The sequence below is a fragment of the Rhamphochromis longiceps genome, linkage group LG23 (assembly GCF_057381845.1).
Source record: "Rhamphochromis longiceps isolate RC_006_pf linkage group LG23, R_longiceps_female_GT1.1, whole genome shotgun sequence".
Taxonomy (NCBI): domain Eukaryota; kingdom Metazoa; phylum Chordata; class Actinopteri; order Cichliformes; family Cichlidae; genus Rhamphochromis; species Rhamphochromis longiceps.
The window spans coordinates 2,913,707-2,975,755 of NC_140578.1; the positions used below are offsets into that span (position 1 = coordinate 2,913,707).

The window sequence follows — 62,049 nt, forward strand, 5'->3', positions numbered from 1 at the left end:
ATTCTTCTCAGTAATTCGTCTTAGTTTAAAGTTCTTTACTTTAAGTTGACATCCACCGCCAGCTTTCTCGCTTTCCCCCCTCTTTTTTTGACAGAGAGGCAAGGCATTGGAACCTTTTGCCTCATGCACATGATGATGTTTCACCATGAGTCATTAAGGCCACATGCACATGGTAGTCACATGAGAGTTGTCAGAAACACAAAAAATAAGGTGAAAAGTGATATCTAATCAGACCAGATTTTCACTGATACTTCCCATATGTTGGGTCTTATTGAAGCCAGAGTCAGTTTTGTGGGAGAGAAATTTTAAAAAACAAACAAACACATAAAGGTATTTTTTTGAAGACAGATTCCTCAGTTTAGACTGGTCATTTTACCCCAGCTAGCTACTGATAGGGCAGCGTTCTTAAGACAACCAAACTTGGCTGTAATAATGGTCAGAGGAGGTGTGAATTGCATGGACAGAATCTATCCACTCTGTCCAATTCCTGGGGTTCTGTGCTGCTGTGCAGGTCCATTCTGATGTGAACTGTACTTGAGTGTCAGAGATTTCATCTTGGTGTGAAGCTTTTTTTTAAAACACACATACACACCTTGACAGCTACACAACTCTTCACACAGATTATATCTGCTACAATAATAGCTGGACACGCATAGACTCTGCTAGATGTTAGAGTGCATTTTCAGTCCTATTTCTAGTTCTGTAAGTAAAACTTTATTTTTAGAGGTGGACGTAAATCAGATCATATAAAATCATTCCAATTTTACAAGGAAAAAAAGCATGTTAAGACATTAAAAATGTGCTCTGCAAATATGGACAAGTTAAGGGTCATCAGTTCTGTAGCTAAACTCTAAGCAGTCCTGCATCAGAGATTTATGTATCGTTGAATAACGCGGGTAATTAATCAGCTCTTAAGAGTTATGTTTATAATTTGTGATTTTAAAATAACGCAGTCACTTTAAGTGACATTGTGTGCTAAAAATCAGCGGCAGGTGTACACTGGACTTAATCCTTCATGGGCATTTCAGGTCGTAGTGAGATTAACCTGAGGTGGTCTGGTTGATTCCCTGCTGGATTGGTTTGAAGCTTCTCTCAACAAGAAATAGCCACTGGTTTTAACCTAATACTTCAAGGTGGAGACTTACATTGAGGTCATCTACGTCTAAAAATATATTGTGTTTACTTAGCAGGATATAGTTCTCTATGGTTCCAGTCTAGGGTTTTACTATTAACAGAACTCAAAATGCTAACTTTGTGGTGTCTTGATTATGGTAACAATGCAAGCATGTCTGTTTGGAGTCTGTGGACAGTTTGGGACTTATAATATTGATCGTGAGAAAAGCCCCTGAGAGCCAGACACAAAGAGCAGATTAACAGGTTAACCTGATATGTTGGCTGAATGGTTTAACAGAACATTTGTGTAAAATGGATTAGAGGCTTTGGTCATATTGCTGCTGCTGTTGGTGTACAAGCTGCTACAACACATCTCCTCCCTTTGTCTGAAATGCACCATTCATGCTGATGCTCTGCTAATTTTTTTTAAAGTTTGAAACAGACTTAATACATTTTTTTTTAAATATTCGTAGTAATTTTAAATGAACACCAGAGTAGAAATGATGATAATTAAGGGTGCCCTGTGTAATTTTGGGACAGGTAAAGCAGTTACATATATTTTATACAAATATGAACAGCTGATATAAACAGTGTATGTTGCCACTATAAATAACACACAGCAGAATAGGAACACTATGTTATTTGAATATTATGCCCACTTTAACACACTCACAACAAGCTTTTTTTGTTGTTAATTCTTCACAAAATCCCTTAGAATAAAACAATAACCCGTTATGAAACCAGTCTTTGTTACTTTACTATTAGCAGCCTGTGAAACACATACTTTGTTTCCATCTCTTGAGTTGAATTCATTAAAAAAAAGCTAAAGACTGCACAACTTGACAGACATAAAATAGTACTTTTGCTCTATAAAAATAATTCCCACTGGCTATTAGAATTGCACAACGGGTTGTTATTGCAGCATGGTGTGCAATGTTTCCTTAAATCTGAGGAAAATGGACAAAGGAACAGTGGACCAAAAAAAAAAAATCAGTACCAGAGAGATGCTAGCCATTCAGCTCATCCATGTACTGTTCACTGAAGGGTCACCATAAATGGTCTCAGTGGAGAAGTGGCTGTCATAAAGCCATTCTTAAGGAAGGGAAATGGGTAGAAAAGGCTGATGTATGCCAAAAAATTATTGAAGCAATGTAAGATGACAAAAGTGAAACAAAAAACTGGAGAACTTTTCCTGAAGACTACTTAAAGAAATTACAAGAAAGCTTGCCTATGAGAGTTCAGGCCATGTGGATTATAAAGGTGGTCATACCACATATTGACTTTCAGGCCTTTTAGAATTGCATAAACTCTGGTTTTGCCTTATATACTTTATTTCAATTTATATTGAAACATATTTCAATAAATCATTGTAAGTGCTTCTAATTTCCCTAGCAACATAAAGGAAAACGAGGGTTAGCTTAGGATGTTTCACTGTACTGTAGATCAGTAAGTAGAAAAAAAGCCATTTTTTTAAGCAGAAAAGGTTTTCAGTCTGTGTTCTTGTCTCTCAGTTCATTTTCTTTTTTTTAAATGCAAGATAACAGTTTCCTCTCGTACTGCTTCCTCAAAACACTTTTGAAAACAGGGTTAAATAAACTCCATTTAGACCAATAACGGAAGATGTAGACCAGGGGTGTCAAACTCAAATACACAATGGGCCAAAATTCAAAACTGGAACAAAGTCGCGGGCTAACGTTAATATTTATTGAAATATATTTATTCCTCCAGATATAAGAATGAATCTTTTCTTATGGACTCAAACACGTTTTGCTGAAAAACTGAATATAGAACAAGCAAAGCTTAATACTAAACAATATATATATATATTAGCTGTATAATACCAGTAGGCCAGCTCTAATAATAATTTGGTATGGCTTCGTGGGCCAAATGTAATTAGGCTGCGGGCCAAATCTGGCCCGCGGGCCAGAGTTTGACACCTATGATGTAGACGGTGCCCATGATTTCTCTAACAGGATTTTGCTCAGATGAGATGAGAAACAAGCAACAGAGCAAGACTCGAGTCAGATGACTTGATGACTGAAAAAGAAGAAAAAGTTGATTACAGCACGTTACTATACTCAATTTATTGGTTGTTTACAGTAATTTGTTACAGTTAATGCTTTGGTGGTTACATTCTGATGCTCTTGTTATTTGTCATGCTGGTTAAAGAGGTGAAACAACACACTATTGTTCACATGGATCTAAATGCTGTATAAGTAAATTTACATTTACTCATAAAAGGAGTATCTTGTTAGGAATGTATTGCTGAAACAAATAAACACATAAATAAAACAAAGACCACAGTGAGTGAACAAAGAGCCCCACGCTGGCCATGAGACAATGTAAACTTAATCAAGGAACCAAAAGTAGATGGTGTCATTTATTTGACAGCAGGCTTTAATTAGCATTTACCACAAAACAAATTCCTGTAAATGTGGCAGAGGCCTCATGCTTTAGTGAGTTAACAGCATGTTTCCAGTCAGGCTTTTCATGCCTAAAAGATAATTTTGCTGCCACTGAGTACATCTGTCACTTGATATTGAAATTGTGTCTACATATTTGATTGGGTTTTTGTGCAGTTGTAATTATGCACTGGTGTTTTATGAAAAGACAGCCATACTTTCCTCCTCTGTGGCCATGAGGAGAAGAACTTTACTTAGCAGTGAAAAGGAGCGAGAAAGTTGGGCTACAAGCCTCTTCTAAGCAAAGAGAAAACCCCTTTTGCGAAAGGGACTTTGAGCTACATTTCATCTTTTGTCTGCCAGATTGATGAGCTATGAGATGGATGATGTTCTGTAGTGCTCTGTGGCATTGTCTTATCCCAACCCGCACAAAGAGGGAGAACACTTATCATCGCAGGCTTATGTAGGCTATTGAGCAGGGGGCAGGGGTTGTCAGAATGGTGAAGAGGGGTCCAGGAGGGTGGGGGTGGTGGAAGTCCCTCGGATAAAGCGTGATGGAGATGGGCTCATGGCTGCGGAGGCAGATGGAGAGAGTCATCTCCCATGACGACGCAGCTAGAACTTCCATCCCGAAGCCAGAGAAGGACACATGCAGAAAGGAACAGGGAAAATACAGGAAGCGGGCCAAAAGAATGGTGAAAGACTGAAAAAAATGAACGCACCTATAAGCTGGTGCTGTTTACATGAATGCATGCGAAGGGGTGATTAAAGGTGACTTAAACAGACGGTTTGGTTAAGGTTTCGGTTGGCCTCTTAGCTGCACTGTGACTTGTTAGCAGGTAGCCCAGCTTTGTCGAGCTTGGTTTAGGATTAGGCTTTAGGACAGTTTGGTGGGAATGGGGCCGTGAATACAAAGGGATTAGTGCAAAGGGTTGCTTCACTGAGTGGGCTTGAATGGGTGTGTGTGTGTGTGTGTGAGCAGGATGGGTGGGTGGGGAATGAGATCTGAAGTTGATGGATGGATTAGATGATCCCCAAAATAAAACATTAGGCAATTAAATGAATAAATAAATAAAATATGATAGATTAAAAAAAGGTTTTAAACTATACATGTGGATTTGAGCAGATTTTTATAATGTGAATTTATTTTTTAATAAAGCATAAAAACCAGTAGGAACATATGTTTTTAGAATTTCAAAATTTTCATTAAAGAAAAAAAATACACATATAAACACACAGACTCTTATATCTATCTATCTATCTATCTATCTATCTATCTATCTATCTATCTATAAATATATATATGTATATATATATGTGTGTGTGTGTATATGTAATTCCCACGTCCCCCCTTTTTGAGCCAGAGTGCAAAAAAAGCCCTACCAAAATCATTGCAATGCCTTGAACCATGTGCCACCATTAGGAACACACAAAGAGAGAGCTGACAAATGACCATTTTAATGCCTCTGTTTGACTTTAATGAATTTATATGTTATCTGGCCCTAATGGAAGGCTGCGCTGAGGGGCTGGCGCAAGGCCATAACAAATGAAAAGCTCTGATTAGTGTAGAATGAGCTGAGAAAAAAATCCCATTCATCTTGGTTAGCATCCTCCTGTGCTCTTTTATGGGTCGCTGTTACAAGGACGGGAGTGCCGGGGTGCCTGTCCTATTAGCGGGGCAGCCCAAAGGCCCGCTGAGTGGTCAGCGGCCGGGCGTTGACGGAGCGTCTGCCCGCTCTGCAGTTCAAGACTGTGAATGCCTCAGTGCGGCTTGACTCCTAAATAACCTTCTGAGGTACCGGGAGCTTCACCCCTACATGACCCCGCACTGTGAACAGGGGTGTGTGTGGGGGGGCTCCGGGGGGGTACCCAGACCAGGACTCACACTAAACAATTAGGTAAACACTGGAGAGATCCCTTCACAGGAAGACGGCAGGAGATTAAAAAGAGTGTTTTGCATTTGGAATTGTTATAGGCTGTAGTCACAGATTTAATAGGCTTTAAGCAAAGCCAAATGAGATATTTAATTGGAGTTAATAACCTACCAAATACAGATTAAACCGGATAATTTAGGAGCTGGAAGCAGGTGTTTGTTTTTGGAGTTGTGTGTAGGCTGCAAATAATAAAGCTAATTTTTTTTTTAAATCGCGTGATTTTATGAGAAGAAGTTAAAGAATCTGTGTCAGATAAGTACAGACCTACAGACTCTAAAGTCAGTGGAGCAATTATTTTAAAATATAAGGATAACGTTACCTATTGTATTTAAACTGGTTGTCATGCCCAAACATATCGCCTGTCATCAATAAAATCCAGCTTGCATTCCCTTCCTAGACCGACTAGATTTATTTTCATTGGCCTATTAAAGATTGATCTGATTACGCTGCCTATAAATAGGAAGAAGACAACGTGTAGACTGTAAAACACCTTATTTCTTTCTTTCTGTCGCCAAAGTAACATTTTACTATGAAAATATTGCAACACAGTGTCGCTGCAGGAGAGATGTTTCGTCATGATCGTGTTGGAGCTTGATATCGACCACTGTTGTCATTGGGAGAAGCCCTGTTTTTGCCGCCCCCTCCCTCGCTGGGCCCCTGTGTAGAGCCGCCTTGCAGAGAGAGTTCAGTCGGGCTGGGAGAGGAATGTGCTGGGATGCGGAGCAGCACCGACTGTAGGAAATCGACGCAACAACTCGCGCAGTATGGACAGCAATGATCCATATCTACACCTCAGTGAGTACTCTTGCGTATTTTAGCCCGGGTCCGATCTTGCTGCGGTGCTCCCCGCGAAGCCGCTGCATTTTGTTGTGACTTCAGCGGCGAGCGCGTTTGTTTTATGGCGTCTTCTCTCTCCAGTCAGCAAGCGGTGCGCGAAAGTGTTCTCGGACTTTAACCACCAACTGCTGTGTGTGGATCCTGTTGTTACGCTTGCTCTTAAATAATCGCGTTAGAACAGCGCGAATTGAAACGAAAGATGCGGTCACTGCAAAAGTCAGGTGATCATGGCTGTGCCGGTCGGGCAAGGTCAGAGGTTGGCACTTTAATTGCGCTTATGTAATTTATGGTGCTTGTCGCGCGTCTCTTGCTAAACAGTTTGAGACAGAAACACAATTTATTGGTCTGGGTAGGTCGTCAGATCCAGAGAGGGGAAAAGCGTTCAACTGCGCAGAGGAATGGCGGATTTCCACTGATAAACAAACTTATAGGCTCCCTCTTTGTGGTAGAAAGGAGTGCAGCGTGCTAGACGCGCCCTGGTCACCGCCGTGGCCATATTCAGCTGAATGACAGCGTGATGTGATTTTGCTCAGTAAAGCTGAAGTCTGATCTGACTCGGTGACTTTGCCCTTGAACCAGTGGATTGGATTTGTTCTGTTATCCTTCTTGTGGCCGCTTAAAATCATCTGAGACAAGGAAATAGGACGTCTTGGAGCAACACGTGGGACACACTACTTACAGAAATACCCTGTGCCATTTAAGTGTTTAGTTGAAACCAAATGTGGTCTAATAGGCTTGCGCATATAGTCTCATTAAGTCACACACACTTATCCTTAAAATCTAATAGCAGGCTAACTCTTTGAAGGCAAAACTGTACCGCCTGTTTATGCTATCACAGATATCTTTGCACCATTTGGAGGGGCTGAGTATTGTTTCCATAATGAATGTGGCTCCCAGGGGAATGACATGACATCTGGATAGGAGAGTGTGTTGAGAGAAACCCACAGTGTACAGAAGTAATGGAGCAGTCCCTCAGGGCTAAACTCTTTCTTCTTTCTCTTTAAAGATCTGTTATGATTGGGCAGTAATGGCATCCTAAGATTTAGATATTAATAGATATTAGCCAATCGTGTTTCTGCATTGAAGTTCCACAGTGCGATTTAAACACTGTTCTTTTCCAAAATTGCATTGGTCTTTGTTTAAACAGAGAGTCTGTTCTCCACAGTAATGCTGCTGTAGCATTACTCACTACCTGCAAAGGCTAGAGGTCTGTCTTAAACGCGAAATAGTCATAATTTTTGGTATGAAAAAATGTATTATGAATAAATCTTAAAGTAGTTCTCATAAACCAGGATTAGCTGAATCCTCCTCTTCTGGTGCATTTGCTTTTGAATGTTGGTAGTAAAGCCACAGAGCTAAATGAAAACCACAACCACTGAAAGTCATTCCAAATCTTGTTTTGTCTATGTGTTGGCTCACAGCTATGATTTAGGATGCACCAAAGCACGTACGAAAACAGAGCCATAAACAGTACTTGTATTCTGACTTGAAAATGGTCACCCTTTGTAATCTGTCAGGAGCGTGAAGCTGAGGCGAAGCAGTGTGGAGTCAAAAAAAAACAGTCTGGTGATTATGTGCAGATTGCTTCATGATCCACCTCTTCCTCCTCTTGGCTTTTCTCAGACTTGTTATGTTTCAGCAGGTTTGATGCAGGCCTGCTCGGAGCTTAAAGTAGAATCAGCATTTTTTTTTCTCTCTCAGCACTTCAGCATTTTTTTTATTTTCCATCAGTGGAAGTGATTCTAGACAAGCTGATGAGCGCGTATTTTGGGAAATTTGACGGTGAGAACTTATTTGGCTCACACAACAGGGAGGTCATGACAGAAAGAAGAACTGGATTGAAACCAGGGTGAGGGGGGTGGTTTGAAAACTCATCACTTCCTAGGGATCAACAGTTGACCTCCCAGTGCACGCACAGACAGAAGCAGGAGGACACCCACACACATTCACACACCCATGCCTATTCTTCACAGCTGCGCAGTAGCTTGTATGAGTAACTCCTTTACAACAGACTGTGACCGTGATGGCACGTGACTTAAAGAATGTGAGTTTTACCTTTTGACTGTCAAGTCCCTGCAGTAATAAAACCTCCTCCCCTCCCACTGCGGCAGAATTAAATACATCACACAGGTAGAGAAGGTGTGGCTCTTTGCAGGTATTTGCTCAAGGATCCCAGCTTGAGACATGAAGTACCCCTGTGTTCACACATTCATTAGCACACAATACCTACAAAAGGTTTATTTTCAGGCACTTTTTAAGTGAGCGTGTGCGTATTTGTGTTTCCGCGTAAAATAGTCAGCTTGCCTTGATTGTGTGTTTGAGTGGGTGCCAATTGTGAGAGCAGGATGAGGGAAAAGAGGGGGCAAAAAGAGGCCATTCTCTGGGCTAATTGCCAGTAATTAGTCATTAGTGAAGAAGGTCAAATCCTTGATTTAATTCCAGCTTTAATCAAGCAGAGAACCTTCAAAGGCTCATGTGCTAAAGCAATGTTTAGTTATGAGATGCATTGAGCTATTTCTGATTTCAACAACCTATCTAATTTGAGTTTTTAATTTGTTCACTGCTTGGAAGGCATCTTAACATCTGGCTCCTTTTTCCATCTGATATTCAATAAATTGTCATTTCCTGCAACAGCACTTCTCAGTGTGTGCAAGCTTTAAGTTGCACCTGCGCACACAGAACTAAAGCTGTTGATGCATCTGCAATATTATTCCTAGAGGGAACATTACTTGATTACTTAATTGATAGAAAACTGTTTGCCAGCAGTGCTACTATTAGTTTGAGAAATGCAGAGTGGTTCACTCTTACTGCTCTGCTAAAAAGGCTGGAGTGCAGTGAATAATAGTAATAAATATATGGAATCAAATAAGAATTAGAAAATAGTCACACAGGAAAATATTTGAGGATTCAGTAGTGAAAATGCAGTAATCTGCTTGTGGATTTGTGCAGTTTTTTTTTTTCAATTTAATTTAAAAAATGCTAAATGTGTGTTTAAAATCTTCCACTGGAAATAGGCCAAACATTCCCTAGTTTACTACGTGCATGATGTGAATTATTTCTTTGTTTTGTCTTTCTTTGTCATTCATAATTGCAGTTAAGTATTTACTGGTATTTGCACAAAACAGGCATATAGAAGCCATAACCTTGAGTTCTAGGCACATTTTTAGACAGAGTTGTAAACTGACTCTGTAGGCAAAGGTGCTGGAAGTTTCTTAGCTTTACATTTGTAGCCCCAAGTTCTTCTCACCAATCACGTTCAGGCAACTTTGTTTGCATTTCAATAACTTTTAAACATTTTCTTCAGTTGTGTGCATACAATCACCTGTGAAATGAACAGGAAGGTTTGACCCGGATTTCCAGTATCCGCTGTTTGGATATCCTCGCCACACAGGAAGCTGCGAAAATTGGCCGTTGGCTTTGCAGGCCAAGTCGGCAGACTAGCTGATGTGTTCCCATGTTGACAGAATAATGTATGTGGAGTCAGTTCCAAAACAAGCACAGGCTTTGAAAGTTTAAGCACTGTGGAACTCATTTATACTATTATAGGAGTGTGATTAATGAGCCCAAGTTCATAACTCAATAGATGCTAGTTTGACTGACCAGCCAAAATATTTCTCATGGTGCTTTTTTTGTCCTGTGGGTGCACAAATAGCAGCAACAGGTAGCAGCTAAGAACATTAGATCTCATTAAACCTCTCCATGAAGAACATGCTGGAAACCTCGCTTGGTTATTTTTAATGCTTTGAGAGTGCCATTTTAGTGTGCTGCTCCTGTCTCACTTCTACAGAGCATCAACATGTAGCAGAAGCACACATTAATGTAGCATAATTTCCCTTCTCTTTTCTGCTTTTCCACTGTATTTTCCTATAAATGTCTACACAGCTGAATATGCCACATGATTATGTCCTCAGTGCTGTCAGAAATCACTACCGGCAGGGAGAGCAGGCCATAAGGAAACCTTTCTCCTGAGGGGACAGTACGCTGATTACATTATTAGAAGTTTAGATTTAAGAATGTAGCCTAAATTTAGGGCTGCCAATTATCTTCTTCCCGCGCCTTAACAAACCATAATACATCTGTGATTACTAATTATGGCTCTCGGGGTTAATTTCATGTATTTTATGTGGGCCATGACACACTAATATAACACAGCGTGCTTTTCAGAAGGATTGCATTATTTTAATTTCTCCCTCTGGGATTTCTTAAAGAGACGCTAGCGTTTCTCCTCTTCCGTCATGTTCTCCTCTTATGTGTCGGGCCGCTGAGTCACAGGAGGAGGACAAAGCCAAACGAGTGTCACTGAGAGTATATGTTTACTAGTGGTTCTCCTTTAAACACTGTGTAGTCGATCCAATCACTTGCTGGGTAGTCTGCGCAAGAAGGCTCTGAGTTGTGTAAGGCAAATGGATGGACACAAGAAATGGGAAGTTTCTGGTGCCATATCTCAGTTTGAATATCTGAAGAAGGATAAATTAGAAGGAACACTTTAACATTTACGGGTTGGTCTATTTTGTGGTGATAATAACATGTTGCCTTGCCTCTGTCATCACTAAACAAGTAGAACATCTACTTCTTGCATGCATATTTTTAAGTCTAAAAATTATTACCTGATTTAAAAGCCTGCTACAGTAGACGCAGTCTTCCACCAAGGGTTACTTTTGCAGATCAAATCCATCTCTGCATGGTTTATTTAGCTTCCCTCAGGATTTCTCATGTATTGTTCCTCGCTGCCTTTAAGTTATATTTTTGGCCTGTGTGTGCATCTGGATTTTCACTTTGCCCTGTGTTTTCCTGGCTATCCTAGAGCACCTAAAAAAGACAATTCCTGACTTCCTGGAATGCTATCACACTTGTTAAACACACGAACATATTCACAGAGGCGACTCAACTGAACATGCTGCTAACAATACCTTTAAGCTTGTATGCTGGCACAGTTATTTCACAGCGTGATATGGTGTTAAGTTATTTTTGGCAAGACAAAATAGAACTTCAACCTCTGACCACTTCTTGTCACCCACTCAACACACGTCATTTATAAAACCTGCAAAACAGAAAGAGAATTTGTGATGTTTAAAAAAACAAGGAGAACGTAGTGAAGAAATGTTACTGACATATAATAACCTTTGGACTGTATTAGTGTCTTCATACTGTCTTCCCTTGCTCTTTAGCCCTGAACCCTTTTTAGAGGAAGTAATTGGAAACGTCTGGTTGTACTGTACTTTTAGACAACCCCTTCCACCATGACCTTCCCCAACCGCGCCCCCCTCTGGCCAGACCTCCTGGTTGTACCACTACAACAGGTGTTTCTGTATAGATAGAGGGGGAGATAAAGAGAGAGGAGAAACATGAGTTGAGTGGGCGGTAGAGGAGCTGATTTGTGCTGCAGTCGGGCAGCAAACAGTTCCTGTGGGATTGATCTCTGGGGAAGGATAATCTGGGTAATCCTATAACCGGCGCTGTTGGACTCCGCCTCTTTTGCTCTTCACGGAGGCCCCCCCATCCCTCCCTCTACACGCCGACCCTTCCGTCCCGTTCTTCTCTGAAAAGTGCTCGATTGAGCACCCACCAAGCCAGCACTTTGAGTCTGACACCTGGTCCTGAGCGACTCGTGTTCTTCCAGCACTACCATTAGGGCCTGAAGACATGTGGCATCCAGTGGCATCACCTGGAAGTGGGGGCAGCCCTGGAACGGAAATAGGTTATGGTCACTGTGAGTAGCTGGGTTTTGTTTTTTGTGTGTGTGTGTGTGTGTGTGTGTGTGTGTGTGTGTGTGTGTGTGTGTGTGTGTGTGTGTGTGTGTGTGTGTGTGTGTGTGTGTGTGTGTGTGTGTGTGTGTGTGTGTGGAATCATTCTGATGCAACGCGTCTCTTCTGTTGGTTTCAACAGAAGTGAAGCTTGAGCACGAAAAGCTCGTGGTGCACAGATGCATTTGAGTAATGCCTCTAATCCCTGTGCACTCTTTGATGAAGTTATTTTGAATTTCTTTCTTCCGAGGAGACACCAACAACTCTCATGGCAATTGCATCTGCAGATCGTTAAACCCATTTTTTTTTCTTTTATATATATTCTTCTCTCACCCATGTTGTATATATCCCTTGCTAAAAAATAACGAAACATTTAATTATTTTTTTAAACAAGGAACTGCATCTTTAAATCTATTTCCAGGATATTCTCTGCTAACAGATTAGTTCCTGCTTTTATCATCACTGGGTCATTTTAACAAGTTGTGGCAGGTACAAGGTTTTCCAGTTGGAGATCGGGATCTAGAACTAGTGACTCACTTGAATTCTCAGATGAGTTCAGCGGGGTTGTCACTCAGTTTAAAAGGATGCTTCCAGCTCTCTTTGCCTTGTCCTTCACTGTCTCTTTATCTCTCAACACTTGTCCCTTCCTGTTAGCCCTCTTCATCACGCTTTCTTTCTCCATTTGTGTCACACTGCCTGTCACCTTTCCATCAACAGCCTCAGTGATGTGTTTGTTTCCTTTTTTTTTTCTCCTTTCTATCCTTCCTGAAGAGGTGTGGGAAGCATTGGTGTGAGCCATTAAGTGGCTTCTCTGTCTAGAGAATATGTATATCTGCAAATTGTGCATTTTAGAGCACCCTCGTGTTTTTGAGTGTCCTTGAGAAACAAATTCTTCTGAAAATACTAAAGTTGTTCAGTGGATTTTCTTGGCCTGGGTGGAAGTATGGTCTGAGGACAGTAATATAGTCTAATACCGACTTTCAAACCTGGCAGTCAAAGTGTTTTATGTTCATGGTTATGCTTATTATTGGCTCTTTCTGTTCTGATCATTCATTAAAAGCACCGCAGGACATTCGACAAAGCTGTGATTAAATCCATATTATGCTGAGCTTCAGCTATGTTGATGAAATACAGTGTTGCCTATTTAGTATCAGGAGCAATTCAATAAAACTTAAACAAACAACAGGACTAAAGCTTAATAAATGCTGGCAGTTTTGCATGTTTTTCAACAGTCCAGTACGAATTGATAGATGTGGCATTAAACCGGAGCCACCATATGGTTTCATAATGATTTTCCTTGTCTGAAACAGCGATTAGTTTATAGGAACTTTTAAAGCAACCAAGCACTGGGTTTAAATAAATTTGATCCCATGTTAACTTTAAAGATATTTCTGTTGTTTGATTTTCACATTTTAGTTGCTTTGGCAATGTGGAGTAAATCATAGCTAAGAATAATTTTTAGAAGATTAAAGGAAAATCGTCAAATGCCTCTTGTAGTTAAAGGGGTACGGTGTAGTTATTCTGAGGGAGCGAATCCTTCTTTTTGAAAACTTTGTTTTGTTGTGCTAAATGTGCTACCTCCTAGCATCATGTCCGAATAACCAGCAGCTTGCCTGACTTTAGCAGTTAACTTAAAGCAAAGCCGTTAGCATGGCTATGGCTTAGAAGCTTAATCCTATCACTACCTCGCTTCTTGTCATTTAGCATTTTTCTTCTCATTTCCCGATTGGCCTTTTTATGTTTCTGTATATGACCACAAGGAACACATTGTTTTTCATGTGATACGGTACCCCAAGACCAGACTGTCTGTGTTCACTCTAGCTGCTAAGCTGGTGTAAGTCCGACTGTCTTTCTAGGATCCAGAAAGCTGGTGTAAGTGTCGTCCTCTTTCTAGGATCTGTCTTCAGTTCACGAGGTCAGGTCGGCCTGGTCGCAGCATGAGATGAATGGGTTTGTGTGTGTTTTGTGTGTCCGTGTGTGCATGTCAACAGCACATGGCTATATCTCCATTGCCCCCTTTAACAGTGAATGACTACTTCTAGGAACTAATTTGAGTTACCTCAGCAGGCGAAGCCAAAAGGGCGGATGCCCGATTTGCATTGGGACTTTCGGCCCAGCTGTTTGTTTGTTTTCCAGGACTGCTTGGTCAGCCTGTTCTGTGTTAGCTCGTGTTGTTTAAGTTCCAAACTTTTATCACTTGCAAAACAGTCTTTATCTTGTCCCTGTCTCAGTTATGGGCTCATCGATTCTCTGTGGGCCTGTGTTTAAAAAAAACCCCAAAAAAACAAAAGTGGCAGGTCTGTGTTTGATTTAAGAGAACTACAAACGTGGTCCGCCTGTGGGAAAACAATATATGTACTTTCCAAACAATTTGCTTTGCTTGTATGAATGCTTGCTATAGGGAAACTGAAAGAAATGGGGGAAAGAGTTTATTCCTCTTCTGTTCAGAAGTATATTTGATTTCACTGGAGGGTTTCACAGGGCAGAATTTGGGGTCAGAGAGGTTTGCTATCTGAAGCCTTTATGTTGTCACAGCCGTAAGCCTTTATGGACACAACTTCCCCCCCCCCCCCCCCCCCCCCCCCCCCCCCCACACACACACTTTTCTTTATGTTTCCAGCAAGACAGGAATGATACACAGCTGTAACATCTGTTCTGCTTGTAAAATGAGCGGTATTAATTTTGGCTGACAAAGCAGTACGAAAATGGAACAGGTGTCCTTGAAGCAGCTTTGGACACAGTGCTGCTTATGTAACAGTGGACTGTATCTTTATTTTCTATCACCAGCAACCATTCGTATCTCCTAAAATCACAGCTGTGCAGAAAATAAACAGGGGCTTTTCTCAACTCATGATCTAATGTCCTCGCACAGGCAGGGCGATTAGGAGTGTGTGGTGGTAGTGTTAGTGCAGTCATGAGGGCTGGGAAGAGAAGGAGAGCAGTGCCCTCCCCCAGCCATCCAGCCAGCCATCCGTTGCTACCTTCTTCCTCCCTGGGTCTATTCGGCTCTCAGTCCCCTCCTCCCCGGGCCTCCCACCTTCTTGACAGCTGGCCTGCTGAGCTGCACATACCCGGGGATAAGAGGATTTACTGACACAATTGATCAGATATCAACCTCATTTAGTCAAGAAATGAATGTTAAAAGGGTGGTGATTTTTATGCTGGTGTGTGCAGACAATTTGAGGGGGGGTTTCTCCCCCCCTCTTTTAGTGTGAGCGAGTATGTGCGCATGCAAGGAGTGAGTGTGATGGTTTGCAGCCAGCGCAAATGAGCCGGACTGGCAGCGCGGAGATTTCTTAATTACATGTTCACTGAATCTAATGAGCTCCTCAGGCTGTCCGTCTGATTACTTTAGGATGCATTCTGTTCTATGTCATTTGGTCACGGCACTGTCATCTACAGACTTTAACTCATTTTGCATAAAAACACATATAGAGTAGACGGTTATTGAACGAATCCATGCACATGCTGAGGATTCCTTTTTGTTGGGGTTCATGTGATAGATTTTGAAGTTTATGTTGTCATTTAGGAGTGCTGCTCCTGCTGCTCCCACCCCGTCATCCCCTCACTGTGCACTCCCAGTGCTGGTCTGCTCTCCAGACGGGAGCTATTATTAGTTTGGTCTTATTGAATTACTACTCAGTGCAGCGCTCCATCCAGTTACAACCCAGTAATTAACTGCAAGGGATTTAGAGGGTTTGTGGTTTGTGATGTTTTTTTTTAAACCTGTTGATCATCAGATCAATGTGATGTATTTGTGGCTTTGGGTATTCCTTCCTTTGGCTTTCAAAGTAAATATGATCATCTGACACAGCAGAGGCAGTTTGATGAGGATGTTTGAATCTTTTGCATGCAAGGGAACAGAATAATGTGATGTTGTTAAGCTCAGTAAAGGTCATATTAAGAATTATTGTTAGTATTCACTGGTCTGGTTAACTGGTTAGTCTATAAAAATGCCTTGGAGGCAAAAAGTACTAATCCCAATTTTCCAAAGACTACAGCAAAAAGAGTCAATCTTGATGTGTGTGGACATGGTTGGCACAGGTTAGTTTAATATAACACTACCGCGATTGGTTTGTTATTGTTGATAACTGTGCAATCACTCTACATTCAAAGATCTTTCAAACACAATAAGCATATCAAAAGGGAGCTAATATGAAAATAGGCTGATGTGCTGTAAAACTCTATGGGTTACATTTCTTGCTAAAAGTAGCTGTGATTTACACTGGGTCAATTTTTAGGAGCCTTTCATCGCAAAGTCAGATCAAGCTGCATTTTAGCAGGTTATTGTGCGAGTCCTGCATCCGCCCTCAGTGCAGTAATTTCTGGGAACGATCAGTAGAGACCTGCGCTGCTGCAGACAGAAAACTCTTTTGAACTTGGCTCAGGAGTTTGGTAACAAGTGACCTTTGATTTGCGACACTAGTGTTCAAAGGTGCCCTTCACTGCTCTGTTTGCTCTCAGATAGATGCTTGAGTTGCTGAAGCGTTGCATAGGTTTAGACAAGACTGAGAGGGAAAAGTCAAACGACATATTTGTGAATGCTGCAGACTGCTAACGTACATTTCTGTGCCACGAAATGAATGGATGGATTATGGTCAAATATAGTCTGTGCATTTAAGAGTCTTTGTTGTGCAAGTGACTTAGATTGGACTGCCAGTTGAGGCGGGTCATTCAAGGATAGGCTTCTTTGAGCCGCTCGGGGCCCATTTGTGCTTCCTCCACTGAGCATGTTGGCCTTCTTACACACGGACACAAAACTCGCACACGCCCTTCCCAAATGTTCACCTCTCTAGCAATTCCCTTTTAGGCATCCCACCAGTTGACTGTCCGTGTGCTTTTCTTTTCCCCTGTGTAATGCAGCCACGAACACACTCAGGTCTGGGCGAAGATTTGTCGTTAGTGTTGTGTCAAACATGTATGTTGTTTTTCAGAGTTTAAACGGACCCTGTCTCCAGACAAGCAGGAAATCTGAACATTCAGGTCACAAATAGAACTGCACCGATCTATCCACCGATCTACCTACTTTACTTTTCATTTCTCTCCATATTTTCATCCTCATATTATCTTTTACATCTAGTCTTGTTGGTCTTCAGAGCATGTTGCTAAACTATTGGCTGCTGGAGTACCCTGTTGCCATATCTCCCACTCTGTACTAGAATAGAATGGATCTTTATGAACCCCAAAGGGAATTTGTCATGCACATAAAAGAGGGGCCATTGCACGAAATCAGACACAGAACATGTTGTACAGTGGACGTCTATTACATAAGAGTGTTGATTGGATGAAAATGCACTCGGGAAAGTTGGGAACAATGCCACATAGTTGAATTTCAATCTATGTAGTGCATTTTGTAACAGCCTGGAGTGTGAAGTATATTTCTTTTATCCATTCAGCTCTGTGGGAGAGAGAGGAAGGCCCCAATCCATTTCTGCCTGCCAGGGATCACTTGTGGAGGGCTGGAGAAAGTGGGCGAGTAAAGAAGGGGGTGGAGGATATAGTTTCACTGCTAAACAGGAAGTTGCACAACATCTGTTCCTTTGCGTACAGAGAGGGAGTGAATGGCCAGCTGTGTCTTACTGTGTGTCTTTGTGCAGAAAGTGCTGCGTCCAGCCCGACAACATGACATTATTCCCTTTTTCACAATTTCTTCATATTTCAGCGCAATGGTCTTTCATTACTCAGTCACCATTTCCTTTAATGTGGTATAAGTGGGTGCTAAAGGTTAAATATCACAGCAACATTTCAAAACTGTTTCAAAATGTTTGACAAGTTGCTCTGAGTAAAGCCTTAAAACTGAAGTCACAAACTTTTTCAGGTCTAAAAGGTCAAAAACAAATTGTGACAGTTTTTCCCCCAGAGTCAGATAAACAAACAGATTAGCAGCATTAGCGTTTAGCAATTTTGACACATTTTTATCAGATCAGATAAGGAAAACCAAGTTTAATTTATATTTGTGTGTTCCATTTCAAGTCACAGTGACCATGTTAGTAAAGGGGCCTGCAGAAAAAGCGATGACAGCAATGAAATTCAAAATAAATAAGATGATGCGAACTTCAAAAGCAGAGATTAGAAATCATAATTACAGACCAAACCATATGTTTAGGATGTTTTCATTCAGTGGGAGCAGGAAAACTCTTGTTTTAGGCTGATATTTTTGGTGAAATCTAAAATGCACTAAATAAATTTAAGTCAGGAAAAAGAACATGCTTTTGAAAGAGTGCTGACAAGTACATACAATTCAGATTTTGTGCAATTATGACATACAGGAGGAGCTGAGATGGCTCTTTAGATTTAAGATTATCACACAGACTAGTCACAGCGAGGTCTAGGTCATAGCTGATCCTTTTTTCTTTTTTTTTTTGAACTGTTGATTAGTTGTCAGAATCTTTTCTGTGGTAAATCATTCTTAAAATGGTGAAAATGTCCCTTTCCCTTCTTTTAAATCTCGCAAGATTTTTCTAGATGTCTTGTTTTGTCTGGTCAACAGTCCCGCAATCCTTGGACATAATCAGTTTACTGTCACATAAGAAAGGGGGAAGCATCAAATTCTTCACTTTTGAGAAGCTAGAACCTGCAATTTATTGTGTTAAATGAGACTTCACAATAAACCAAGCAAACAAATCAACTCATGGAGCTCTTGCTGCCCAGCTAATCTCCAGCATCTCAAGGGTCATGCTGTAGTCACGCTGTTTTTGACTCATGATTTTAATTGATCACTAGCATTTTCTTGTTATTTACAGTATTTTTAGCAACTCAGATTTGTTTACAACCATGAATCTCTACTAAATGAACTTTCAAGTGATAAAAGACTCCATTCTTATCTGTTGGAAAGTGCACAATCAATAATCATCTTTTAAACTTTCAACTTTTAAGTTAAATAAGTGTATTTTTTGACATTGGAGATCTAGGTTATTAGTAGTTGTGACAAAAAGACATCAAACCCTCCCTTGGGGCTCTCTCCGGGCACCCGGTTCAGCTTTGATTCAGGAAAAAAAAAAAGGACTTTGAAGATTATAAGAAACCCAAAACACAGGTGCTGTTCATTGCGTGTCTGTGCAATCATGCCACAACCCAGCTTTATAGACGCACATGGGACACAAGAATGTGACATTTAACTAAGAACAGTGGTGCAAAGCCCAGTATCACGCTGAGTTTGTGTGTGTGTTTGTGTGTGTAAATGGAGGCAGGGGATATACACTGACAAAAAAGCCAAAACTTCTGCAGGCTTATCCAAATATTTATGTGCATATGGTGGTCTGTCACTCTTCATCAGTAGCATTTTACTCAAGAAAGCCCAGTTTTGTTCGCGTCGTTGAGTCATCACCATTAGCCCAGAGGGGTACTGCTTATTGCATCTGTCTGTATTATGATAGCCTTTGGCATTTGTGTAAAGATGTGTCTTGGTCTCTTGCTCGTACACACCATATGTATATGATGGTATTTGCTGAATTTGTATTACTCGCAGCTACAACACATGCATGAAATTACACACCATGCCCTGTTACCCAGCTGACTGACAGCTTTTCTAAGTAGGTCATCTATGTAAATGCCAGCCTGTCAGTTTACATCAATGGCCGCTGAGCAAAGTCAGCATCCTGTGACCAAAATCAGATGGGCTTCACTCTGTGTCGCTAAATTTACACTCCAAAAGGACACATGGCACCACTGGCCAACAATATATAACCCAAACCTGGATTCTAATTAGATAACATCATCATTTTGACAGTTGCTAGACTTTACGTTTTAAAGTGTGATTATTTAGTGTATCCATTCATGTGGAACCTCTAAACTGTTTCAAACCTTGAAGCTAATTTTTATACAAATGTATCAAATGACTAATGGTAATGTAGAGACGTCCTTTTTGAACAATCCACTGATTTCCGTCATCTGACTGTAGAGCATCATCCTGATCATCAGTTTGGTTTTATCCTCCACAACTTTACTGTTCAGGTCTTCGTTCTATAAATATTGTTTCAGAAAAAAAACACTGAACACATCGGCTCAGTACCAAATGACAAACTATAGTGGAGCCAGATTTATTTAGTTTTTCTCCTAGTTGGTGGAGACTTGATAGCTAACAAGGGTTTGATGTGGTTGAATTTTATTTTAATTTATTCGCCTCTGTTTATTAGTTTTATGTCTATTGTATCTGTGATTCAGCAAATCTGTGGTGTCGAGTTCAGCTTCATGAAGTCAGACAAGTCGGTATTGGTTTCAAACTTGTTACACTGTCACCCAATACCCCGAAAGTCATGCATTTTAGATTCAAGCAGTTTATTTTGGATGCAGCTAAAAACTGACTTGGGTGGATATTTTGATTTTCGTAATACACAAAATTCCCAGATTAATAGGTCCTTCCTAGGACCAAAGTTAGCAGAGATACAGTACTGGGTTATATAATGTTTCTGTTATTCTGCCGCTGTGTATATACATAAATATTAGAATCGCCTTTGAATAGTCTGCTGTTCAAGTGGCTTTAGATAGTGTCTGCTCAAAGTACAACTTCGCAAAGAAAGCATGTGTGGTAGCATGGATGCATTTGTTTGTGTAGGTGTACCTTCCTAATTCTTTTATTCCTAACTCCTAAATCCAAAGTATTTGCTTGTTCTTTTCAACATGCACCTTCTTCCTTTCCAGACTCTACAGGGCCGATGAGTACAGCCCACACCCACCCCCCTTTGATGGGCAGCATGGTGGGTCACCCATCAGTCATCAGCACCTCCAGGCCCTTACCGTCCCCCATGTCCACCTTGGGCTCACCAATGAACGGCCTGGCCTCTCCCTATCCAGTTATTACATCTTCCCTGGGCTCGCCCTCTGTATCGCTGCAGTCTACTCCCAACATGAACTTCGGACCACTCAGCAGTCCACAGGTGAGACATGTGGGGGTGTTTGGTCGTCAGAAGATAACAATGAATTGTTATTTCCCTAAATGGCTCGAGTATAAAGTTGCTTTTATGTATCCATGAAATTATCATGACAGGATTATTATTATTTTTGCATTTATATTTGAAATGTTTGTTCTTCTTTCACCATTCTCTGTCAAAGCGAACTCTTAAGGCAGGTAAGTAAAAAAAAAAAAAAATGCACCACTCAGAACCCCATTTGGAAATGCCAGAGAATGTGTTTTGAAGCAGAGTTTGTGTGTTTTAAGGTAGTGAAGAATGCAAATACTACTTGCTAGAACTGTTACTTTTGGCAAGGTGCACATGTATTAAATAACATGTTTTTCGGTGGTCATGTGCCTTTATTGCTTGGGATCTCCTCCAGCAGACAGGACTTTGAAGGTTAGCCATATCCAATGTGTTTGGCAGGCATAGCTTGGCTTTACTCTCACTCTTTTACCCTTCTGCTGACCTTTAAACTTTTCTCCCTAAAGGTCATCCATGAGTTCTGAATTACTACACTCATAGAATTGGACATATAAGACACAGTATGACTATTAATGGATTCCTGAAAGACGGAGAAAGGGCAGCCTAATTTTTCATGGTTTCTCCTTCTTCCTTTGCGGATATTTCTATTTATTTGTTTTACTTTTATGTGCTCATTTAGGCATATACTAATAATACCAAGGCTCTTTACGTCACAGGAGCTCTGTTGCACTTTTTAAGCTCAGTGATTTGACAGTCAGCCATACAAACAGAAACAAAGATGTTTGGATGCACATGGTGCTTTCAAGGCTAGATTCAGGACCGTGCTGTTGGGAATAGCAGGCGATGATATACATTTTATGATAGAGATTTTGGCTTTTTTGCTGCATGCCAAAAACAAAGCTGCTGGCAGGTTTTTTATCATGTTTTTCATGGAGTGAAGATTACGAACATGACAGTGTTAGCAACATGAGGCAACATGAAATCATTATTTTAATTACAAGGAGAAATGATGTGTAAATTTGATTTATTTGGATGATTGTGACTGACTTTGTTTTACATCATCACATTTGCTTTGGAGTAGCTGATAACTGATTTTCTGATCAGTTAAATAATCAGCGATTTAATGAATTCATCAATCAGCAAAAATTTACTCAAAAAAAATCAATTTCATTTTACAGAAATCTTTACATATAGATTTAAAAAACAAACACGTGCATCACTCAGTAAACCTTGCATGTCTCATGCAGTATTTTCTTCATACCATGTGTTGAATAAAAAATGTATGAAGCATCAATAATCCATATGCAGTGCTCGTAGCCGTTTTCTACAGCATCCTGTTGTCTGTGTAAAGCTGCATGTTGTCTAAACGACAGTTTAAAAACACTTATTTTTTTAGATCATGCAAAATTAATTATGAAAACTCTATGCTACGCTGAATAGCTGCTCACTACAGACACGCCAATAAGCGAGCACGCTGTTGCTGAAAGCTTATTTAGGGTGTGACCGCCTCCCTGCAGGCAGCCAGCATGCTGACATTAAACTGAATGACGGCAAAAAGAAACACTCTTGTGTGATGGTCTCTGCTGCAAATTCATGGATATAGAGTCCCAAATTCAGACTGCCATTGGAGAATATTGAGAGTGCACTTTGTAAATAAGTGATAGGATCTGTCAGAAGGATGTCCGATACTGTATATCATGCTGCATCATATAGTACAAGGTATATGTAGGCCAGGCTTGTTTTTTTCTGGTTGGAATCTGGAGATCAAGCAAATATGCTTTCCATGTGTCTCTCTGAGAGAGGATCGACAGGCTGGACGATGATAAGAAGAGAAAGAAGCAGATATGAAGAAATCAAAGGAGGCTTAACTTGTTGCTCTTTTTTTGGGAAACATATTATATTACACATTATTTCTAAATTGGCCATACTTAGTGGTTTGGAGTCTTGATGTACCATATTTGGGAGTTACTCGTATATCTCGTGGGGTTCCTTGGGATCAGGTGCGAAACCCTACGCTGCAGTAAGAGATATAAATCATGTCAGTTGAAGTGTGCATTATTGTGCATCTACTTGGGATTGAAAGCTGCTGTAAGCACTGCTTATGATATAAAAAAAATGGCAGATAAAATACATTTGGCCTTCATTGGAGGTCTAACAGAAATGCCAACTGTCATCACAAAGCATAAAATTCACCATGAGTTCCCTCTGCTGCTGAGTTTGAGAACTGCGCCTGCTCCACGTGACTCCCCCTTCCTGCGACTCTCCCTGTCAGCAAACATTAAAAAACCTGTATGACAGGCCTCAGCCCCTCCTACAGGCTGAGCATGTGATCATACCAAGACACTTTCACAATAAAGTGTGTGGGTGGGGGAACAAAAAAATATGAGTGAGCGGAAGACAAAATGAGAAAATAGGGGAAGGGAGAGAGTGTCATGAGACTACCACAAACTTTTCACTCTTACTTCCCCTCTGCTTCCTCCTCTGCTCTGTTCCGTTCAGCTCTGGCCACCTCAGCTTTAATTCTTTGTTCTCTCTTCTCTCTTCCTGTCATCTGCAGATGAACTCTATGAACAGTGTTAGCAGCTCAGAGGACATCAAGCCTCCGCCGGGCCTACAGAATCTGGGAAACATCAACTACCAATGTACGAGCCCGGGAGGGATGTCAAAGCACATCTGTGCCATTTGTGGGGACCGCTCCTCAGGTAATGTTAGTATGCAAGGACGGAGGAGAGGGATGGGCAAGCATATTTACACTCCCACTCACCACCACAACTCCCCCCACCCAGATGAGAACAGATAGTAGACAAAGACGGACTTGTTTGAAGTCATTTGTTAAGTATTTTGTCAGGATTTGTGCCGTATGTTTCTGCAAATATCTTTTATCGGTGTGTTGTTACAAGTAGGTTGTCTATCATACAGAAAATAGTTAACACATTTCCAATCCTAATTCTAAAGATGTGCCCAGAAATTAGTCTACAAGCCAGTGCGACGCTTTATGCACTGTGACGCAAGCTGAATAGTGGTCCTAATCAATATTGATCCTGTGGCTTTATTCTCCTCAGGAAAGCACTATGGTGTATACAGCTGTGAGGGATGTAAAGGTTTCTTCAAGAGGACCGTGCGCAAAGATCTCAGCTACACTTGTCGAGATAACAAGGAGTGCCTGATTGACAAGCGCCAGCGAAACCGCTGCCAATACTGCCGCTACCAGAAGTGCCTGGCCATGGGCATGAAAAGAGAAGGTGTGTATGGAGGGTTAGAAAAAGGTTGGTTCGAAATTTTAACAATATGTGACATTTTGCAGTTAAAATAAAATCACATGTGGTTTTGTCTTGTAGTAAAACTATAATTTTCAGGTAAATTCAGTTTTGTTTATTGAATGTTCTATATAGCGCCAAATTATGACAAGAGTCGCTTCAAGGCGCTTAATATTGTAAGATGAAGACGCTACAAGAATAGAGAAAATCCCAACATTCAGACGTTCCCCTGTGAGCAAGTACTCGGCAAAAGTGGGAAGGAAAAAAACCTCATGGCAGAACCAGGCTCAGGGAGGCGCGGCTATCTGTCGCGACCGGTTGGACGGGTTTTGAGTTATCTGCTAATATTACGGATTTTCTAGTCAACAATTCAGGATGTTTAAATGCTGTGTGGTTTTTTTGTGTGTCTGTGTGCAGCGGTGCAGGAGGAGAGGCAGCGTGGGAAAGAGCGGGGTGAGAATGAGGTAGAATCCACCAGCAGTTTCAATGAGGACATGCCTGTGGACAAGATCCTAGATGCTGAGTTGGCTGTAGAACCCAAAACAGAGACGTACAGCGACGGCAGCCCCGGGAACTCGGTAATTAATACAGACACTGGTCCATGTCTCTTTCACTGTTTGTATTATGAATCTGAGGCAGTTTTTCTGGGGAGAAACTAGATGCCAAGATGTGCTGTGCTATTAAGATATACTGATCTTATTATAAACATAAACACACAAGCTTGGCTAAATAGTTTTGAGTGTGAAGCTGAGACCGGATGGAATTGGGTCAGTTGAATATAAATAACACAAGCTGAGGAGTTTATGGGAATAAATCTAGGCTTTGCTCCAAAATTCTGACAAGCTACTTTGTGCAGTTGTCATAATCTCCTGGGTTAATATGTTGAGATAATGTAGCCGAGCTGCCGAGTTGCTCTGGTCCAAAACTAACTCTTAAATCTGACAAGTTAGTAAACAAATTAAGTAAACACTGATTTAGCAATTTACTGGGTATGAGCTCAAGCACTTAAATGAATTTTAAAACCTAGAGGTTGGGTAACAAAGCCACAATTTAAAAGCTGTGCGGAACTTGAATTGAATTGTGCTTCAAGATATTTCCCTTCTTTGGTATGTAGAATTTAGGATTGTATTAAAACTACCGCAAGCAACGAGAGAAATTGTTGGTTTAAAAAGAGTCAAAAATAGCCACTGCTGCACCTGGTTACCAGCTGTTGCTAGAAAAGGTTTAGATGTCACTAACAGTGCCTACAATCACATTAAATCGGTCTGGCACTTGTCCTACATGTTCTTCTCCAGACCAATGACCCCGTCACCAATATCTGCCAAGCAGCAGACAAGCAGCTTTTCACCTTGGTGGAGTGGGCGAAAAGGATCCCGCACTTCTCCGAGCTCCCCCTCGATGACCAGGTCATCTTACTACGAGCAGGTAGACACGCAAACACAAACCAGTGCATGCGGCAAGCTTATGCTCACACAAATATCAGACCACACACTCATACACAGCAGTTTCCTGCAAGGGTAAACAGTCCTTTATCCTCCCTTTCCCCCCTCACTTTTTGTGTAGTATTTTCATTCAGCATAGTTGCCGAGCCGATGTCAAGCAGTCTATTTAAGTCTTTTTTTTTTTTTTTGTAACATCTAGTTTAATGGAGCAGTGAAACCAAAATAACTGGACCATTTGCAAGTCCCAGCAGTGCAGTTTGCTGCCAGTGCTGACCTCTGCTGGGAGGAGATTTAACACATGCCAGGACGATAAAGTGAAAAAGTCACAAAATGGATAATTAATTTTAAGCAAGCAGGGAAATCACAGAACATGTTTTGTGTATTTAATTTACACAAACTAAAGACGGGCTTTAAAGAGACGAGTGGATCGAGATGTCACTCGTTTTTCTTGTTCCTTTTTTGTGTCCAGGCTGGAACGAGCTACTAATTGCATCATTCTCGCATCGCTCGGTCACGGTAAAAGACGGTATCCTGCTGGCAACAGGTCTTCACGTCCACAGAAGCAGCGCCCACAGTGCTGGAGTTGGCTCCATCTTTGACAGGTAGGAAGGATTGAAAGATGAGACAAAAAGATAAAATAATGTGACATTTAGACTCCTTCATGATTAACCTCTTAATTCTGTAAATTTTGTGGTTGGAGGCAACCCCCCCCCCCCAACACCACCGTTAACTGGCTGTAAATGTTACTAATGTCTTAACTGCATTCATTTCAGTGTGTTGTCATTTAAGCTAAGTACATATTTGCATAGAAATGCAAATTCTTTACTGAGAAATTATTCTAATTCTTGTACTGATTTAATTCAGTCCTATTTTTGTGACTAGTCATTGTTTCTTTCTTGATTTCCTGCAGAGTACTCACAGAGTTAGTATCTAAAATGAAAGATATGAAGATGGATAAGACGGAGCTCGGCTGCTTGCGAGCAATTGTCCTCTTCAATCCAGGTCAGTCTGGCCTCTTGAGACTGTTACATACCACCCAAAACAACATTTTCACCGACATTTCAGTTGTGTTATTTCACTGCTTATTTTAGTAACTGCAGAATCACTATACTGGATTCATGAAATTCATGTGAACATATTTGTCAAGTGCAATGTTGGTCATCATAATATTATGGCTAGTTGGAGAGATTTTACTGTGCACCCATGCGTTCCTAATGGCTCAGTCAGACTAGACTAAAAATAGGATAGTAATCTACTTTATATCAAGAAAAATTAGTGATTGCCCGGATTCTTTTTGCTGATTGTAAGTAGTTGCAGCAACCATTTTCAATTGCACAGGTGTCTTGGTAGAAGAAAACAGCTTTGCTGAGCACCTGTGTCATATAAATCAGTCAATTAACCATCCTGCAGCAATTAGGTCACTATTTGTGGAGGAATTTCTGAATCTCTGTTTAAAATTTATGAGGTTCTGGCTGGACTCTAAATGTAATGATGCATTCAGTTTCCCTTGGAAGCAGGGCTGGGAGTGACATCACTCCCAAGTTGAGTGTGTTCCAGTAGTGAAGTCAGAAAAACAGGATTTATTTTGTTCCTTAGCAAGTAGAGCCATTCATACCACGATGGGGATACAAGGTGATGTTTGTTTGGGTTTGTTGTTGTTTTTTAACTGAAAAACACAACAGCAACACATTTATGGTTCGAGCCTGCACGGTGTTCTGTATATGGCTTATTTAGCGAATCAAATATGTACAACAGTATTTTCACAGATTGAAAGTTGAGAACGCTGAAATTCAGACTTACAGCTTCAAATGGAATACACAGAATTTCTGTGTTGTTAGACAGCAAAAGATTTATGATTTTTGCTCACAGTTAACAGCCATGTTATCACAAACAGACTGCAGAAAATTGACTCCATTCGATCACAAACTAGCAGAATGACTTGTGTGTTTTGTTTTGGGTCTTTTTTTCCAGATGCAAAAGGTTTGTCTAACCCAGCAGAGGTTGAGGGGCTGAGAGAAAAGGTCTATGCTTCATTGGAGTCGTATACAAAACAGAAGTACCCGGACCAGCCTGGCAGGTAGGAACTGTTCCATTACAACATCGATCATTTTTAAACACATTGCTGCACTGGATGTAAAGAATAATAAGGATGGCAGCTTGCATTATATTAGTACACAGCTCTTATGCAAGTAAAAAACTTTTGCCTAACCACAACATTGCATTTAAAAGGATGTAGGCTGATAACGCTATTTGTAACTGCAAATTGTTGCCATTGACTGTATTTTTTATTTGGGAGCTGATTGAGAGCAACAGGTATTAGAGGTAAAAGCAGACACTGCAAACTTCCTGAAAAGTCAACACATCACAGCTGAGATGCAGAAAGAACGCTTAAGAATATTTTGGTCACTATTGAGATCACAGTTATTATTATTATTACCCCATGAATATTTCACCTCACTGAAAAAACGTTTAATGGTGAAATTATGACATAAAGTGCACATGATTGAAGTGAAACTAGCATGCCACAGCCCGGCAGTGAAAAAGATCACCACTGCAACATGTAATACTTTTTCTTGTTTGTTTTCATTAATCTAAATCATAAATCTCTGAGCAAAGAATTGATTTTTGAAAGGTAAATGTAACACTAGCTTGACTTTCTTTGAAATGGCTTACTGTGTAAGGTATGTTGTCTCATGAAAAGTGAGATGTTTACAATATTAAAAAAAAAATCTTGATATGCACTCACTATATTCTTTATTAGGAACATCTTGCTAGTCCTTTTGGGCCATATCGATATGATCGCTGCATGTCTATGATGGGATTCTCACGTTCCACCACATCCCAAAGGTGCTCTATTGGATTGAGATCCAGTGACTGTGGTGTTTTATCCTGCTGGAAAAAGCGGAAAATGGGAACACTGTGATCAATAATGATATAGTCAGCACCAATGTTCAGATAAGCAGTGATGTTTAAAGCGATGCTCAGTTGGAGCCCAAAATGTGCCAAGAAAATATCTCCCACACACACACACTACCACCAACAGCAGCCTGAATTGTATACAGGGCAGAGTGCATCCATGTTTTCATGGTGTTTGCACCAAATTCTGACCCTATTATTCTAATGTCACAGTAAAAATTGTGACTTATCAAATGAGACATTGTTTGTCCATTCCTCTGTGGTTCAATTTAGGTGGCGCTCTGTCCTTTAGCAGGTGACCCGGTGTGGTCTTGTTGCTGCTGTAGGCCATCTGCTTTAAAGTTTAATATGTTGTGCATTCAGAGATGCTCCCATGCAGGACAGTTTTTCCAATTTCATTGTACTACTGTACTATGTATGACTGTGCAATGACAATAAAGAGTTATCTTATCTTATCTTATCTTATGCATGTATTTTCTTTTTTGGACTATTCTCTGCAAACCGTATAGATGATTGTCACCTTTCGTCCTGAACTTCAGCAGGTCATCTTGATCATGTCTACATGCCTAAATGCAGAGTTGCTGCCATGTGATTGGCTGATTAGATATTTGCATTACAAAGCAGGTGAACAGGTGTATCAAACAAAGTGGCTAGTGAGTGTGTGTAAAATATGGCTTTTTTTTTTTTTTTTTTAAACAACTTTGAACATGTGTGGAAGTGAGTTTTAAGCTCAGTTGTTCTCGCCTCACTATTTGGCACGACTTTTTATTATTCTCAGGTTTGCCAAACTGCTGCTGCGCCTGCCTGCCCTGCGCTCCATCGGCCTCAAATGTTTGGAGCATCTGTTCTTCTTCAAGCTAATTGGGGACACGCCTATTGACACCTTTTTGATGGAGATGCTGGAGGCTCCGCATCAGATCACATGACACACGTCTTCCCCTTTCCCTTGTACATACTCCCGCATCATAAGCAATATGATGATGGAATTAAAAAGACTTGATTGAAATGTAAAACAGCTTATTTTGTACCCATTTAAAAAAAAAAATGCAATTAAAATGTTTAAAAAAAATGTGGTTGTGGGGATGGTGGAGTCATAACTCGATAAATTCCAATAAAGTTGGTTTGGAATTTTGTAAATAGCTAATTTCAGGTGTTTGTTTCAAAAGCCACCAAATGCAAAATTTGAAGAAAAAAAATCATATTTTATTCAAAGCAGAATTGTATAAAACAAAAACCATGCCTGAATTTCTTAAACGTGTCTGAGAATTCTTACAGAATAAAGTTATTTAAAAATGTACATGAAATATTTTGTGCATTGTGTTAATGCCTTATCACATTTTCTTTTATTAGCTGTGTTTGGTATCAAATATAAAGTGAACCTGCTATTTTCACTCCTCGTCCACCAGATGGCGTCCACAGAGTGCCATCAAGACGAGAGACGCTGCTTCACAGCATTTTTTTTTTTTTTTTTTTAGAGCTGTTTGCACGGATTCCTGTATCCTCCTCGTGGCTACGGTCTGTCAGAGTTACATGACTCGTCAGGGCCTCTGCAGGCTTCAGCATCACGAACTGCCAGGACCTCATCACAAAGACCTTTGATTTCATTAAGACTTCTTGGTGAAGATAATCCACGAAGAAATAGGAATCTAGAGAGAACAAAAAAGAAAATAAATCTACGTCGGAATATGTGCCTATACTGGAATGAGTCAGTATGTTGGCTGATATGTAACAAAATCCGCACGGGTTTGCAGTTGTCCGCAATAGTTGCAACTGGAGCTAGAATATAAAATAGCATACAGCCATATCTTGCTCACATGTTTCAATAGGAAAAATAGATGTTGTTATTTTGCAAAAATCATTGGAATCTCTATGATCCCATTTACTGCCAAGACTGGGCTAAAGTGAAACTTTGTGAAGCCACTAATTCGCAGAAAAACCAAACTGATTATTTAAAGCTTTTGGGGGTGGGGGGGAATCATCACTTAAGTGTGTGACCTTTTAACCTGCAGTTTACTGTGTTATCAAATCACAATTTGAATATTACTGGCATTGAGGCTTGGCGAGAGAGACACACAAGCGTGGGGGAGAGAGCGAGTGACCGAGGGAGGAGAGAGAGTGCCTGGCAGAGAAGGAGAGAGAAGGAGAGAGAGAGAGGTAACCTGCACCTGCACATGGAGGAAGTCTTACTCTGTTTCGCGCTCGCTCTCTCTCACTCTCTTTCCCGTTCACCCCTAATAGGATAATTGATAGACAGCCCAAATAGTCAATAACTGTGGACTCAGCGAGGTCGCTGGAAGCACTAAGCAGAAACTTTGATGCGCTGCTCTCTGCTCCGAGGAGCAAGTTGCAGGGGAACTTTGAGTGGCGGAGATGCTCTGAGCAGGACTGGGAGTTCATAACCAAAATCCTTCGCTGCTGACCGGAAACTCGCATTTTACAGGTATGCCACTCTTCTTAGAAAACTCTAAGAAAAAAATCTTAGAAAAATGTTTTCCTTAAATTAAACCTTGGTGAAAATATATTTCGCAGCTTCTTCAGGGAACAGCAATGGTGGATATACCGGATACATCCTTAGGTAAGTAAACATGTATTTTATCAATATATTGAGATTAGATTCGTTTATTTTAAGCAACTTCATTTGTTGTTGTTTTTTATCAGCTCAACAGAATTACTCAGTTGCTAGAATTTAACAATTTGAAATTTTAAAAAAGTGCTAACTTTAAAATAGTTGTTCAAATGTATATCGCTCTTATAAAACACACGCACACATTTCCTCTGATTATAAAAGAGGAAAAGTTTGGTTAATTTGCCAACCTTCGTCTAGTTCAGCCACTTGGTTACGCAAACAACAAAATTTGCCAATTTTCATTTCTTCAGTTTTATCCTTCTCGCTGAACCAAAATATTTACCAATTAAAGGATTTCCGTGCATTGCAGATGTGAATCGGAGGGCAGTGTGTGCAGGATGCCATCGGTTGATCAGAGACAGATTCCTGCTCAGAGTCACTGACGGCCTCTGGCATGAGGACTGCGTGCGGTGCGCAGCGTGCGGGGACGCGCTCACGAACTCCTGCTTTCTGCGGGACCGCAAACTTTACTGCAAACGGGACTATGCTGAGTGAGTTATTATTTATAACTGTTTGGTTCATAGGTGGCGTAAGTAGTAGTTCCTTTTTCACGGGAAATCACCAATTTCAACTTTAACCAAGACGTGACAAAATAAAATTTGCAACTTGGGCACATATAATGCAACACACGCAGGCATGTTAAGAAAAAACTACCTAATATTTCTCATACAGTTAAAAAAAAGAAAAAAAAACATATTAAACGACTCTAACCATTAAAATGTTTGAATAAGCGTTTTAACACAACACTAAACTAATAAAGTTCTAAATAAGGTAGTAGTCGTTTTATGCAGCCTCCTGCAAAAATATAATCATGATATAGAAAAATATATATGACCTTTTCTGCCATTAAAAAAAACAACTATGTTATTTGACTTCAGTTTTGATCATTTTATTCTGAGGGCCAAACCTGATGGTGTATCATTAAGGTCATTTTTGCAACAGTACAGCTTTGTCCAGACTTGACCTTGACTAAGAAAGTGTGTGTGTGTGTGTGTGTGTGTGTGTGTGTGTGTGTGTGTGTGTGTGTGTGTGTGTGTGTCTGAGAGATAAAGAAAATAACTTTCTCATAAGGCCAACATAAATATTTCTAATCCTTCTTAGTGTTGTATTGGGTAGACATGGATGCATTTTGTGTGCAGTTGTGTTTAAATGTGTGTATATGCCGTAATATGACTTCCAGTAAACTTGGCACAGTGCACTGAGAGAACAAGGTGACTGTAGGAGGAAGGGGTGGCAAGGGAGCTGGAATGTAAGAAAACTATTGTATTGTGTTGCGTTCGTCCGTACATGCACATGCACACACACAATAATGTGGTCACACCTTCATGCACAACCAGGGGTAAGGCTCAACTGACACATTGTCAAAATGTGTTAAAATTTTGAGGCCCACTGACGTGGCAACTGCAAGCTGGGGACAACATATGGTCCCCCACCCATCCACACACACACAAAAAAAAAAAAATCACCTACTGCTCATGCCCTCCTACCTCATTCACCAGCTCATCCCCCCTCAGCTTCCAAATACACTCTGCACACCCTAAAAGGCAACAACTCACATTATTTTTGAACAATTTGGTAATGGCTGTTCTGCCAAGCACACAGGGAAGCAAGGAAATGTTTCAACACACTCATGTTGGAGACATATACCTTTAAAGGAGACGGAGTGTTTTAGAAAAATATGTAGATTTAATTTCTGTAAAACAAAACAAAAAAATTAATGTACTTAGTGTCTTCAGTGGAGATAATAACACTTGGCGAAAACACGTAGTAAAGACTTGTACTGAGAGGTAATTAGGAGTGCACAGCCATATGTCAGAAGGTCTGGTGCATCCCTACAAGAGGGACGGTGAGGATGGTGTGAACTTATTTTGGGGGACAGTGCGCTCCATGAGCCCTGGCGTTATGCGCCGTGGCATCTGGAAAGCTCTTCACACAGCAGCCCCTGTGTTGAGCAATGGGACAACGCCCAGCCGACCGTGAGTTATCTGACCTGATCAATTAGCAGGAGGCCTGGTGCCAAAGCTCCACCTCTGAGTCCACCCGTCATCCTTCCACCCCTGCTGTCCTGTCTGGAGTTACGACACCCAATAACACATGAGCACTACTTTTGACCACAATGAGGGTTTTAAAACTGTGCCAGTTTTTTTTCTTCTTCTCACCAACAAACTATGTCCTGCTCCCCCGTTCGGCTGATGCAAAACAAGTGTGATTATTCCATACTGTGACAACATTTGTCTTTTACCACATGCTGCATCGTCTGACTGAATCTTGCTTTGTTTTTACCTTTGTTTCACCATGAAGCCTGGCCCATTCATGTGGTTTATAAGACAATAATGCTAATATTTGCCAGTACCAGAGGACCGTACAGATTTCAGTTTTATATATATTTATGCATCTAAAATGTTTCTTTTTAATAACAAGTAGGAACATGAGGATATAATATATGTGCCACAAAGGAATAATAACATTAAAAAAGGGTTGAAAATTAAAAAATTAACTTAATTAAAGTAGTTTATCTCTTTTTGGATGATCTAATATGTGTGATATAACAAACAAGATGCATAAAAACATTTTTGTTTTAACAGAACTTTACTGATTTTCATTGTCTGTCCCAGTTACTGTGGCAGACAAGACTAACTTAAGCATATTTAAACTCATTCAGTATCTGAGAAAGTCATCACAACAAAAATAAATAAATTCAACATGTTTTCATATCATAATACTTTCTGATAGTCATTTTTTCCTCTTTAATGTAATTTTTGATTATATCAAAACACTTTGAATTAAATTTTTTATAAAGACCAGCTGAGCAGAGGGGTTTTTGCACCTCAAGCGTGGGGGGGATCCATCTGTTTTTCTTCCTCTTATCCAACCCGAGGGTTGCATTGAAAAAACACAGTATTTAAGCGTTAATTATAAAGTCATCGGCAGTATGTGTTGTATTAGCTTGCAGTCATTTCCCCACATTTTAGAGAAGCCGCTGAAGCTTTTCTAACTGTAATCATTAATTTACAATAATCTGATTCATTTAGACGACTGAATGCAGTTGTTTTTAATAATGCTTGTTTTATTCCATAGTTTATACATTGGCTGTCTGACCTGTAGTGACTCCAGTTTTCTGAAGCCGAATGCAGAATCCTGTCTGACAGCGTGTCTTCAGCTTGGTTTAGGTTAACTAAACGGTTCAGCGGGCAGGTGGACCGGACAGCAGATTGGTCGTCAGATCTTCGGTGTGACTCGCTGTGCACTTGACCTGACGATCTGTATCTGATACATAGCTCCCGCTGGTGTGTGCGTTCAGCAATGGATCTAAGTTAACCTGATCCAGAAACAAGATCTGCCTCTCTGCTTGTCCACTAGACCAGCAGTCTGAATGCCTGACTGCCAAAGGTCAGCACTGAAGTCAGAGCAAGAACAATGAAAGAGGAGGACTTGAGGAAAACTGTGAGTTTGTCTGTGTACATTTCTGCTAAACACTCATCTTTTTATACAGTGCTTCTGCATTAGGAGTGCCTCACCCAGACCATGTCAGTGTGGAGGAGTGCAAAATTTTGCTGACTTACTCCTCTGTAATGATCTTGTCACTAATTGCCATGTCTAAATCCAGCGTGACTGAGTGTTCCCGCTCTCCTGGCCGAGCCTCTGGGCCAATCATGTCAGCGGAAACTCTGAAATATTAAACACCTTGAGCCACTCCATAAGTATTGGAGGTACTCTTACCTTTGCATTAACGACGCTTAAGAGTACTGGGGATAATTAGACGAACTGGATAAGGCGTATAATGGAAAAGCGCTTCTCGAAACACGAATGATCTCAAAACATTAATGCCCATAGTTTCTTCTCCGCTGGCATTAGCATCATACTGAGATGTCAAATCAAATGCTTTGCGGTATCTCAGAGACCCAGAAACATTCAGGGTATTTCCTCTGCCACACTTCCTTTGAAATATTTGATTGATGCATCTTGTGTTGCCACAGGAATGCACATTCCACAGACGGTATGTTGACCATATTAAAGCACATACCATTGAAGCTGTGGGGCAGACAACTCAGATGGGTCAAGCAGACCGACCCTCCTGAGCTTCTGGGAAGGGGCTCTTACCATCGCCATAGTGACCCCAGAGCAACAGTAAGAGGTCTTAGCAATGTCTGGCTTTAGGACGTACGAGCTCCGGAGCCTTTGACAGGGATATGTGTGTGTGTGTGTGTGTGTGTGTGTGTATATATATATATATATATAACAATTCTGTAACTGTAACTTCGGTCGTTGCTGTGCTTTTTGGAAGTCGAATTTCCCAGAGGAACCCACCCGAGGGATTAATAAAGTTCTATCTTATCTTATCTTATCTTATGTCAACATGGCTGTTAGTTTTATTTTCAACTTAAAAATTTATTTGCTTGGAAATATTGTTCTCATTCGGAATTTGAAATATATCCAAAAATTAATTAATTTGCTTAAGTTTGGGTGTATTTTTTTTCTAGGTAGTGTAAAAAATTTCAGTATCTTTGTACTATTAAGAAGAAAGTTAATAAAAACAACATTACACAATTTATTCAAATTAACTTATTAAAGTAAATAAAATAGATTCAATGTGATTAGGACATACAGAATAATAATTGTGGTTATTAATGTGTCCATGCACAGTGTTAGAATAACCTCCAATGCTCCTATTTTCTGATGGTTTCACAGTATCAAGAAAAAGACTTTCTCATGAGGCACATGGAGTATTTTTATTTGGAAACAAAAAAGGGGAAAAGCTGTCACTTTCTCATGCCTCTGTGCTGACTGCTCTGGTGACCTAGTCAAGTCTGGAGACAAACGCCAGCTCCAGAATGATGACGCATCATCCTGCGTGACAGACCCAAAATGCGGAGGTGCCAGCCAGCGGACAATGGTCCTGCTGCTTGAGGGCTGGCTCTGTCTTTGTCTACTTCTGGTTAAGCAGACTTACGGATAATTCCACGGATAATTCCTGGGACCAGTGGCTCAGTCTCTCCCACCAGGAGATCTGATTCCACCCCTCTGCCTGGAGCCATGGCCTGCCGAGAGCCTTTCTCCTGCCTCCCCAGGAGCGCAGCCTTGGACACGGCAGTCGGAGCCACGGCAACAGTCTCTGAGGCTAAGCTCACCAGTGCTGGTTGCCAGGCGCTAAGATACACACCCGACACACTAAGGGTATGTGTCTGAGTGGTCCGGGCAGGAGGGGGGGAAAGGCGAGAGAAGTCAGGCTGGCGGTTGTTTTGAGTGACAGCTCGACTCAGCAACATTCTCAAAGTCTACCCAGCATTTTTTGGTTTTCTCATAGAGTCCCATCTTACTGATGTGTGAGGGGGTCCTCAAGTGTCTAAAGAAAACAAAATCCCTATTCTCTGTTATTTACTCAGCTCTCACACTTTCTCTCTCTGTGCGCTTGCTTTCCTCCACTGTTCAGTCTGTTTGCAGTGCGTTGTGCAGGGTGCACAGAAGCCATCTCTCCCGCAGAGCTGGTGATGCGTGCGGGGGCCGCTGTGTTCCACCTGCGCTGTTTCACCTGCAGCGTTTGTTCCTGCCGCCTGCAGACAGGAGATCGCTGCGTTCTCAGGGAGGGACAGCTACTATGTGCCAGAGAGGGCTACCACCAATGTCTGGCCAGTCCTAGCTCTTCTGAAACAGGTACAGAAATTGCATGCTTTCATGCTGCTCTTTGATTTGTAATAAATTCACAATCCATTTTGATGATTAAATCCCACTTTAAGAATTCAAACTCTGTCCAGCATTGGGTAAAATAAGCACATTTTAGTTTGAGTAACTAACTGTAACAGTGCAATAAAAACATTGCCAAAATAATGATTCAAGTGAAGTGGTAAAATACCAGTTCAAGTTGGGACATAAAAATCATCCTGGGAGACACAGAAAAGCCCAAAACTCAGCCCGACATCAGCCAGGTTGATGTAAAGTATCTGCATTTTAAACAAAAACTAAAATTCTTATAAAAAAATATTTAAACATTAGCAGGCATGAATTTTCCTGTTTTTATGTGAATATTTTCAATCATATCTATGCCTGTCTTCTAGGTAAAAGTAATGATGAAGATGAAGAAGTTGAGGAGGAATCTGGAAGGATTGCAGGCAGAAAAGTTAAATCAGATGATGTGGAGAGCAAACGCCCCAAAAGACCTCGCACTATTCTGACCACTCAGCAAAGACGCACCTTTAAAGCATCCTTTGAGGTCTCCTCCAAGCCTTGTCGAAAGGTAAACAAAAAAAATATCTTCTGTTACTTTGCATTCAAGTTAAAACTATGAATCTATTTCATATGAGGACCTAACATAGACATTTTAGAAATTTTCATACAGCACTGTCTCATCTTTACACTTATTTTATTCATTGTTTAAAACAAGGTGCAAGGGCTAAGCCTTTTACTAGCTTGTACAATCCAGAGACCCTTTTACCTCATATTGTGAAAGAAAGCCCTTGTACCATGTGTCACCTTGACAGAATGAACAAAAAAAGGAGAAAACTTCATTCAAAAATATGTGACATGGTTTCATGTATCTTCTGTACATTATTATCACTGTACTGCGGGTGGGTAGTTGGGCAGTTTTGTTATAAGTGACATTGCTAAATTCCTCATGAACTGACTTTAAAAGTACCAAAGTAAAGATTTTTGAAAACATAGCAGTTATTTTCACAAAACAAATAAGCATCATGAGTGTTTCTTTAAGCAGTTTCTGCCTCTTTGCTAAATTTGTGATGTGACGCAGATTTTTATTATCCTTCAAATGACCTCCTCATTCTTTTTTTTTACCCTCGCATTCTGTCTTTGTGTTGCCCTCCTGAATCTTAATCCAAGGTAAGAGAGACCTTGGCAGCTGAGACTGGTCTGAGTGTCCGGGTGGTGCAGGTCTGGTTCCAGAACCAAAGAGCCAAAGTAATTCAAAGTACACACACGCGCACGCACACACACACACACACACACACTCATGCACTGCTAATAAAAGCCTTCTTTCTGCACTGTATTCGTAAGCCAGAGTGGAAATCAGCCTGGTTATCTGTTCATACAGGAAACTGATGACATCTCATGGAGAGATCACTGTAGATTAAACCCAATATTTCCTCACAATTTGGGCTCATGTGTGGCTGCCCTCTACTTCATTCTTGATACTTTACAACTGAGTGAACACAAGCATACTCCTGGGTGGTAGATGGACTGTGGAGTGGGAGGACAGTTTTTTACAGTAGACTTGAGGATTTGACTGCACTGAGGCATTAAAGAGCTTTAATGTCTCTCGATGCATGTTTTTAGATGAAGAAACTGGCCAGGAGACAACAGCAGCAGGAGCAGCAACAGACTCAGGAACAGTGTGAACACCCATCGCATCACACAGGTATTATTCATAATTGCTTTTGTTCTCGCTGTAAGAAAAGGTACCGTTTTCTCTATTTATTTATCAGTTTCTAATAGGTAATGGGAAATACCTTGACTAAAGATTTTATTCAGCCTTTAAGTTATAGAAAGTTCAATTTTTTTTTTTTTTTTACCTTTTTATTGTTTATTTTATTTTATTTTTACTTGTTTGATACGGGACAGACTGGGGAAAAGAAAGAGGGAAAGAAAAACAGCGGGGAAGAGGGACGGGGATAAAGGGCAAAAAAACCCAAAACAACAACAACAAAATAAGCAGACAAAAAATACATCTATCAATCACCTGGATCACCTGTTGAGAAAGAAAAAAGAGAAAACAAGCAGAAGAAAAAAGAGCAACATAATAAACAACATCGCGATGATCTATGTGAATATAACTGTAAATACTAAATATTAAACATTATTGTGCAGCACGTAAGATCGACAGCACACAGTATGCTTTGAGGTAGGAGTCAAAAAGGGTTTAGTTTGTGTGTGTGAGTCCCCGTGTGTACACCTGTTATCATGAGCGCGCTTGTATTTAAAAGGTTCCTTCAAATAATGATCTGCTAGAGGGTGTGGGGGGGCCACAGCCCCGTCCTCCAGGGCATGAAGCAGGTATGGAGGAGATCAAAACTCCAGACATCCAGAGACCCTCAGAACACAAGAGACCAAGGAAGACCAACAGAGGGGCAGCCGCGCCACTGTCCCAGAAAGAGCTGAGGAGAGCCCCAGATGAGGGGTCACTCAGCAGCCGCGGAGCAGAAGCCAGGGGGAGTTGCAGTTACGCGCCCGTGAGCTCTGCCGGCAGCCAGCTGTGCCTGAGTGACCGAGCCCCAGGCCGAGAGGCCGGGGGCACCTCACCTCCGAAGTGGCCCGAGCGAGCCCCAGGCTCCAGGCCCCGACAAGCAGCCACCAAGGAGTGAGCCGGTGTGTACCTGGACGCCCATCCACAGACACAAAGAACCACCAACGCACCGATGTCTGATGTCAGGCCCTCCAAACCTTGGAGGGCCTGAGATGTCCCCAGAGAGGTGGCGTCTGATACCCAATCTGACATATAGACACAGACATACAGGCACACACAGACACAAACATCCATTCCCACCCTCATGCTCTCATATGCAATTACTCAACACTCACCCAATGTGGAGACAGACATAAAGAGAAACTGTACACACAATCACACTCCCCAAGCGTACTCTAAGCCCCAGGTCTAGGTACCCTTGCCCCTGGAGGGGGAAACTGCACCAAGACCCAGGTAGTGTTACCCTTTTCCCTGGGGTGGAGAGAAGCAGACTGCCCCGGCTCGGCAGCAGCAGGGAGGCCCCACATTCCAGACCCAAATCGGACGGCCAACTTCTCCTCCCAGCCCCCCCGCTCCAGCAGGCCGCAGAGAACGGGGGTATGAGAAGACTCCAAAGTTTAGAGCTAAAATTTAGCTTTTAATTGTTTTGAAGGGCTTTCTGCAGTTAAAACAGGCTAAAATCATTAACAGAGAACTCTGTTACTTTAACTACATTAACTCATAAACACACAGCTCTGTGATCTCCTTTGGTTTCCTATGCTTCATAGCGCCCTCCAGTGGCAGTGTGACCTCTGAGATGAAGCACCTCGGGTCCTCTTATGTCCATATTGAACTGCAGCAGCAGCAGATGGGAATGACCACACTGGAACAGCAGGACTGGGACATGGACCCCTTCAGACAGGGCCTGACCCCGCCTCAGATGCCAGGGGATCACATGCATCCTTATGGTAAAAGATCTCAACGCAGTCAAATCCTCAGCTTATTTTAAGCCTTTTGTAAAACAAACATGAAATAAACATAATTTTAAAAGTAAAAAATGTACTTTTGATATTACTGGTATTAATTTAAACTTCCAATAGTAGTTGAGATACAAAATAATAATTTATATCTTTTTAAGGTTTCAAGAGCCTGTATGGCGATGTGGACAGAGACCCGCTGTGTCATATGGCTGACGGCGACTGCCTCTCTCTTGGCAACTCCTCGCCACTCACTCCTATTGACCGCCTCTACTCCATGCAGGACTCGTACTTCACCTCGTGAGGGTGGCTATCAGATTCAGACAGACTGAATTTATCTCAGAAATGTGGTAATTTGGTACGTGGACGTAAAATGTTAGAAGGGGACAGGGGTACACTCACAGTGATACCATGCAATACTATACCATGTTCACCTCTATACAAACCCAATTACACTCCTGCCTCTTATGCTTTAAAATCTCTTCGGAGTCTCCTGTACGTGCATGACACTGAACTCTCATTATGTTTGAATGCCAGATTATGAGAGCGTAACTGCATCTACTCATGTAAATAGTTGACTGGGTGTGTATTTGTATTTATTCTCCAAATGTGTGTGTATGCTGTTCATCTCGATCGAATTAACAATAATCAGAAAATAATAAACATGAAACGGTGACTGTTCACTATGGTGTTACTACAAACCACGGGGTGATTTGTCCATATGAAAATGGGATATTCATGCTGAGGGTTAGAGGCAGGTCAGTCCATCCTCAGTGCTTATCAGTCCGATCTAGGTGACGGGTCAGTGAGACATCTTCTCCTGGCTGTTGAATGGATCGTCAGATTGTAAAATGCTGGGCTATGACAGCCGTATGGGTCAGTGGCAGGTAAGCATCACATCCACGCCGCCATCATCAACGCTCACATTGTGCTTTTCTTGGTCAAAGGCCTTTGCTGCATTTTTCTGCCTTTTCCTTCCTTCAGTCAAAGAGGATGGGAGGAGGGGGAGGTGGGGGACCACCCAGGCGCTGTGCCCAGCTGGAATGCACCAATCATGGGAAGGGAGGTTGCAAAAACCCATGGAGGGGGCTTCAGACAACGGAGTGGCTGAAAGCTGTGTCAGGGGAGAATGCCCAGGGTGACACGGAGATATGAAGCCCTACTGTATGGAGTGCCTCCTTGCCCCAGCCGTGAACCCTCTCCTGGACCCATCTCATATTTCCCACTATGAAATCAGACCTTGCAAAGCAGAGAGCTCAAGTCAATGGTCAGGAACAATCTAACTGTCTGTCACCGTAGTACACTACTGCCAACCAGAGCTAAAGAAGCAAGCAGCAGAGTATACCTACAGTACGTCTGTGTTTCGCAGTCCCTCAGTATCTGTTTCTGTATCTGCTCTGAGCGTCTGCTGGCATGTGCATGTGTTCATTCTCATGTGTTAGATGGAACAACACTCTTTGTTGTAGGGCCTAACATAACATAATGTATTCCTTGTATCTATAGGTGAATGAAAAGAGGGGGAAAAAGGCTTAAATATCGGGGAAGAAAGCCAAGGTGGTCACCTGGGGGAGCCTTTTACCTTCTTGTCTGTGTGCAGTTGGCATACGTAGCAGGTGAGAAGACCAAAAAAAAAGTTCACACTGTGATCATACGGTCACAGCGGGTAGCAATAACCTCATTATTATTCCGATGGTAGCCAAACAGTTTCCTGTCAACAGTGCGGTTATTTATTGCACGCTCCATGCCAACCACAGGCCACAAACCCTCTGTCTTTTAACTGCTATAATTGGCTTCATGCTGTTGCAGTGCCAAGACAGATGCACACGCTTTGCTGAACGTACTCCAAAGGATGCTTGCAGATTATAAATAAAGTCTGTTTGCACACATAGACCAGCAAGGTTTAATGCAGTAGATACAGCCATACCATGGAAATGTATCATTTCAGCCACTGGACTTACATATTCACAAATATGACACACATTTCAATAATCAGTGTAATGGGTGGGGGTAGTCATTGTGGGATCAGTGCCCATTTTGACACTGAGTTGATCACCTCCTCACCATATCCTATGATGGGAGCTTTCTGGTCACCAAATGTGCTAAATTGACAGTTAACGGCATTTCGGCAAGCCTAGAGATTTCTGGGAACATTCCCAATTGACCCCACAGCATTCAAATGCCAAATGTGTAAAATATGAATTTCTGATGACGACCTGACAGGACAGGGTTATTCCAGATTGTACCACATGATACTGGACATAGCTGAAAGAATGCCAGCAGTAAAATGGGACTGAATGAGTCGGGGAAGAGTAAACATAAAACAATGAAAAAGCAAATGAAACAACAGTTTTCTGAGATTTTTTAAAATTTTATTGACTTTTGGAAATTTTCAGGGAGGACCTAATGCAACAGCTGTAGACATACTTTATGTATCGTGGATGAAGTCTGTCATATGAATTGCTATTGCTTAAGCGAGAGCAAGTAGATGCAGTAACTACCAAGCTTCTTAGAATAATAATAATAACAAGCAAAAAGTAAAATCACATCTCAAAAAAGGAACAAGAGGTCAAAACTCAAATGCTGGATTCTCTCTTTCACCCCATGTCGGGACATCAGAAGTGATCATATTTCCTACAAAGATGAAAAGATGGGATTAGAAGTGTGCTCACCCTGCTACACCACACTGTATGTGTAAATGTGCATCACTACAGTAAGTTTCACCTGTTTTCTTAAATTGTTTCATGATCAACACAGTCAGTCCTATCAGGAGAAGTATCACAACAGCAATTCCCGCCCCTGCGCCAGTGTACAGCAACATGGCAGTCCCTATCGACATACCTGGCGTGGGATCACATAAAGATTTTAATGAAGCTTTAGGGAACTGTTCTCAGTGTATACTTCATGGCCAGCAGAAGTCATTGTTTTATAGTGTATGTTGATATTAGTTTGGGTTTTGCCTGTATCACACCACACAGTGTGCAAGAGAAGACTCCTATCTTAGAAAATGGTGTCATTTATAAATTACGGGGGAAATAACATTTTAAACTACAGAGAATAATTTACCTGTGCAGCTGGGCAGGCTGTCATTCCAGATCCCAGTGGCAGAGCAAAACATCACTGCTGTGCCATTGAGGGTGAATCCATCTTTACAGCTGAAAACGCATTCAGAGCTAAAGCTGAAATTCCCCAGAGGATGAGAGCAATTCATAGACAGGTCTGAGGAGAAGGCACGGATGGCCTTACACTGCACAGCTAAAAAGGACAGCAACTACAATTACATAAGATCAATGAATATGTAATAACATTCAAAGTATTGCTATGCACTTACGTCGACAAGTGGGTGGATCCTGATTCCAGTGGCCTGAGGTGTTGCACATCATAGAAGATCTTCCTTTCAGCCAGAAACCTTTATTACATTTAAAGTCACACTGTGAGCCATAACTGAAAGGAGAGTTCAGATGGCTGCAGTTCATCCTCCCATGCTGTGGTGATTTGGCCAGCAGGGGGCATTGGCGTGCTGTGGATAACATAAAAACAGTATAGGCTCAGTACAGCTTCACTTTTGACTTTCCGGGTGGTGTAGAGTTTGGAACTATTTAATGTATGGACACAGATTAAGAAGGACTTTATGTGGATGGCAACCGTATCATGTTTTGGTTTATTACCCTGACAGCCTGGTATTTCTGTGCTCCATGTGCCCGCAGAGGTGCATTCAGTGTCAGGAATTCCAGTTAGCAGAAAGCCGTCCTCACAGGTTGATGTGCACCTAGAGCCAAAACTGAACTCGCCATGAGAATGAGAGCAGTCTAAAGTCCCATGAGAAGGAGGAGTGAGAATAGGACACCTTTCAGCTATAAAGGAAAAAAACTCACAGCACATAGAGGAACAGAGCAGATTATTAGCTTCTTTAAGAAAAAAGTGTAGCTGTGCAATTTAAATTATGGAAAAAGGAGTTTATCGGTCTGTTTCTGATACACTGGATATTGATACAAAGAGTGTTTTTACCTAAGCAATGGGGAACAGCTCTGTTCCACCTGCCTTGAGATGTGCACTCTGTGATAGCTGTACCATTTAGCACAAAACCTTCTGCACATGTTGATGTGCACACAGAAGCAAAACTGTACTCTCTGTGGGGATTAGAGCAGACTAAGGACCCATGAGAGGGTGAGTTCAGAGTGGGACACCGTCTAGCTGCAAGAGGAATGAAGACACAGAGGTACCAAGACAAAGAAAAGGCATCATGCCATTGAAACCTTTAAATTAAGCATTTATCTTTGATTGTCTGATCACTTATTATTGATGGAGGGTTTTTTCCTACCCAGACATTGAGGTATGTCTGTGCTCCAGTTGCTCATAGCCGTGCACTCGGTGTCAGCTGTCCCATTCAGCACAAATCCTTCATCACACGTTGTCGTGCAACGAGAACCAAAACTGAACTCTCCATGAGGATCAGAGCAAATTATGGATCCGTGAGCAGGAGAGTTCAGTGTGGGGCATTTATTAGCTGGAGGGAGGGAACAGGCAGGGTAGAAGGTCAGCAATACGTTTTTTAATCAAGTGGTAATTGGACCCTCTGTGAACCTTGAAAGTACAAGCTCTTTTATTAACTAAACAATTGAGAAGCATGGATTTAGAATGTTTTTTACCCAAGCAATGTGGGATGTCTGTGCTCCAGTTGCTCATAGCCGTGCACTCAGTGACAGCAGTTCCATTTAAGATAAAACCTTCATCACAGGTTGTCGTGCAACGAGAACCAAAACTGAACTCTCCATGAGGATCAGAGCAAATTATGGATCCGTGAGCAGGAGAGTTCAGTGTGGGGCATTTCTTAGCTGGAGATGAACAAAAGGAAAGATGTACACAAGGTATTAAGTTGATTTAGTGAAAAATTGTTGTAATGCAAACTGAACCATGAGACTACAAGCTTTTAGCGTGTTCTTTACCCAAGCAAGGTGGAATGTCTGTACTCCACATGCCCATGGAGGTGCACTCAGTGCTGGACGTCCCATTCAGCAGAAAGCCCTCATCACATGTTGATGTGCACACAGAAGCAAAACTGTACTCTCTGTGGGGATTAGAGCAGACTAAGGACCCATGAGAGGGTGAGTTCAGAGTGGGACACCGTCTAGCTGCAAGAGGAATGAAGACACAGAGGTACCAAGACAAAGAAAAGGCATCATGCCATTGAAACCTTTAAATTAAGCATTTATCTTTGATTGTCTGATCACTTATTATTGATGGAGGGTTTTTTCCTACCCAGACATTGAGGTATGTCTGTGCTCCAGTTGCTCATAGCAGTGCATTCGGTGTCAGCTGTCCCATTCAGCACAAATCCTTCATCACACGTTGTCGTGCAATGAGAACCAAAACTGAACTCTCCATGAGGATCAGAGCAAATTATGGATCCGTGAGCAGGAGAGTTCAGTGTGGGGCATTTATTAGCTGGAGGGAGGGAACAGGCAGGATAGACGGTCAGCAATACGTTTTTTAATCAAGTGGTAATTGGACCCTCTGTGAACCTTGAAAGTACAAGCTCTTTTATTAACTAAACAATTGAGAAGCATGGATTTAGAATGTTTTTTACCCAAGCAATGTGGGATGTCTGTGCTCCAGTTGCTCATAGCCGTGCACTCAGTGACAGCAGTTCCATTTAAGATAAAACCTTCATCACAGGTTGTCGTGCAACGAGAACCAAAACTGAACTCTCCATGAGGATCAGAGCAAATTATGGATCCGTGAGCAGGAGAGTTCAGTGTGGGGCATTTCTTAGCTGGAGATGAACAAAAGGAAAGATGTACACAAGGTATTAAGTTGATTTAGTGAAAAATTGTTGTAATGCAAACTGAACCATGAGACTACAAGCTTTTAGCGTGTTCTTTACCCAAGCAAGGTGGAATGTCTGTACTCCACATGCCCATGGAGGTGCACTCAGTGCTGGACGTCCCATTCAGCAGAAAGCCCTCATCACATGTTGATGTGCACACAGAACCAAAACTGAAGGAACCATTTGGGTCAGAACATGATATGGAGCCATGAGAAGGAGAACTAATTGGAGTACATTTCTTAGCTTAAAGAAAGACAGACATAAGAAGAGGCAGCTTCTTAACCTGTGGTTCACATTCAAAACAGTAAAAAAAAAAAAGTTTTCAAATTATATAGTATGTATATCAGCATTTAGTCATACCCAGGCAAACAGGAAGTGCATGACTCCAGTTACCCTGTGAAGAACATTTTGTCACATTTGTACCAATTAGATCAAATCCTTCTTCACACTGAACAGTGCATATTGAGGTGTAGCTGTGCTTGTTTATAGGGTCATGGCATTGCAGATAGGCATGAGGTGGAGCCTGAAGACTGTTGCACTGTACCACTAGAAAAGAGGAAACACTGTTCTTTCAACATCACAGCATGCAATTTTTATTTCTATCCAGAAAGCGTGTGCTGCTTTGTGGTACAGCAGAGTAGTTTGCGACACACCTGTACATGTAGGTGTAGGCTTGCTCCATTGTCCCAAGGTCAGACAGCTGAGTACCTTGTCCCCAGTTAAATAGTAACCCTCCTTGCAGGTGAAGTTACACCATGAGCCATAAGAGAAAGGCTCCACAGGGTCAACGCAGGTCATGTGGCCCATAGCAGGAGAGAAAACTGGGGAGCATTTTCTCACTGTGGTGAGACACAGATATCACTCATAGTTCACATAATGCAGATCAGTGCTCTTATATAAAATGTCAGTTTGAACAACTGTATGTTATGACTGTGCTTTCACAAACATAGCTTAATCATCATGCTGAGATCATTTACGGTCAAAGAAAAAACAAAAAAACAGTTTACCGACCCATGAAAAAAAAATCAGTGTTTGTCCAGCACGGACTTAAATGAGTGTGAAGTGGAGTGATGACAGGCGTGACCTAAAGCTAATCTGCTGCACAGTCCAGACAGGATGTGAAAGTGGACTGAGTGCAGTTATGCAGTAGTATATCTCGAAAGTAAATCTGTAAAAAGGGTTCAAGTATTACACAAGTTCTGTGAAAAGTAAGTGACACTCAAATACACACACAGACACACAAAATGAAAGCTATAATCAATTTAACTAAAAATAAAAATGAGTAAACTAATTAACCACCATACAGAATGATTTAAATTCAAAGGCAATGACAACTTTACCTGTACAGACTGGAACAGTGGCTGTCCATTGGCCAGTGTGGTCACAGATGATCTGGTTCTGCCCAATCAGTTCATAGCCTTCATCACAACTGAACTCACAGGTTGAGTTGTAGCTGAAGGCTGCGATGGGGTGGCTGCAGTTCATGCTACTCGCGCTGAAGTTGGTGTATTTCAAATTTGGACACTGTGCAACTATGATAAGCAGTCAAAATATGTTTTGTAACTTTGCCATCTGAAATATCAGTTTTTAAAAACAGCTGGTTTCCTGTTGCCATACCTTGACACAGAGGAACAGGGTGGTTCCAGAGCCCATTGGCTTGGCAAATCAGTTGAGGCGCGCCTATTAACCGAAATCCAACTTCACAGAGAAAATGGCAGGAAGAGTTAAGATGATTAGACCCATAGGGATTAGAACAGCGGAGAGACCCTTGATCTGGATGCGGAAAAGGTTTGCATGTGATCGCTGAAGATAAAACAAATAAAAATTAGTTCATGTCTTTTGTTTAGGTTTGCAAAAATATCTTTAACAATTGTCAGTAGGCTAAAACTAAAATACAGAAGTTCCCGAGGAACAAATGAGGGACAAATTAATAACAATCGAACCCTAAATGGACTGCTACGGTGAGGTTCTATGCCATTCAGATATAAAACGAAGACTTAAAGATGGTCAATATTATTCAAAATCAATCACTTGTTATGGGGACTCTTGTGGCTTAGTTGTCTGGTAACTTCATTAAATAAGTCTGAGGTGGTCAGAATGAAATATCAGGCTAATCCCGGCTGGTTATTTTAATTTAATAGTTGTATATTTGGATTGCATATTGCAATATTCTACAGATCTTATCAGCTTACCCTCTTCACAGCGTAGGCCTCGGAAACCAGGATGGCACTTGCAGATGTGGCTTCCAATGCTTTCCACACAGTCTGCATGAGCACTACAAGACTCATGTTTGCAAGAGGCTGCAAATCACACAAAAGGTGTCAGATGCTGTATTACATTTACTGCCAAAGTTTTCCATCAAACTAAGTGAAAAGTATCCTACCGGTGTAGCAGACAGCTCCTTTCAACTTATTGCAGTTCTCATTGTTCCACTTGGCTGTGTCTCTCGCCCTCTTAATGTATATCTCCACACAGTCCTGACGGGGTATGGTATCTGGCTCTGCTGATGCCCAGTTTTGAGCCTCTTCAGGTACACTCTGACTGGTGTTTACTGAGGTCCACAATCCAGCCACTCTGTGAATCCCTATCCAGTAATATTTTGGATTAAATGGTAGCAGATCATTGAGGAAATTGGTCTCCTCTTGGTTCTGAATGGCAACCATATCCGTGAAGAACTTCTGGCACCACTTGCGAGCCTCGTACCAGTTCTGGTTTGGACCAGTGCTGTAGTTGTATGTCCATGCTTGCACACCTCCTTTCCTACTACTCAAGTCTAAAAATGTAGCATAAGGACAGTAAGATAAATGTGGACTGGTGAAGAAAAGTGTTTGGTGTGTGTATTACGCAGGCTTACCTACAGCAAACACAATCAGTGTAGCTATCAGTGCGTTACAATGCGAGTTTTGTCTTACATCACCTGACATCTGAAATACAAAGAAAAACAACTGAGAACGACACATGGCTGCTATATGTGAGAATGAGGGTACAGTATCAATTTCTATAGGTATGAATGAACAGCCGTTACGTGTCTTACCTTCTGAGCCGTCTTTAGTTACTAATTCTTGGCATTTAACTCTCACCTCTTCAGTAAATGGCAAAACAGTATTATCTGTCCTCCAGGGACTGAGCCAATGTCCAATTTTGTAATATCATTTCTACCACAGCTTCCTTTCAGGAAGGGTTTCACTCAACCACTCACAGCACCCTCCACACATGCATGCACACATCCAAAGATAATTATATATTCAGAAAAAGACATGCAGACACAGTCACTAAAACATTATTTTTATTCACATTTACATTTCAAAGCAATTTACAAGAATGCGGCACACATGTCTGAACCATACCATGATGACAAACCATCGAATATACACAATTACATAATTTATAAGTATGCAACATATCAAATGTAACTTTTACAACATATTAGGTAAAAGCCTTAGCTGACTGATATTTAAATCAGCATCCAGTGCATGATGCAAGGAGGCCGATTTCCTCAATCTCTAAGTGAACTGTCTTGGTGTCAAATATATTCTAATTAAGGCGTGGGACGTTGTTTACGGTTGTGTATCACAGGGTGGACTTCCTTCTTCGGGCAGCCTGTGCAGGACAGAATAATGTTCTTAGATTTTTCCCCCAAATTCTTTGAATACTAAGTCAGCAAAGGCTGTGAGAAAGGGTGGAGCAGCTTAAGACAAACGTATAATTTCAACACTGACCTTTCTTGGGAAAGTTTCTTTCCTGTGAGAAACAGAGAAATGGATTACTTTTGAGGGGTGTTGCAATAAGATTGCACTGAATGTTTTATTTGTATAGAGAGTAGTTGAGAATGACTGACTTTGTCTGTGTTTTATGCAACAAAAACAGATGCAGCAGAAGGTAGAGAGGGCTCCACATCCAGCTAAAGCCAGCAAAGCCTGTTTATAGCCTGAAAAAGAGGGGAAAGCAATTTTTACCATTCAGTTATACATTACAGCACATCATTCATGTACATGTCAAAACTACTGCTTTCCATCAAAATGATTTAGCATGAGTTACTGGAAGCACAGTTCTTATGGCAAAGAAACTATAAAAACCATACATGAAATGGCCGGCCGCCATGTTTAATGTTTAGCAACATTTTACAAACATTTACATGATTTTTTTGAAATTACTTGTACAAGTAGGTCTTGGGCCACTCCAGACTCTGGTCTCTCCACAAGTGACGGCTGGTGAGCCAATCACGAAGAAGCCAGGGTCACACTTAAAATGACAGGTTGTCTTGAATGTCTGATTTCCTCTGGAGCAGTTATGGGATCCATTATAAGTTTGAGGTAGAGGGGGACACTCCACAGCTGAGGGCACAAACAGGTTATACAACATCTTACAGTATGTTATAATACATTTTAAAGCACTGTACTTTATTTTTATTTTTTTATTTTTTTATACTTTATTTTTATTTATTTATTTTTAGGAACAGGAACATTAACATTTACACAGACACAGCAAGGGAAAAAGGTAAACAACTAACTAGAAGTAAAAATAATAAGATAAATAAGATAAATAAACAAATAATAAAAAATAATGGAGGGAGGGGCTCACCCAGGGCTATGGGAAGTTACTAAAAATGTAGTTTTTCCACTTGGAGACACACCGTGCATCTTCACCCCCATACCTACGTCTATGTACATACTCACATATACTTTCAAGTATCTACATACACATCTACATATACATACATAATACATATCTACATGTGCATGCATGCATACTCGTGCATGTATACCCTTTGACATAAAATCAGGTTAAATGAAAACAGAATGGGAAGGGAATGAATAAGATCCTTTTCCTACATTATTCACAACCCTTTCGCATATTCGAAAACCATTTTGACCAATATCTTTGAAATTTGTCTTTACAGAGTCTTAGAGAAAAGGTCATCTTTTCCATTTCACAAATGTCTTTTACTATGGCTGACCACTCTCCAACCGTTGGTGGGTCCTTGTCCAGCCATCTTCTAGTTATTGCTTTTTTACTTGCTGCCGGGAATATTTTAAAAAGGTGTTTATCTTTCCTATTCATCTCAACTGGTACATTTCCCAAATATATATTGTAGCAAAGCAAAACTCAATCTCAGAACCCATGACTTTTTTTAATCCTCATTAGTATTTCGGCCCAATAAGTGTACTTTATTTTTAATGTGATGTTACAGTTTGGTATTACTACCGCTCTAATCAGTGGTAACAGTAACTTAAAATGCTTCACTGGAAGCACAGCGCTTATGAAAACAAACCTGTGTATTTTCAAGAACCTTTAAACTTTTAGATGATTTCATGAAATTACCTGCACAAGTAAGTCTTGGCCCACTCCAGTCCCCAGTGTCTTCACAAGTGACAAATGACGAGCCATTTATGAAGAAGCCAGGGTGACACTTTAATCGACAGGTCGTGTTGAAGGTTTGATTTCCTCTTGAGCAGCTATGGTATCCATTATAAGGCTCAGAGAGAGGGAGGCATTCCACAGCTAAGGACACAAACAAGTTACGCAACATCTTGTAATGGTTTATAAAACATTTCAAAGCACAAACATGCTGGTGCATGCACATTTTAATGTTATATAAGAATGTGGATAATGAGTCGCTGAAAACAGAATAAGTGTAGCAGTTAAACTAAATCTGTTTTTAAGTATTTACTTCTATATCTAATTGTACGATAAGGGGGGGAGCACTCAGGACAAAACCTGGGTTCCAGTTAAATCGACATGTTGTGTTGAACGTTTGATTTTCTCTTGAGCGGCTTTAGTATCTGTTCTCAAGCTGAGGAAAATCCACAGCTGAGGGCACAAACAGGTATGCAGGGCATTATGTAATGTCTTGTAACAGGTTTGTAATATGAAAATAACACATTTTAAAGCATTTATATTGGGTTTTTGTGTTCATACTGATGTAGGCTTAATAATGATAATTTCAGTTTTTGAAGAAAAACAACACGAGTCACTTATATATGTAGAGCATAAAAAATTGCGCATATCTCAAAGCGTGTGTGTTGGAATATACAACTCTGTTACGATTACTTGTTTCCTCCGTGCAAGTATGCCTGCACATTGTTTCACACATTACTAATAACTGTAAATGGCAACTCTTTATGCATTATAATAAATAACACTAAATTGCTCACGTGTTTGGCACCTGTCTCCCTTAAAACCACGTTCACAGAGGCAGGTTGTACTGTTGATTGCCTCCTGGCATCTTCCTCTTTCACAGGATGATTCATTGCACTGGGCTTTTAAGAAAAAGCACACCAATATAAGGTCACTTATCACTATAAAACCTTCACAGCTTTTCTTTGTATAGAAGACACTTTATTTCTTTTTTAATAATAGATATTAAAAAAAATTAGTTTTAAGACAAGACATGTTATCCTGAAGATGTTAGAAAAGTTAAACAATGCAAACAAAAAATATCTGACATTACTGTAATGGTGGATAGCACATTAAAATAATATGTAAACAAAAATACAACAATTTACTTCAATAACAAATTAAAATAATATTTAAAACAAATATTATGAACATGTAAAAACTATTCTGAAATCAAGTTATCACCTTAAAGGAAATCAGCCATGCTTTTTCATGAAAATATAAAGTTATGATATAGCAAAAAGAAAAAAAATCAACAAAGCAGAATTAAAAATGTGGTAAAAAACTGTACAGGAATTACTATATGACAGGTTTACGTACTTTTAAAACACGCTGCATATTTTGATTTGCTACATTTCTCATCGTTCCACTTCCCTCGATTTTCTCCTGTGTTAGTGTAGATCTCTACACAAAACTCTGTTGCATGGACATTATTTGGTTCATTTGGTGCCCATGAATTGTTACCAATCCACGTGCTGTTATTCCCAATCCAAATCCAGCTTTCATTCATATGGTTTCTAGTGATTCCAATCCAGAAATATGGGGAGCTTCTTTTCTCTGGCAGGATGGAGACCAGATAATCATTCTCCGCTTGGTTTTGGATGACCACCATGTCTGTGAAATATTTCTGGCACCACTCTCTGGCCTGGGTCCAGTTCATTGTCTCGTTTGAGTAGTGATACGTCCAGCACAGAGTAGTCTCAGCCAAGCAACTACCTGCAAATGTTCAGAACAGCTTTTAATGTGATAATTAATAAAGTTTTCTGACACGTGTCAGCCGGTCTTTGCCCAGCAGCCACACATTTCACTGGAACTGGAATTAAAACTTACCAAAGATGAGGATTAATGTCCACTTCATCTTCAAAGAGCAATTTACTGTCTGTACAACGGGGGGGAAAGACTATATTTTCAAAAGTACTAATGAATGTCACCACGGAGAGTTGCTGAATAAGAAAATTGTGACTTACCCAGAATTAATATTATAATATTGTCCTTTGAACTGTTTGACACAAACTCCTACATAAGTTAAATCCCTGTTTTTTCTGATCAACTCAAACATAAAACAAAAAGCGTTACAGCAGAAAAATGTAAAGGTTGTTAGACGAAACTAAGGACCAGTGTCAGGCTTTTATATGTTCTCGTTTGCCATTCAGAGCAACATTATCATACAATAACTGGATGTTTGCTGTTCAGGCTGAATGCATGTAATGAATGATTTACTGAATATTTTAATGACTTTAACAAACCTTTAGGGAAACCCCACCTATTTCTAGTAAAGGTGGTTTCAGGGGCAGATTTTAATGAAGAAAAGGTACACAATGCCACAAGGTGCTTACTCATAGAGGTTGGACTACAGCCTTTGAAACACTTTTTAGTGTTTAAATGGGAATTTTTAAGCCTTTCATTTGTGGCTAGAATGAGTGTTTTCTTGTCTGTTTTCAAAAACACGTCTTCTCCATATCCTGACATATTGATGTAATGGAAACTCTTTTTAACGGCAGTGTCCTTCGAGACAACTTTAGACTTATGAAAGATGCGAGATGTGAGTTCCTGTCCAACTAAAGTAAAAGAGACTGAATTTTTTTAAACAATGAACTCTGGGAGAGAAAAAAAGAATACCTAGGAATATAATTGTTCCTTCTTTGAATACCGCTCACTTTTATATGTTTATTCTGCTTTGTCATGAAGTTTATGATGGAAAGGTCGATGTTTTGGCAAGAGATCTGGGAATTTTTCAAAACACATCCTTCCTCAACCCCTGAAAAAAAAACCAGAAGGTTGTAGAAGGTCATGGCTGAAACTGGGAAACTAGATTGGTTTATGATAGAAATCATGAGTCAATCTATGAAGGCTAGCTCCACAGAAGGCTATTACACATCCCACTACTACACATCCTGCTTGGCTAAGCATTCCTACCAGTGTGGTGACACTGACACAACTGGCTGAACTTTTTTATTAGTCCTCCGTATATTTTTTTCAAATGAATATCAGAACATTTCCGAACATAGAAAACAGCAGATAAAAAACATCAAATTTGAAGTGTTACAGTAACAAAGTCAAAAAATAGAACACACACACACACACACACACACACACACACACACACACACACACACACACACACACACACACACACACTCAGCTATCATGACAGGACAGGCAGATGATGATAAATGCAGAGGAGGAAAAGCAATTACTGGATCAGCTAGGTGTAGTAGGGAGCGCACAGGGCCCTCATTATCAACAGACTGTAGAGTTTGGGATACACACACACACACACACACACACACACACACACACACACACACACACACACACACACACACACACACACACCACCTTAAAAAATAATGCTTTTTTAAGAAAATAAATATTACATGAATTCTATATCAAATTATTTGCTGCTATGCACTACAATGATAATTTACACATAATGCGTAAAACCATCTGTAGTTTTCTATTATAGCACGTTTTTGCTATATTAGGCTGTCAATACTGTTCTTGGAAACTCTGTGGAGGAGCCTCTATGTCAGAGATGCTGTAATAAAAGAGAAAAGAGGAAAAATCAGAAAACCCCAAAAGACACATATATGATTTAAACGAGGTAAATTCTTTTCTAACCTGTTCAAACTTGTTTGATTTCTTCAGTTTTTTAAAGATCCACATAGCCATAGGCACACCAGAGAGGAAGGCAATCCCTCCTGTGGCTACACCAGCAGTGACTGCTGCAACTGGAGCAGGAGCTGTGGAAACACAGTGAAATGTGAATAGTGTGAACTTTTGCTTTCCCCTTTGATCTGTTGTTGCTCATTTACCTTGGCAGGTGGGTTTCTCTGCAGTCCAGTTGCCATGGTGATCACATGTCAGCAGCTCAGGTCCTTCTAATGAGTAGCCTTGGTCACAGGTGAAGGAGCACTGAGAGCTGTAAACTGACTCAGTACTGGAGCAACTGATGTGACCGTTTTCAGGAGCCTCAAGCAACAAACATGTAACAGCTGTTGTAAAGGACAGGAAGATGTCACTTTTAACATGCAAATGAAATTGTGAACAACAAGTAATCCAGGTAAAATGGGTTCACATGTACCTGTGCAGGTTGGTGATCTGGAGGTCCATTGGCCTGGATGTGTACACTCCATGCTGTGTGCACCTTGCAGCTCATGTCCTTCATCACATGTAAAATGACAAACCATGCCAAGTGGATGGGGTGTGTCATGACTAAGAAATGAAGACAGAGAAGGGCTGCAGCTTATCTGACCATTTGTTGGGACCTCTGGAGCAGGACATCCTTTTGCTACAAAAAGAAAATAGGAAAATATTATTAACATATTTTGACATAATCAATCAAAAAAAAACAAAACTGGAGTAACACTGTTTGTAGTAAATATTGATATAATTAGTCTTTCAGACCTTTGCATGTAGGTATGTTTTCATTCCACTGTCCGTCCTCAGAACACTTGATGGTGTTTGCTCCCTGCAGTTCAAAACCTTCTTCACAGCTGAAGCTGCAGGTGGAGTTTGGTCGCAGTTCAGTCTCAGATTCACTGCACTGCATGATGAGAGGAGCTTCTCTCTCTGGATTCTGGCAAAGGATGGCTGACACAGAAACATGTGTATTTTATTGAATGTGCCCTCATTGTATAGAAGATGGGTGGGTTATAGAGAGGGAGCTATAAAAGCATTATTAAATGGGAATAATGTGAAGCTTTTATATCTCAAATTTGTTGTTTGTTTTAATCCGTTGTTGTTGGTTTTTTTTACCTTGACAGGTGGGTTTCTCTGCAGTCCAGTTGCCATGATGATCACATGTCAGCAGCTCAGGTCCTTCTAATGAGTAGCCTTGGTCACAGGTGAAGGAGCACTGAGAGTTGTAAACTGACTCAGTGCTGGAACAACTGATGTGACCGTTTTCAGGAGCCTCAAGCAGCGGGCATCGAACAACTGTTGTAAAGGACAGAAAGATGTGACTTTCATGTCATTAACATACAAATGAAGTTGTGAACAACTAGTAATCCAAGTAAAATGGGTTCACATGTACCTGTGCAGATTGGTGAACTGGAGGTCCATTGGCCTGGATGTGTACACTCCATGCTGTGTGCACCTTGCAGCTCATGTCCTTCATCACATGTAAAATGACAAACCATGCCAAGTGGATGGGGTGTGTCATGACTAAGAAATGAAGACAGAGAAGGGCTGCAGCTTATCTGACCATTTGTTGGGACCTCTGGAGCAGGACATCCTTTTGCTACAAAAGGGAAACAAAAGAGTAAAATATTACTAATATGTCATGACATAATCAATCAAAGAAAAAAACTGGAGTAACACTGTTTGTAGTAAATATTGATATAATTATGCTTTCAGACCTTTGCATGTAGGTATGTTTTCATTCCACTGTCCGTCCTCAGAACACTTGATGGTGTTTGCTCCCTGCAGTTCAAAACCTTCTTCACAGCTGAAGCTGCAGGTGGAGTTTGGTCGCAGTTCAGTCTCAGATTCACTGCACTGCATGATGAGGGGAGCTTCTCTCTCTGGATTCTGGCAAAGGATGGCTGACACAGAAACGTGTATTTTATTGAACGTGTCCTCATGATATAGAAGATGGTGGGTTATACTTTTCGTGTTCCTCTTACCTTCACAGTGAGGAATCTGCTGATTCCATGTACCTCCTGATGTGCAGGTCACTCTACTGGCTCCCACTAAATGGTAACCTTGGTCACAACTGAAGCTGCAGGTGTTTTTGTAGCTGAACCTCGTATCAGCATCTTCTCCACAGCTGACAAAGCCATTTGTCAAGTTTTGCAGCGCAGGGCACTGAACAGCTACAAAAGAGAGAGGCAACAGAAGGAGTTAAATGAAAGCTTTTATTATAATCATCATGCAAATCATCCCCCAAATAACAAAAACTACACAACGATGAAAGGTAAAAACATGTGGCCGTACCAACACAGTATGGCTGGGATCCATTCCAATTTGCTGATGCTTCACATTGCAGAGATGGAGATCCAGACAGTACATAACCTTCATCACAGGTAAAAGTACAGGTGGACTGATAGCTGAATGAGCCCAGAGGATCGGAGCATTTCATGGATCCATGTGTCGGCTCTGACATCTTCTCACACTGAATCACTGTAGACAACAGGAGAAAAAACATCAGTCCATGACTCCATCACTGTGTAGTAAATAATAAAAGTAACAAAAAGTAGTAGCAATATTATAAGCTATTAGCACTTAAACTCACTTTCACATGTAGGGGGTTTTTCTGACCATTTTCCTAAGGAAGTACACCTCAAAGGTCCTGGCACACTCAGCTTGTATCCTTCCTCACAGGAATACTGACACAAGGAGTCATAGGAGAAACTGCCATACTTGTGAGAGCAATTTACATGTCCTTTATCTGGAACAACCACTTCACCTTTGTTACACTGCACAACTGACAACAAAAAAACAACAACACAGTTGGATATTAATTAAATCCTTTACATAACTTAAAATATGTATTTAAACTACGCTATCAGATTTTTTCTCACCTTGGTCACACTTGTGTCCAAAAAAACCTTCAAAGCAATCACATTTGTGGCTGTTGATGGTTTCAACACACTCTCCGTGGAAACAGGAGTCAATCTTACAAGCCGCTGGAAAAAGCAGAGGTACTTCTATAAAGGTTGGTAAATATACTAAAACAATATGTCAGAAACATCATTTTTAACTTTCAGATCAGTAGATCACCTATTAAAGAACAGCAACACAGCAGCAAAAATTAGTTTTTCAAGAGTGTGATTTTTGCTCACCTGTGTAGCACAGAGCAGTCTTTGATTTTGTACATCTCTCGTCATTCCACTTGCCTGGTTCTTTATCTCTTTTAATATACATCTCCACACAATCCTCATGCATGCCTGTGTTTTTGTCACCCTCGTTATTGTTCGGTTCTCCTTTTGCCCAGTTGGTTGCTTCTTCTGTCAGAGGCTTGTTGGTTCCTACCCAGGTCCAGACATTATTAATCCTACGAATCCCAATCCAGTAGTAGCCATTTTTCTTGGGCAGCCAGTTGTTAAGATGCTCAAGCTCCTCCTGGTTCTGGATGGCCACCATGTCCGTGTAGTGCTCCTGGCACCAGCTTCGTGCATCATCCCATGTCATTGCGTTGTCCGAGTAGAAGTAAGACCAAGACTCTACACTAGTCCACATGCACAGCACTTAAATAGAGACAGTGACATATAGTAGATGTAAATGGGGAGAAAAGGAGAGATTTAAAAAAATTCTATTAACTAATTTGCTCTCTAATGAGTGTTTTTAGTATTGGGTGCCTTTGTCCCTCCCGTATATATTCTTCATCCTGTATAAATTTCTCTTATTTGTTGTTTATTTTTGCTGTCTTACTATTTATATTTTATTCCTGCACACTTGGTGTGGAGCACCCACAATTTTGTCATACATGTACAGTGAACACAGGGCAATCCTATTCTAGCTGGTTCTAAAACTTTTTATTGAGACGCTCAAGGCTCTTCTGGCAATAAATGTACATACTTGAACAAATAACGGCGAAGTTGATCCATGAGGCAGAGCTCTTATATCCATGGGTTAGTCCAAAGAAGGAATCCTGTAAAAATAATTTAAAGGTGCATTAAATTAAAACCAAATTAATGTACATTAAAATGAATAATATTTAAATTGATATCCCTTCCACTCACCATTTTAAATGATATGCCTGATAAACTCCAGAAGGCACTTGATTCTCTAGCTTTCAGCCTTAGTATGTGTAGGGATGATTCTCTGCGTTATGCACTGGATTTCCAGGTTTTATACGCTTCTCTAGTGTCATTCAGGAAACCTGGAAGGTTTCCATGGAATCCCCCCCAATACTGCTCCATTCCACAAAAGGCTTTAAAAACATTTCCTGCACAAAAGCATTGGCTGGTCGTTCTCAGTACTGAACTCCCAGGATGACTTTTAGGGTGAGATGGGGCTTACTTGGCTCTGCAACAATGCAGCTAATCGGGGTGACAAATGGGGTGACTGCATGTTCATGCTACTCCCACTGAAATTGTTGTGTTTCTAAGCTAGACACTGTGTAACGATGATAAACAGTCAAAACTATTTTTTTAAACTTCGACATCTGAAATATTAGTTTTTAAAAATTATCAGTTTCCTGTTGCCGTACATTAATGTAGAGGAAGAGAATAGCTCCAAGGTCTGCTGGCTTGATAGATGAGTTGGGGTGTGCCCACCAACAGAAAGCCAAAAAGCAGGAAAAGATTAGACCTTTAGACCCAAACAGATAAAAACAATGGTTAGAGCCTTGATCTGGATGGGGAAAGGTTTGCATGGAATTGCCGAAGATGAAAATAAAAAGAAAATATATTAATTTGAGAAAGAGGTCGGTTCTTTGGTTCAGGTTTATAAAAATATATATACATACACACTACAAAAGTCAAAGTTTGGACACACCATCTCATTTTAATAGTTTTTCTTTATTTTCCCTACTTTCTACATTGTAGATGCATGCTGAAATCAAATATCTGAAGCAAGATATATAGAATTATGCAGCAAAGAAAAAATCTATAAATAACTCCAAATATGTCTTATATTGGCAGCTCGGTGGCACGGTGGTTAGCACTGTTGCCACACAGCAAGAAGGTCCTGAGTTCAATTCCAACATCAGGCCGGGGTCTTTCTGTGTGGAGTTTGCGTGTTCTCCCCGTGTCTGCGTGGGTTCTCTCCGGGTACTCCGGCTTCCTCCCACCGTCCAAAGACATGCAGCTTGTGGGGATAGGTTATCCAACATTGTCTGTCCAAGATAAAGACAATGTTGGATAACACCTCCCACCCACTCCATGACATGTTGGTCAGTCACAGGAGCTCGTTCAGTGAGAGACTGAGATTACCGAAAAGCACCACTGAACGACACAGGAAATCATTCCTGCCTGTGGCCATCTCCCTGTACAACGCATCCACTTAACACACTGTTTGCTGCTACAACTACACATGTTTCTTTTCCAAATATTTATTTATAAGTGACTTATGTATGTATGTATGTATATATATATATATATTGTACTATTCTTAGTTAGCGTATTGTCTGTCTTGTCTTAATGTTGGTTTAAAATGGAGCACTGTAACAAAAAATAATTTCCCCCAGGGATCAATAAAGTATTCTGATTCTGATTCTGATTCTGATTCTGATTCTGATTAATTGGATAATCCAAATTGTCACTAGGTATGAATGTGAGTGCGAATGGTTGTCTGTCCCTGTGTGTTGGCCCTGCGACAGACTGGCAACCTGTCCAGGGTGTACCCCGCCTCTCGCCCTATGACAGCTGGGATAGGCTCCAGCGCCCCCCGCGACCCTGAAAAGGATAAGCAGAAGCGAATGGATGGATGTCTTATATTTTCGTTTTCTGAAAGTCTTTGTTGACAGCGCTTCAAACCCTTGGCCTTTTCTCAATGAGTTTCATGATGTAGTGACCTGAAATGCTTTTCACTTCACAGGTGTGTCTTGTCAGGGTTCATTTGTGGAATTTCTTGCCTTCTTAATGGGGTTTGGACCATCAGTTGGCTTGTGCAGAAGTCAGGTTGGTACACAGCTGACAGCTCTATTTGGAAAATCGGAATTCATATTATGACAAGAACCAATCAGCTAATGAAGAGAAATGACAGTCCATCATTATTTTAAGAACTGGAAGTCAGTCAGTCAGTCATTTGAATATGTCCCCAAGTGCAGTCGCAAACAGTGTGACACAGAAAAGGTGAACGGATGGTCTCTACATGCATGGTTCCCACTGTGAAGCATGCAGGAGTGATGTTGTAGGGGTGGTATGGTGGTGACACTGTTGGAGATTAATTCAAAATTAAAGGCAAAAAGAACCAGCGTGGCTCCCACAGCATCCTGCAGCAACATGCAGTCCCATCCAGTTTGCGTTTCGTTAGACCATCATTTATTTTTTAACAGGACAATGACCCCAAATACACCTCCTGGCTGTGTAAGGGCTATTTGACCAAGAAGGAGAGTGATGGAGTGCTGCGCAAGATGGCCTGGCCTCCTCAGTCACCTGACCTAAACTCAATCGAGAAGGTTTGGGATGAGATGGAGCGCAGAAGGAAGGCAAAAGGGCCAACAAGTGCTCAGCATCTCTGGGAACTCCTTCAAGACTGTCGGAAAATCATTTGAGGTGACGACCTCATGAAGCTCATCGAGAGAATGCCAAGAGTGTGCAAAGCAGTAATCAGATCAAAGGGTGGCTATTTTGAAGAATCTACAATATAAAACTTTGTGAAATGGATATAAATTTACGCTACCAGAGAATGGACTGGGGGAGTGGGAGAACATCAAGAGCTGTTATTTTTTAATGTGTTCCAGTTTACGAAAAACAGCATATCTCTTTTTGTGGCACATAAAAAGACAAACTAAGAATAAAAAGTTAGTAATTTTGTGCGGTTAGTGGTTTGTGCAACTCAGAAATATAACAACAATCCTTGGAAACTAGAATGACGCTGACAGTTGTATTTTCACATGGTTTCCATACAGTATGCAATAACACTA

The 62,049-nt window shown here is 40.9% G+C and overlaps 4 protein-coding genes and 1 pseudogene across 7 annotated transcripts; 2 read left to right on the forward strand and 3 right to left on the reverse strand.

Annotated features, from left to right (window-relative positions):
- The first annotated feature begins 6,086 nt into the window (after positions 1–6,086).
- Positions 6,087–29,816, forward strand: rxrgb (retinoid X receptor, gamma b). Of its 2 annotated transcripts, none has more exons than XM_085397530.1 (10): positions 6,087–6,244; positions 20,671–20,906; positions 23,464–23,608; positions 23,969–24,148; positions 24,581–24,741; positions 25,459–25,588; positions 26,075–26,207; positions 26,516–26,607; positions 27,577–27,682; positions 29,300–29,816. In XM_085397530.1, the coding sequence occupies exons 1-10, from the start codon at positions 6,214–6,216 to the stop codon at positions 29,445–29,447; spliced, it is 1,362 nt and encodes a 453-aa protein (XP_085253656.1). In that variant the 5' UTR covers positions 6,087–6,213; the 3' UTR covers positions 29,448–29,816. The 2 variants fall into 2 exon arrangements, with proteins under 2 accessions (XP_085253656.1, XP_085253655.1); XM_085397529.1 differs by lacking the exon at positions 6,087–6,244 and adding an exon at positions 11,629–11,996.
- A 790-nt stretch (positions 29,817–30,606) lies between these two features.
- lmx1a (LIM homeobox transcription factor 1, alpha) lies at positions 30,607–40,982 on the forward strand. The gene is made up of 9 exons (XM_085399211.1): positions 30,607–30,961; positions 31,051–31,096; positions 31,458–31,638; positions 36,579–36,799; positions 37,201–37,379; positions 37,979–38,056; positions 38,432–38,513; positions 40,106–40,285; positions 40,456–40,982. The coding sequence occupies exons 2-9, from the start codon at positions 31,069–31,071 to the stop codon at positions 40,596–40,598; spliced, it is 1,092 nt and encodes a 363-aa protein (XP_085255337.1). The 5' UTR covers positions 30,607–30,961; positions 31,051–31,068; the 3' UTR covers positions 40,599–40,982.
- A 1,692-nt stretch (positions 40,983–42,674) lies between these two features.
- On the reverse strand, positions 42,675–49,249 carry selp (selectin P). Of its 2 annotated transcripts, XM_085397377.1 has the most exons (20): positions 49,153–49,249; positions 48,973–49,042; positions 48,502–48,891; positions 48,311–48,418; positions 47,736–47,921; positions 47,459–47,650; positions 46,772–46,957; positions 46,479–46,664; positions 46,176–46,361; positions 45,879–46,064; positions 45,551–45,736; positions 45,238–45,423; positions 44,941–45,126; positions 44,613–44,798; positions 44,300–44,485; positions 43,960–44,145; positions 43,623–43,811; positions 43,358–43,546; positions 43,016–43,132; positions 42,675–42,925 (listed from the first exon to the last, which is right to left on the reverse strand). In XM_085397377.1, exons 2-20 carry the CDS (start codon positions 49,040–49,042, stop codon positions 42,861–42,863), a joined length of 3,366 nt encoding a protein of 1,121 aa, XP_085253503.1. In that variant the 5' UTR covers positions 49,153–49,249; the 3' UTR covers positions 42,675–42,860. The 2 variants fall into 2 exon arrangements, with proteins under 2 accessions (XP_085253503.1, XP_085253504.1); XM_085397378.1 differs by lacking the exons at positions 44,613–44,798; positions 44,941–45,126 and having other exon boundaries at positions 44,300–44,328; positions 45,267–45,423.
- Positions 49,250–49,593: 344 nt separating this feature from the next.
- On the reverse strand, positions 49,594–53,373 carry LOC146640982 (L-selectin). The gene is made up of 8 exons (XM_085398090.1): positions 53,346–53,373; positions 52,836–53,231; positions 52,274–52,378; positions 51,441–51,620; positions 50,273–50,452; positions 49,957–50,046; positions 49,838–49,859; positions 49,594–49,718 (listed from the first exon to the last, which is right to left on the reverse strand). Exons 1-8 carry the CDS (start codon positions 53,371–53,373, stop codon positions 49,676–49,678), a joined length of 1,044 nt encoding a protein of 347 aa, XP_085254216.1. The 3' UTR covers positions 49,594–49,675.
- A 1,618-nt stretch (positions 53,374–54,991) lies between these two features.
- LOC146640983 (E-selectin-like) lies at positions 54,992–59,370 on the reverse strand (annotated as a pseudogene). Its single transcript, XR_014909535.1, has 15 exons — positions 59,201–59,370; positions 59,037–59,109; positions 58,301–58,705; positions 58,040–58,144; positions 57,751–57,942; positions 57,453–57,638; positions 57,143–57,331; positions 56,876–57,061; positions 56,551–56,757; positions 56,274–56,453; positions 55,923–56,108; positions 55,600–55,806; positions 55,331–55,510; positions 55,117–55,258; positions 54,992–55,053 (listed from the first exon to the last, which is right to left on the reverse strand). The product of XR_014909535.1 is annotated as an E-selectin-like (transcript).
- Between the last annotated feature and the right edge of the window lie 2,679 nt (positions 59,371–62,049).

Coding starts and splice junctions, on each gene's coding strand:
- rxrgb (XM_085397529.1), top strand. CDS start 11,930: ATGTGGCATCCAGTGGCATCACCTGGAAGTGGGGGCAGCCCTGGAACG. Junction 25,589..26,074: donor GGTCATCTTACTACGAGCAG/GTAGACACGCAA, acceptor TTTTGTGTCCAG/GCTGGAACGAGCTACTAATT. Junction 27,683..29,299: donor TACCCGGACCAGCCTGGCAG/GTAGGAACTGTT, acceptor TATTATTCTCAG/GTTTGCCAAACTGCTGCTGC.
- lmx1a (XM_085399211.1), top strand. CDS start 31,069: ATGGTGGATATACCGGATACATCCTTAG. Junction 31,639..36,578: donor TGCAAACGGGACTATGCTGA/GTGAGTTATTAT, acceptor TCCACTGTTCAG/TCTGTTTGCAGTGCGTTGTG. Junction 36,800..37,200: donor TCCTAGCTCTTCTGAAACAG/GTACAGAAATTG, acceptor CCTGTCTTCTAG/GTAAAAGTAATGATGAAGAT.
- selp (XM_085397377.1), bottom strand. CDS start 49,042: ATGTCAGGTGATGTAAGACAAAACTCGCATTGTAACGCACTGATAGCT. Junction 47,651..47,735: donor CCCTGTTCCTCTGTGTCAAG/GTATGGCAACAG, acceptor TGCTTATCATAG/TTGCACAGTGTCCAAATTTG. Junction 43,133..43,357: donor CAGCCTGCCCAGCTGCACAG/GTAAATTATTCT, acceptor ATCCCACGCCAG/GTATGTCGATAGGGACTGCC.
- LOC146640982 (XM_085398090.1), bottom strand. CDS start 53,373: ATGAAGTGGACATTAATCCTCATCTTTG. Junction 52,379..52,835: donor ATATGCAGCGTGTTTTAAAA/GTACGTAAACCT, acceptor TTTTCTTAAAAG/CCCAGTGCAATGAATCATCC. Junction 50,047..50,272: donor CCCAAGACCTACTTGTACAA/GTAATTTCAAAA, acceptor CCTCTTTTTCAG/GCTATAAACAGGCTTTGCTG.